Source organism: Pempheris klunzingeri, chromosome 14 (assembly GCF_042242105.1).
Source record: "Pempheris klunzingeri isolate RE-2024b chromosome 14, fPemKlu1.hap1, whole genome shotgun sequence".
Lineage (NCBI taxonomy): Eukaryota > Metazoa > Chordata > Actinopteri > Acropomatiformes > Pempheridae > Pempheris > Pempheris klunzingeri.
The window spans coordinates 14,161,256-14,226,659 of NC_092025.1; the positions used below are offsets into that span (position 1 = coordinate 14,161,256).

A 65,404-nucleotide genomic window follows, 5' to 3' on the forward strand; every position below is an offset into this window, starting at 1 on the left:
AGGACCTGAGTTAATAAAAAAGGAGACGTTAGTGAATTCTGTGAGGAAGTTGGAGGAATATGCACTACCACATTGATTTATTCATGCTATTAGCCATTGATGTGCACATACCAACACACAGTACAGTATGCCCATCGGCCTTTCCATACATATATGGAGTTGTGTTATGTAACTATCTCTATCACTGTCTCTGGGGTCTCTAATGTGCAGACTAATGCATCAGCAAACAGCCTCAGAGCTCCGTCAAATCTAATAGGAGCAATAAAACAGCATTTACTGACCCATTGTCTACAGTCCTAAATCTAAAACAAACACACCACACACAAGTTAAACAGATTAATTCTCTGCCAAAACTCTATATAATTATGTCAACACAAGACTCAAACGGGCTTATCAGATCATTCAAAATAAAAGAGCATTCTGCTACTATCTCAGGAGAGGAGCTTGCCCATAAAATAAGCAGTAATCTCTCGTGCACCTGAGGCAAAGTCAGGCAGGGAGTGTGATGGTAAGAAATGTCTGTGTCTGTGTGTGTGTGTGTGTGTGTGTGTGTGTGTGTGTGTGGCAGAAACACCAGGTTATGTAATCCAGTGGGAGTGAGACGCCGGGTGGGTGGTATCTATGGAAACAATGACAGCGAGGAAAGATAGATGGTTCACCAGCTGACTGAGGTTCGCCAGTCGGTAGGTCAAACAGTTTCTGCTTCTTTCCCACATGGCAAGGAAGCTCAATAACATCTTTCATTGAACTCACTGAGCAAAAGAGCTTAACTAGTGCACTGTGTCACTGGGTAAAAAAAATGCACCTTTAATGCAAGAAATCATGAAACTGGACGCACACTAACAACACATGGAACCATTTGACCACAGCCTGCCTGTTTTGAGCAAAACATGTTTGTCACAATGTCATAATTCCCCTCTCACTCCCCCTTTGTCTTGTCACTCTCTACTGTCAACTACTAGAGATAAAAATGCTACAAATATCAAGTGCAAATATACTCTAGTAGGCGTTATGGTCTTGCCATCCCCAACTAGACGGTTGGACAATTCATTGCTTGCTTTGTGCAAGCAATGAATTGTCCAACAACTTAAATGATGCACAGGACTATAGAAGACTGGCGCTGCTGCAACCACACTGTACCAACATCATTTAACCTCTAACATAGGGTGTAGAATAGATATTCATTATGCAATTTGAGTATACCATATAAAAATACATATTTGAAACTGAAAGCATCATACATACATCATACTATCCGTGGGTAGAGGTCAGTAAATCTTTGTGGATTCATCTCATACTCTGTGGCCATGAAATGTCAAGTGAGGTGTGAAACAATCCACAGTGACAGGTGACTGTACAACTAGAAACATTAAAGTGTACAAACATATATACACAGCCACTCAACAAATGCATGGTAATACTTGAAGAAACTCAACCATTGCCAAATATCGAATAAGACTAACGGACAGACCCAGACAATTAGAAGGCCCTTCGTGTAAAACTGGAACAACACTGCGATGGATTTCGAAATGTTTTCCCTTAAAGGATTATATAGGTTAAGAAAACTCCCTGAGCCTTCAAAATCCACACTGGATGAACTAGAAAATGCATGTTGGTTGATATAAAATCTAGGTTGTTCTTGTTTTTTTTTACATTTTGATCAATTGATCAGCAGATGGAGACAGCATCAACAGACTGGTATATATGCAACAGAAAAGATTACTACATTTAAATCCCCAAAAAAATCCTAAGTCTTCACATTCTTCAAAACGCTTTATCATTCAGTGGCTTAACTCAATTCTTCTAGTTATTCCTTCTACCTTAAATCGGCCAGTAACAACTTAATGAAAATACTTATATGTGTAATGGCAGTACTTGGAATTGAAGATGAGAAAAAGGGGGTTAGTGGAGAGGAGAGATATTTCATAACCCCTGGATGGAGGGTTTTGTAAATTGGAGACAGATATGTAGGAGTGGGGGTGGACGCCACAGAGGCATAGCGCTGTGACACGCATGACACGCCGTCTGTGTGTGTGTTACTTGTAGCGTAAGTCCAGACACAGAACAATGGAGTTAACTGGGTCGCCGTTGCCGGCTGGCTGTGCCAAACAGCTGGAGAGACGGAGAGGGACTATGATTGAGTCTTGAGGAAGGAGGAGAGGGAGGGTGAGGAATAAGGGGGAATGGGCCTGAAATAAGAGCATGAACACAACGGGCTGGAGGAGGCAAACTTGGCAAAAGGGGGGGGGGGGGATATGATCATCCTGATACATGCCAATTAAGTCCACAGCGAACTCACTAAAGGACGTGGCAGTTCATCCTAAAACAATCATTCTATAATTCCATTTAGCCAGATGAGAGTGCTGCCTGCTATCTGTCCATATGAGTGGATCTAAACAATACAGTCTCTCTCTCTCAAAATGTTCAAGTTGACTCCTGAGCATCTCAACTGTAGAATAATAAAGTGCACAGCTACTCTGGCGGAAAGATGAGCTCCACTGGACAAAACAACCCATGACTGTGTGATCTGTGAGAGGAAAAAGTGAGTGGTCCACAGGCTCAGACATGGTGTCAGACAGGCACGGGAACTGCCACACATCCGCGTTTCATGTCATATATTGTATTTACGTCCCCAAACTGTATTCGTTAGCAACTAGCAATGGGGACTCAGCTGGTGTGTCATTACTGTGAGCTACCTAGCTGGTTAGCTAACATGCAGTGTAACGTTAGCATGTTGATCTTTCACCGCCATCACGAAATGTGTATTTACAATCAATGTCGCTGTTAACATAAAAACTGCTGCTAAGCTAATCTGCCTCACAAAGCAACGCGGCATTGTTCTTTGTGTGAGTGCTGCCAGGGAAACGAGGAGGCGTGTTGAGCTTAGTCACCTTTTTCTTTTATATGATGGGTGTCGACCAGTGTAACCAGCTACGTCTGTGGCTAACTCAGTAGCCGACGAGCTAGTACCAGCCCCTGTGGTAGTTACATCGATGTTAAATGAAGACGTTACTCGGTTGCCTTTGTAGTCAACACAGAGCCGTCAAACACCACCAGACACAGCACTAGCGCGACATTAAACTGTACGGTACCTTTTCTGCGTCGACCTTGGCGACTATAGAATCATTTCCTGGCACGGGTTCTTTGTTTATGTGATTTAGTGGCTTGTTTTCATCAATCCGTCTCGTCTCTCTCCTCCAGGAGTCGTGCCGCCCCGGCTGACAGCACTACTGCTGGGGATGACAGGGCCCCGCCCCTAGCAACCAATCAGACGCCGAGGTTCTGGAAACTGAGGCAAAGCTCGTTTCCTATTGGTCTACGGCTGTGTCCGTCAGCGTGTCGTTAGGGGCGCACCTTGGTCCAAGGGCAGGACACCTGCCATGGAGGGATGCTGAGCACCGCAGGTGCGTTCAAGTCAAGTGATAAAAGAGCCGAGGAAGAAACATGAAAAGACCATGATAACAGACGTGTTTACCACAGGCAGATACACAACGAGATGGAATAGTTAGCTTCTCTTGGGCATACATTTGTGTTCACTTTTTTAATAATATATAATTAATGAAATAGCTGATTTAATAGGCTTAAAATGTAAATTGGAATAGGCTTGATATGCTTATTAATTAGCAGTTTATTTCAATGATTGAGCACCTATTACTCTTCATACTGTGAATCTCTTACTTGGCGTGTAATGCATATATGAGTGAGTGTTTTTATGTAACTTATTTAGGCGATAATTTTTAACTCATTCCCATTTCTCAGCCCAGTATTATTATATTTTATGCTTCTGACGTCTTAATGTAGTAATCCGTAACTCATTAGATTACACTTCATTCATGTATTTCTTATTTTTACTTGTAATTATATGATTTACTTCTGTTCATGTGGCAGCAATAAACAACTAACTGCTCCGATGAGGGTTTGATAGCTCATGGCAGATGTAATCTTAAATGATAATAAAACGATGAGTTTTATCTGAGCTTAAATGACAACTTGATGAAATGTTACTGTCCTGCACAGAAGCTCATTCAGCATGTAATACGAATCAAAACTCTGTGAGCCCGCTTCAGCTTTTCAGAAAACAGATGAAAGAAACAGGGAAGTGAGAAAGTGCTTCAGTTTCCTATTGAGTGCAATTGTGAAACTTTTGTGAATATGTGTGTGTGTGCATATGATGATGTTTTATTGGTCAGCTTTGTTCCTTTAAAAGTACACCCTCTTTTTTGCTGTGCTTCTTATAAAAGGGTAAAATGTTAAAACATACTTCAAGTTATTATTTTTTTTATTTCAGTCAAAGAGCCATCTCTGCCGCGAAATCAATAAGCACAAAAATGCACTGGTGTGACTCCAGTAAACACAATGATATACAGAACATAGACAGAGAAGACAGTCTCCTGTACCAAATACTATACAACTAAAATAAACAGATGCACATGTGCGTAACAAAACAGGAGATGATCGTCCTTATTTCACCAGAGGGGCGTCTGCTGCTTGGTATTCTTTGTAAAATCATTAAACAACCCCTTCTCTTCACCTGCATTATTTTGCTTGTTTTGTTCGTCTTTCATCACTATCCGCTTGGTGATGATTGTGATTGTTAAAAGGCAACAAAAACAAAGGCATATTACATCAGTATAAAAAAGTATAAATAGAAATATGAACCAAAGTTACAGTCCAGCTGACGTCTGATAAGCATAGCGTAAACAAAAAAACTTAATTAAACAGATTCCTTTACGTATTGGATTAGCAAATTAAATGTAACATGGCTTTCTTTAATTTAAAGTTTTAATCCAGTCCAGGTCAGTCATGCAATAATGAGGTCTGACCAGAAGAAGTAGAGTTCAATGGTATCGAGATGCTGCAGCATATTGGTTCAGAGCCATAATCACATACTGTACATGCAGATGGACTGGATAAAACAGCAGGTAACAAAGAACAATTCAGAGTACACTTATCATATCAGAACAATATGAAAAAAAATATGGCATCAGTGGATATAAGTTTCCAACCACTATCTTCCTGTTCCCCACCAGTCAGTGTGGAACAGGAAGATAGCGGCTGCTACACATTACTGGTAACAATCAGTGACTGTCGATGGATGAATCTTTTTCTCTTTAAATCCACTGATTAAAATTGTCATTGGCAATTAGATTTCTTTCTTTTTTTGTTTTGACATAATTCAAATGCAAATCGCAGTTTGTGTTGTCATTTCTACGTTTACAATGCGACATTTATCATTGGTAATAGATTTGAAATTTTCCTATCCCCTCCAGTACAAACTGCCAAAAATGTAATTAAAAGAAAATTATTTCCAGCATGACTTTATCATTAGAAATATCATGATTTGAGTCAAAACTGACAATTTAATCTGGCATTAAACATTTCTCTTTCAAATATGTCAAATACGAATTGAGTAACATTTGTGCCACCTATATAATCATTTTGCACGGTCGCATATAATGCTAAAGTGCACATTACTACATTTCTTTGTAGAGGAGGCTCTAGAAAATGGATAATAGAGAGTATTGAATTATGAAAGCTAATCCAGCCAGTAAATCCAACAACTGATGGAGCAAGAGAAATAACCGTGAAGAGAAGACAAAAGCAAAAACGTTAAAAGCAGAAACACAGAGAAAATCTCGTGGATTATTTTAACAGCATTATAAATGTTTACCCTAAATAATGTTATTAATTTTTATGTAAATTGTCACAGAGATAGGAGGCATTAAATTGACATAGAAAATTGACTTACATTTTAATTGGCAGACAAAATTAAAAATATGTGCTGGATTTTGGCATTTGAATTTCAAATATGTATTAGTGTTTGTGCAAGAAAATGAACAAAACCAAAAACGACCACTGATTTGCATTTTCATTTGTATTATGCCAGCATTGTAAATCCACGAACCATTTATGAGTGCTACATTTTTGCAGTACAAGACTCAGTCCTTGCTTTTGTTGAGACTAAAACCATTCTTCCTTGGCCACGTTTGTCAGGTCAGTGTCTGCCGAGGGTCACATGGGGGCGACTGCAGCTCCAGCGGCACGGAGGGCCATCTACTAATCTGTAAATTTGGTGGTTTGATATCCCTGGCTACTTGTGCTCACAAGACACTGAACCCTAATTGTCAGCTTGTTCCACGTAGAAGCCTGTCCAATTAAAACATGTTAGTGCTACTGGTACCAAAAGATAGAACCAAAAATCAGCCTTCAACTTGGAGTTTACAAAGTGCCTGGAAAGTTCCTGCCTCCCTCAGGCGTATCGGGGATCTGCACGGGTCAGTGACACCTGCTGGAAGTAGACTGGCGGCTGGTAGCAAGGAGCCCGAGGCGTCTCCATGAAGATTGTGGAGGAGGTGAGGCTTTTGCGGTCTTTTTTCAAAGTGTGTCTTCTCTGCCACCGACAGAGCAAGAGCTCCACCTGCTCTCTGAAGAAGCTGGTGGTCAAGGTGTACAGGATAGGGTTCAAGGCACTGTTGATGGGAAGGATGAAGATGACCACCCAGCTGGAGATGGTGCCTGAAGGAGAAAACAAACAAAGTTGTCCACTGTTTTTAAGCAGCACGTGCCTGTGGATGCTTCTATTAATTACTATTCTATTAGTAAAGGGTTTAACCTGTAGAGCACTTAAATGTGGCAGGATGACTGAGTGAGTTATGAGATGTTAAGTACAGTAAACACAGGATGTTGCTTCATTTCCTACCAGGTATCTCCACCTCCATTAGTGAGAGGACCTTCACCAAAAATATAGGAATCCAGCAGAGGGCATCAGAGAACACAATGAAGAAAAACCTGTTGGCCACAGCGACGTCTCTGTGTAGTCTGCTCCTCACGTCTGTTGCATTGATGCCAGTTTTATAGATGGAGTAGAACATGCTGGAGTAGGAGATGACGATCACCAGGAATGCCACCAGGTTTAGACCTGAGGAAATGGACATGCTATTCAAAATCATAAATGAAGTGGTGATATTCAGTTCCTTTACATAAGTAAATGTAACAATGCACTGATGATGAAAATGTTAAGTTACAAGTAAAGCATAAGCACCTCAGAATTGTACTTAATACCTGAGTAAACCTACTTATTGTGTTTCCACAACACAGGTAGGCAGGTACAGTGTCTATACAGAACACTTCCTCAAACATAAATGCACACCTACATTTGCATTTTTATGCATAGTCATATTTCATATGCGCATGCAAAGATACACTCAAGCAGAACAGTGAGTAATGACCAACAAACTGTGGCACCGCATGAATTATTTCAGAGGATTTTCTCTTATCATAATCACCCAGTGATTGAAATGCAATACCCTTTTAGACAGAATATCTCTGTAATTCATTCATCACTGTTGACGTGCCAAACTTCCACTGATCTTCAGTGAGAACATTGAGTAACAAAAACCAAGACTAATCATGTATTGTTGATGGAGCCACGGTGTTTGCTGAATAACAGCCCAATCTAATAAGGTGCAGTGCTGTTCCCTGTACTGTTAGTTGGTTGGCACGCCACTTCAAATGGAATCAGATTTCTCTTGAAACTTTTAATGACTAAAATTGAAGCTGCATCATATTCACCTGTACATCCTTATAAACAAATCATGAAAGATTTTTTTAAAACCTAATTTCAATGTAATATGGAAGGCATGGCCTATTTCATTTACAGCTCAGCACTTAAAAGCAGACACTGCAACTCATATTAAAAGAACTTTTTTGTTATATTGGTTGAAACTAACTAGCCAGACAGCAATCAATAAATGAAATGAAGAAATTCAGCGCCTGTGGCAGTCACAGGACTGTAATAAACATCTGTCCCAGATGAAATGACTGGACAGCCGACCTGCCCGTCTATTTATGTATCTTCCTCACTGCGCGCACGTTGCAAGTGCATCGATTGTGGATGGCCGGAGTCTTGAACAAGCTGGTGAGCTGCTCACACTAGAATGGCAGAGTGGCAAAGTGCAACCAAAATCTAAACGGGGGGACCAGAGAGAGAGCCGCTGCTGACCGCAACAGACTGTTGTTTAGTGAGCTTTTAGTGGGGGTGGGATATTTTTAGTTGAAAACTTTTAAAAATCAAGCTATTCTTGCTAGTTTCTCCAACATTGCAGACTATGCCTTTAATCTCAGTGCGTTTGATAACTCCACAGTGTTTTTTCCATCTTCTGGGCATGGATGTTTCATTAATTTTATTGATTGGACGAAGAGGATTTTTCCCTGGTCAGAGCTGGCTATTCTCATTATGTGTGCATATACATATATAGTGTCAGATAGACACTGGGCTACTCTTCTCTAATTCATCAACTCTAATCTAGAGGACTCAAACTCTAAAACTCTAAACTCTAAACAAAAAACACAACACCGTTGCTACCAACTTTATATTATCAAAAGAGTAAAATAGATTTTCACTTTAAAATGCTCTGAAAAAAAACAAACAAACATTTTTTTCTTAAATTTACCCAGAAAAATCCCTGTGGAATATCCTTTGGCAGTAGGTTTTTCTTGCCTGTCAGAGTGCAGGGGAAAGCAGACCCCATTACGTCCATAGTAGTTTCCAAACAAGTCCTCATTCATAAGGGGCACAGCAGCAATAATGAACCCCAGTAGCCAGATAGAGACCAGGACCACCTTGAAGCGGGACAACAAACATGTTATTAGGAGGCTGCCTTTCAGTCAGACTTACATAAAAGATACAGAGGCATTTACAGCAAATGGTTACACCGTTGGATTCGGCTGAAAACAATTAGACTCTTTGAGGGAGTGCTGAAAAAAGTCAAGATCTTAGTCACATCAACAATAACAAAAATACAGCACATAAAGAAGCGGTTGGGGTGTGTAAGCTTATAATAGCTGTGCTCTACAGCTGTATGTACATGATTGGATGTTTCTAGTCATCTGATGAGGCAGTGATTGTGAAGGGTAAATTACACAGCTGCCTGAACTCATACTATATTTTACCTATGCAGTATATCAATAAAAATGTAATTAATAGATGAAAATTCTCCAGCTGATTACTTAGATTAGGACAACTCTTTTTTGTATTTGCATGCAAGTTTTCTGAAATTGATGAAAACAAATGAGCCATTATTTAATTAATCATTCAAAAGTTTGCATATATTTCCACAACAGAAATCTGAATATTTGATTCGAAGCCAGGCTCAGTATTCTTGTTTCATTTTGTTGACCTATTAATCACTTTTTAATGAATCCATAAATCAGTAAATACTGTCAGCCATAAAAAAGAAATTAAAAAAAATTTCACCACGCTTTTAGGAATAAAATGATATATAAATTAGGCTATGAATGATAATTGAGCAAATCCCTCAGTAAAAACCCTCTGAATATAGACAGGAAGAAAATCGGCAAGTTTGGTGAATGAAAGTGCTACTAAGGTGTGAGAAAAAAAATCTTTTTAAGAAAATTGCCTTTAAAGATATGAATTTACAATAGGATAAGACAAGATAAGATAGGAGAGACTTTATTTATCCCACACTGGGGAAATGTACTTGTTACAGCAACAGAGGAGACAGAAAAGGTGCAGAAATGAAATGTCAGTAGAGGAACAAGGGGTATTGAAATGAGGAAAAAAATATATTTAGGAGAAAATATATAGGAGAAATATAATGACAAGGTGTAGTGAAATAAACACCTAGATGTGTATTTATTGTTGTTCTTTTCTTTCCACTAGTCTGAAAGACGACATGTCATGGAAGCAAAATGTCACAAAATCTCAAAATTGACCAGTGCATGAAAAAATTATGTTTCCTTTAGTGTCTCTTTTTTATTTTCTTTACTTTATCATTTTTAATCTTTACGTGGTCATTAACTCTATTCATTTTTCAATTTTAGTTGAACTGAACAAAAGTGAACCAGGAACTATTCTGATAAGAGTTTTGTTGCCTTCTGAAGGGTAAAAGTGTCATAAATAAATAATCGATGAATATCTTCAATAATCTTTCAAACTAATCTTGATGAAGTATTCCTAATTAGGTGTTTTCACAAACACACACACACACGGTGAGTCAACTAGCAGGTTTCTATGCCTCAGTTGTACTCATAAAGTTATTAAAGTACTTTATAGAAATGCTTGTAGTTATCTTGAAATAAAGCAGGCGTTGTGAGCCTTTTGTGACTACGTTGCTGTAATAATAATTTGTGCAGTATAATTTGTCTATTTCTAAATGTATTTACAGCAAACGCCACAGTGTTTCAAGGGCACTGGCGGCTACAGCAGAGCAAATACAATTATTATCGCTCTACAAGATTGGATTTTACACGCCAAACAATTGAGGTGAGCTGTAAACTCTGGTGTTGTTTCTTATGTAAAAACACATCACAAACAACAGAAAGGAGCTCCTCAAAGTAAAGTGAAAATAAGACAAATTCAGCAGACAAATTCTTTTCCTCTGTTAGCGGTATAGCTCACCCCAGTCTGAAGTTTGCCTGGGCGCAGGTTGCTGAAGGGGAAGACAATGACAAGGAACTTCTCCAGCGTCAGGTAGGTCAGGAGGAGGACAGACACCTGAGGGGAAACACTCGCTATAATTAAAGGAACAACTAAATAACATAAATAAATGATCACAGGAAAATGTGTTCGCTTTATTGTTGCCACAGTTAGATTCTCAACGTGCACTAATGTAGTCTTGAGCAAGGACTAATTGACAAATCCGACATCCTTATTGCTGCATTCAAGTGGTTTTGTTAAAGCCACTGGAGACTGTTAGAGTCGGCTACTAAAAGCAATCTCTTACCCTCTAAATGGCCTTCATGTTTGTTTACGGCTCATCTACTCTGATTTTCCAACAGCTCAGCTTAAGAATTTCTATTTATTTCGCTGTAAGGTGAAGTATATGTGATTTATTATCCATATTCCTAAAATATGCAAAACCACACATACAACATTTATCAATTAGATAAATGAGCCTGTGGGTTTTCGTGCACAGACATCTTCAAAAATCTTCCAGATAATACACTTGCAATACAGATTTTTGAAGTATATTGAATCTTGCACTGTTTATCCATGACAGCACTATAATTCTTCGTGCCGTGTTACAGCCACCAGCTCTGATTCAGCAAATACACTGTGAAACCGACTGCAGGATTGTGGCTCACATTGAGTACATCCTCCAGTCAGTACACATTAACTCATAAAAACATCAGCTCTTGAAATACAGACTTACTGAGACTAAATACTAAAATAAAATGTTAAATTTAGCAAACCGGCTCTGTAAGTATCATTCTATGTAGGGATGCACCATAGCATTTTGAGCAGAAATGGATGATAATCAAATTCCGCCTCGGGAAAAACTAGAATCAGACTCTAAATAGCAGCTGGATGCTGGGCTGACAAAATGCTGGGAGCAGCATTACCAGCAGTGGCTGATATGGGATCAGTGAAAAAGCAGCATCAGCAGAATGAAAGTGTGTAAAAATAGCATATATACACATATCTTAGATACATATTGCAGTGAATACAGTAAATTGATTGTTCCAGGTTCCATTTGACACAGCAGCTCAGCGTGTGGGTGTCATCAGGCTAATTTGTGTATGTGTGGTTGTGGGTGGGATGTTAATCTATGTTAGGTTACCTCTGAGGAGAGCATGGCCAGGAATCCAATGGTCCGACACTCCATGCTCTCCATCCAGAGCAGGGCGTTACGGTTGTACTGCCCGCGGAATTTTACATCAAACACTCCAACGAAAAACAGGTACACACCCATGAGGCAGTCTGCACCTGGTGGGATGAGAAGAGATGGTGGCATACAGTACAGAGTACAGATACAGGGAGAAGTGGTCTGTGTCCAATTATGAAAGGATGGCACTTCCTGCATCCAGACACAAAATCTCTCATTAAATACACACAGAACATTATTTTTAAACCCTGCAGTGTAGGCAAGAATATGGCACATACACATATCTGGATGCTGCTGCGTGTGTGTGTGTGAGTGAGAAAAAAGGTGACTCACTGGTTTAATTTAAGACCTACAAAACCCACCATGACTCAGTTTATAAAGCTTGAACATCTTTTTAGTCTGCACAACATGGAAGTATCCGAAATAAGGATAATAAGGAAAAACAACAGTAACGCCCTTTTTGTTCGAGGGTTCAAGGTAAATTGTTATTTGAAAATACATATATCCTGAATAAAGGTGAGAGAGCAGAGCAAATGGAATGAAGCCTGGAGGATGAACGAAAAGGAGGGAAGAGTCAGAGTGATGGCGAATATATAAATACAGCTGACTCAAGAGAACTAAATAAAGGGGAAATGACTGATGATACAAGAGAGGAAAAGTAGAGAGGAAAGAAGTGGTATATAATGAGGGGGGGGAAGTCAAAATGTCAGTTAAAAGGCAGTGTGAATGTGGATTTTAGTTTAGTTGGAATAGCCTTGTCAAAACCCTCAGCGCTGTATGTACAGTGAGTATTTGTTGGAATGAGACTCCTCTTTGCTGGTCATTTTGAAATCGGTCCTGATAACATCTCTAATCCTTTTTTAACGCTGAACTTTAAATATTTTACAGCGTTTAATCTTATCCAAGATATTAAAAATTAAATGGAAATACAGAGGGCTTTCCCTATCTTGATTCAAGACCGCAGAGTTTCAATTTGAGAGCGTGACTCATTGATTTCACGTTGAGATTTTGTAACACTTTGCCTAAAAAGCCTGCCCTCACACTCAGATAGCCTCTGCTTGAGCTTAGATTTGCTCTGGTTCTGCATTTGCTTTACTACTTATAGCATACGTAAGAAGTAAACCCAGTTAAAGAGTAACTGGCTGTAAGGGATACTCTAAGAACTAAAGCTTCCATGGATTGTTGTTGCTGCCACTATTATTATTAATTTAGATTTTTTTCCCCCTCACTACCATCACCACATACTTATTCATGCAAGAATTCTCAAATTGTTGGATCTGTGTAAATCAAATGTATGGTCTTGACCTGCGCTATATGAAAATTGTGTTGAAATAACTTATAAACTGGTGCTACATAAATAATTTGAACTGAACTGAATTGAACTGATGTTTTACAGACAGTCTCACATATGAAATCGTGCCCAGTGAAACACAGATCAGTTGGCCTCTCTTCACGGCACACTATGAGGACCTCACTCTACTGTGTGTGGCAAATTATTCCAAATGTCCAGTAGTATGACCTCTGCTTACAAAGGTAGACCTGGACGTCCTCAAACATTTCTTCTCTGGTATAAATGAAGCACTCGCGAGGCTCCAAATGGAGCAGTTTTTCTCCACCTGGTGCCTCATTTCACAATTGATTTCAATATGTTCTTAATTTCAGACTAACATGTGTTTAATCTTCCATCAGTCTGGGTTTGCCCAACAAACCCATTAGATCCCTGCTGCTTAGCTCTTCAAGGTTGGAGTTGATGCATTCATGACTCTTGGACATCTTTCCTTTTAATGTCGAAGTATTCGCCTGCTGGCCTGATAATCAGATAATCACTCGCTGAATAAATCAATTAGAGATGTGAGCAGCGATTTCAAGGTCTCAACCCAGGCTTCTGGGCTCCATCACAACAGTTTCACTTTTATCGATCAACTTTTTTCATTTCATTTCTGTGATGCTTTAATTTCTTTTTAGGACTGTTGTTGTTATTGTAACATTTACTTCTACCCTTGATCTATAATATTTATTAAAATCTTTGCACATAGTATAGCTTCGTTTTGTGAGAGTCTGGTGTACGGTTACTCACAGCAGAGGACTTTGATGCAGGCAGCGTGGAGGTTGTTCTCAGCTCGTATCAGCGACCTCATGCCGATGACTAAGAGGTTGCCAAAGCAGGTGATGAAGGCCATGACCCACACGGACACCCGCAGCACAATGTTAGCCAGCAGGTCCTCAAAGGAAGAGATGCCATCTGTGTTGGGCTTACAGGACCTGACATGAGGTGCATAGGAGCAGTACTGGAACTTCTTAAAGTAGCTAGTAGAGAGAAGGAGCACGTGAAAAAACAGATGGTGGTAGGAGGACAGACAGAATTAGACAAACAATGACACACAGAGGAGATGACAAGATAAAGAGACGTCATGTTTGGCTTATTCGCTGATGGCAAACCCCTGAGAGGGTTGTGATACTTGGGTGGGATTGTACATACATGTGGGAGAGGTTCTTCATAGGAAGGAACATTTTAGTCTGGATATCTGGGATGTCTATTCCCTCTAGCGCTCTGTGGAAAACAGCACAATTCATCACCGCACAGGCCGCAGCGAGCAGTTTCTTTCAGTGCGCGTGTACTTACAGAGACTGAAGATGTATCAGGTGGTTGAAGTGGGTGGGGTGAATGTGGAGTAGGGGATTGTGGGAAATATTTCTGCAAGAAACAAGAAAAAACATGTAAAATGTAATGTCCCTTCTACCTATATATCTATTCTTCTATTGTGATTGTTATTGATCTATCTCAGTGCAAATCATACTCTGATATTTCTCATGGTTCTTCCTCATGTTTCTAAATGAATTCACATCTGACTATTTTTGCAGCGACAGCATCAGTCTGGTTTGTCTCAGTGTTTGGTTTGACTCTGTGGCGGCTTTAATCACCTTCTTTTCACAAACAAGGCTTGAGTAAACAGCCCTATATAAGACAACATGAAGAGGTAAAAGAGAGACTGATTCAGTGCAATATACTGACAATTATAGTGGCGATGTGCTTGTGGCCGCTTGTAATTCTCTCCCGTCCTGAGCAAAATGTCATCGATTTCATGGATCAATAAAGCAAGATGCAACAAACTCGTCTGTTTTTCATAAGCTTGACAGATTGATAAGGTACTTTACTCCTGTGAGATTTTAGAGTGAGCTGAAACAAAGTTGATGATTCTGAAACCACAAATCCAATCCAGTTACTCTTCATCTTCATTTATCAGCTGAAGAGACCATACACATATATGAAAATAAGTATGAAAAACAGAATATGAGGTAATGAGGTACGACAGCAGCAAAAGGTGCCATAAAAATGCAATAAAGATAAGTTTTTGTACTATATATCCTATAAATATAATAATATGTGACCTAACACCATATGTAAAATAGAGTGAAAGCAATAAAAGGTGCTTATAGGCAGTAAAAGCTTGTGTTGTTGATGAAAGGTGCTGCTCATAAAGTCAGTGGATTTTGCACAGATGAGTGTTGATATTGCACGGAGTGAACAAACATGCAGACATTGATGTATTGAGCCCCCTGTCATGTTTCTGGGGTCTAGGTTTGGGAGTTCTCCCTTGGTGAAGAGGTCTTGTACAGATGACGTGGATTGCAGGTGTTTGTGGTGTGGACAGGGGGGTGAGTGTGTGTTATTTGTTAAAAAGTCCTACAGCCTGAGGAGAGAAGCTGTTCCTCTGGCTGCTGTTGTTTGCTTTGAGTGTCCTGTATGTCCTCCCTGAGGGCAGCAGAGAGAACAGGCTGTTATGTGGGTGGGTCCTTAATGACTCTAAGCACCCTATTTTGTTCCAATGTAGCTTCCATTTATTTGTAGCAAATGTTGCTTGCTTTGCACATATGTCAAAAAAGTTCCTTATTAATGTTTTTGTCTCCTTTGCAGCTTGTCCATTAGAGTCATTTTCTGGCTGAGCTGGACAACTTCCTGCACACATGACTGGCACAATTACTGTACACTGACATGGCTCTTTTTCATTTTCACTCAGCCAAGTAGTTAAAACTGTGATAACATAAAGAGTTCAGCATATTTTTGTAAATATCTATTACCTATTCATTATTTATTTACACACACACTCTTGTATATATTGTTGGTGAGTTTAAATATTTAAACTATAATGTAAAGTCTTCTTTCTTTCTTCTAACATGTTGTGCAGTGTAAGTACATAAAATGACAATAAAGAAAAAGTACATCTAAAAGTACCTTTATATCTAAGTAAAGTACTAGAGTAAATGTACTTCACTCCTCTCCACCTATGCTTCTTCCATGCAAAGTCTGTATAATTGCAAAATTTATGGAGTCTGCACACAGACTCCCAAAAATGGAACAGATATAATACTGCGCTCATACACAATGTGACACTGAAGGCCAGTTGCTGCAGGGAAAACCAGTTCTTTGTTTTGCTTCACCAGCACTACAATAACATCTCTGACAGCGAAGTCGACCACAAGACGAAAACGTTTTCGTGCTGCTTAAAACCCATTCCTTTCCTGTGGGAGACATTAACAGTAAAGTAAAAGTGCGTGCTCTGAATCCAACGTTAAACTGGAAATCCAAAGTGTTGTTCCACTTCATCCTAATCCCCTCCAATAATCCTCACAAAGTGAAGCACGCCTCTCCTCGCAGCCAAACAATCAGTTACTCACAGTTTAAGGAGGGACTTGGAGAGGCTCTTGAAGGTGTTTTTCGGCAGCTCTCGTATCCTGTTGCTGGATAGATTCCTAAACACAGCGAAAGAGATAAAAATGAGAAGAAACTCATTCATTATCAAACATGGATAGTGGAAAGCATAGCATTTCATACCTTTCTGGAAACCATTTGAGTAAAACTATAGATTTGGGTTTGCAGGGATTTATCAAAACATTAACAAAATAAATCTCAGCAGAACAAGCTCTTGCATGGATGCTGATTTATTTCTTGTTTATCATAATGTATTCATTTACAGTTTCTTTTATGGTGCAACTTTAATTTATCTAATCTTATTTATTAATTTCATGCCATTCTGTTATATCTCACCTGTACTTGTTCTGTATTCACTTACTGTCAAAACATTAGACTATTTTCGGTGTGACTTAAACAAACTATTGTTTCATTGATCACACTGTTTCCTTATCACCAGGTAGCCATTTAGAACCAATTCATCTATGGATCAACATAACTAACCATCAGCTTCAGGCTGCTATAAAGAATGTAATGAAATAGTGGAATATAATCCACCAATCTAGACATTATTGTGCTCATGTTGTAATAAAAAACTGTTCCGATTTGTTTCACCCTAATCAACAGCAAAGTGACAATAAACCGCTGACAAAGATCGGATAGGAGAGAAATGAAAAAAATTTCAGTCACGTTGTGAAAAATTCATTCTCAATCAGCAATAAAAAGTCACCACTAAAACCCAGTGATTGATTGCACTAACCACCTCTTTTTATATCTTAATGTCAGCTGGTGGATTATTTGAACAGACTGACAAAGATACAAAAGGTGGGTGTTACTCACAGTTCAGCCAGTTTCCACAGAGACTGAAAGGTGTTTTCAGGAAGTCTTCTGATCCTGTTGTCCATCAGTAATCTGAACAGGACAGACCTGCTGTCAGAAACCATGTGCAAAGTGGTGTTTCAATCCCCTGTGGTGATCCTGCTGTGACTGGATGCTGTCTCATTTGTTGCAGAGTCTGAGCCTATTGCTACCAGTTCCCACAATGCTCCCTAGTATTGTCTGTGTCTGTGTGTACTGTCTAAAAACTATCTAACCGGATCTTGCCCATACACATTCATGTATTCACACTCAGATGCTGCCCAGAGCTACAGAGCTACATGGAAGCAGACGCACTCGTCTTGTCTTGCTCAAGGACATCTTCACAGTTTGACTTCAGTGCCAAGAGTCACACTGACAATTTCCTGACATAAGCCCATTTCTCTTGTCACTCGCTCATTCTGCAGCAGAGAGGTGGCTGAAGTATAGATATAAGTATATAAAAAAACTATGACAAAGAGTGTGAAAAGACAGTAGTGCAATGATGGAGAGTACAAAGATGCTGGAATAAATATGGAATTAGTATGTACAGGTTCCATTATATACATAGGATAGGAGGTAGGATATGGATATGTGTTCAGTATAGTACATTGAAGTCTTCAATGTGTGAAGCTGAAATGAGTGGAGTGATCGGTTTTCATCTGACTTTGACGCTAATATGATCACAAATTCTTGTCAAGCTAACGGGGTTTAGAGAAACGTCACAAATGAACAGAAATAAAGAGACACACAAAGGTCAATGTGCATGACTGCTCAGAAGACAGGAAACACAATTTATGCTTTTTCCCCTGAAAGAAAAGGTTTACATCTAGGTTGTGCACTGCTGCTTCCAGAAATAAAACCTTATAAAAAAAAAAAAAGACAGGCGGGCTTTTTAATGAGGGCTGTAAATGTTTCTGAGGGCTTTACAAACTGACTCACTCACCCTAGTGACGACTACTCTGTCATGATGGCACTGAACACAAAACAATATCAGCTTGTGCCAGGGAGCTCCTAGATTCAAAAACATTTCTGGACAACATGTAACCTACAAGCACATTGAGATCTCTCCTCCTAGACTCACAACTGTGTTTTTTTCCAAGAGAAATTACTGTTTTGGAAGTGATGTGCTCTTGACATATCATGGCGAGGCGAAAAATTTGATGTAAAATGTGTCTTCCACCTTATCATGTCTGTCAAACATTGAGAGCTGGACGTCTTTACATGTTCTCAGTTGAAAGAAGCCAAATCTGAAATCCATCTTTGCTCTTAGTAACTTTCTCATGTCTAGTCTGGATACCTTTTCCTCCGTCTTTAGGTTTTACACTCTGACGCTTCCTCTGGTTCACTGTGACAAGGCTGTACAATCATTTTGAGGCACAGTGTCAAAATCACATTCCTTTGTCATTTGAGGAACTTGAAAATGGCATTCTGGCATTTATTTGGAACGAACGTTGATTAGAGTAATTTCCTTTACTCTGGACTCCAGTCTGCAGGTGTAATCCAAAAATCTGCTGCCAGTTCACCAACCCATGTTGCTCTTCTCTGTCTGTCTGTAAAAGTGATTATACTCCCGTCTATATCTCAACTTAACTCCCTCTGAGCCTCATCACAGTTTAAGCCCCTGTGGCAGGGCCTGTCAGCGGAAAAGGCCTTCGCTGTTTGGGCTTCTCTCGTTCTTTCAGGCTGGTGCCGCATTCAAATCCAATTCAATATGAAAAACCCAGTTCTGACTTTATTCAAAATATTTTTTCTTGATGAAATTGCAAAGCAAACATTTTACTCTTGTTTTAAAAAATTATCAAATTATTCATTAATGGTGCCAAAAGGTTTGCAGGTCTTTGATATTATCACATATACTGCCAGAGCCTTACTTGTGAGGAATAATTAACTCAAATTACAGACTACTAAACCACTTTCATGCACAACTGTGGAAAGGTTTGTAAAGACAATATGGTATAACGGGATAGAATGGCCTTAGAGCTCTTGTAAACCCCTAAGGAGGACTTTGTTTCAAGCGTTTGGGCTTTTATTACATTTTAAAGTGGGGTACTTACAGAACTTCAAGCTTGCTGCAGGTCTTCAAGATGGAGTAGTTGAGAGTTTGAATCTGGTTTCCCTCAAGATCCCTGAGAGTGGAAATAAGAGGAGGGGGAACATAGTGTGCACCCTTAACGAGACATGGAAACACATGTGAATACACACATGTAAATATGTGTGCAGCGCTGTGTGAGTTCATTTGATTTTGTCAAAATCAACTTTGATCTCCTGCAAAGTTTATTCCAAATGAGCACAAAAGAATAAAACATAGCATTTGTCTGGTGTTTGTATAGTAACAGACATTGTTTGCTCTGCACTTAAGATGTGGAGTGGGTATGAGTGATGAGGTTGTTAGTCGTGTCAGACTCTCCAGTCTGCACTCGCTGAGCAAAAATAGTTGGTCAAGCTTATCTGAGGACACTTCACCTCAGGAGGACTGCTCATCTGATCCCCATATTGTACTCTATGCGACACTGTCACTTCTTTCTACCAGCCTCACTTGTTTTCACGTACCTGCACAAGTGCAAACACACACACACACACACACACCCATGCATCCATCTGTCTGGTACATTCATTGGAGCACTGACATCTTCTGAATCGCACCCATGCACTACAAACCTGCACACACACAAGTACACTGTCAGAACAGACTCACAGCCAGTCCAAGGCAGGCATGTGTTGACAGAAGCTCGGGTGAGGAAGCTGCTGCAGCAAGGTGTCCACCATGGATCTGACAAGAGAAGGAAAACATGTTGCTACAAAACAGAGATTCAACTCTACGCAGCAGGAGTTCCCAGCATTACAGAGCAGAGATGACACACTGTTCCAACAGCCTGTATACCAAGTAACTAAAGATTTGTTTGGAAAAGGAAAGAAAGATGAAGAAATAAACATTTGTATGCTACTTCAACACAAACACAGTGAAAAACACAGAGAACTCAGAGGTAACAAATTAGTAATCAGTCAACACTAAAACATATTTTTAAGAACAATGATGAAACTCACAGGTACATGAGAGACTGGAGCCCAATGAAGGTATCCTGGGACAAGATGCTTAGTGGGTTATGGTCCAACATCCTGGCACAAGAAACAACCCTCTTAAATCATGCAATAATTTGACCAAACTTTCTGTCTGTAAAGTTTGTTCTAAATATGAAGCGTAGCATGAATACCTGAAACAATAGAAACAGCCAGCCTGGCACTATCTGAAGTTGCAAATTTGCCGACCAGCACTTGTAATTCACATCCTTTAGTGTAACTTTAAGTCAAACGGAAATGTAAAGATGAAAAGTTGTGATTAATGGGGCGTTATTTGCTGTAACTGCTTCATTTCTGGGTGCAGTGTCTTCCTGAAATCTCTGCCACGTCTCGATGACAAAGGGACTTCGAGCAAATTATATTTAATGTTAATTAGTAAAAAATGAGAGGTGCTGGAATGTGTTTTAGTTTTAATTTGGCTGGCTGTTTCAATCTGCTTTTATTTAAGCTACATGACAGAGGTCCAAAAGCAAATAAGGTTGCTTCCCAAAATGTCACTATTCAATTAATCTGAGTCGTCTGTACTGAAATAAACCAGAGGTGAAGTGATGCATCATCTGACATCTGAAAGCAATTATCCGCTTAAATGAAAGATCTGAATACTTCTTCCATCACTGTCAGTTATATCCTGTACTATTAGCTCTGGTGTTTGGCTGCTGGTTGACATATTTGGGTTTCCCCTGAGTCGTCCAGGAAGCCAGCGGCATTAATGTGTCATTGTTGTTGGATGCTTTGCTTCACATTAGTAGAAAGAAACCAAACTGGCACAAAACCCTAGACCAGTAACAAAGAAATCCACTTCCATGAGCTCCTCACGGGTAAAAGAAGACTCAGTCAACACAGCTGTACATAATCTATCACTGGTCATGGGTACACATTATTACGACTCTTCTGGCTCTCCACACAACTGCAACCCAAATGATTTTAAGAACATCAAGGGGATTTGTTTTCAGGAAGGACCTTAAACCACAAGATGAAATCTAAATGGAAATTCCAGACATCTACAAGGATGCCCATGTATGGATATAAACAGGAATCTATGGCTCAAACCTAAAAAATAAAACCAGGTACCACAAAAAAAGAGCATGGTGCGCACACATGCTACAGCGTATCTATGAATGTACTCTGGTATAATATCAGTCACACAGTGTCCTTACATCTACCTTCACCTATAACCGCAGAGCACAACACGATAGCTTCCTCACACACATGTGCACGCTTGCGTCTGTGCATGTGTGTGTGTGTGTATGCGTGAAACTCACAGCCACTCTAACTGATGGAGATCCTTGAAAACGCCAGGACTGAGGGCCGATATCAAGTTCTCACTGAGAAACCTGACAGAAAGAAAAAAAATACATCTTCCAATGTCTTTTCTGCCACCACCAAAGATCCACACAGTTCTTATGTTTAGTTTGCAATGCTTTTGATAATCAATTAATCGTTTCAGTCATAATTCAAGTAATAATGGTGAAAAAAAGTGCTACACATTGTCACAGCTTCTAATGTGTCAGATTTGGTGCTTTTCTTCGTCGTATATCATAGCAACACGAGTATCTCTGGCCTTTGGGCTTCTGGTCAGACAAAACAAGACTGTGTTGGGTAATGCTTCACTTTTTTGATATTTCATAGATTGAAAAATTTAAAAAAATAACCAGGAATCCAATCAATAATGAAAAAACATTGTTAGTTGCAGCCCTAGTGCGTCTAGAATTTTCTCACTGGGGCTAAAACCTATAAAACTTCCTCAACAGCTATGCTTTCTGACTTTATTGTTCTTACTCAAGTAACCTCTAATATTGATCTTATTTCTTTCACTTTTGTTTTTCCCTCTGCGTGGTGTCTCATATTTGCACACTGTCACAGTTTGGAGTTAAAAAGATAAATTGTTTTGCATCACCGATACAATTATGACCACAATTTATTCTCTATTTATTCAAAATAACCAAGAACTGCTCAGTAAAACATTGTCACTCCATGAATTCAAAGAATTTAGAGATATAATCAACAACCATTCCAGCCACAGCTCAGGATTTTATATATTTTTTACTTTTAAGATAACAATCTTTGGTGTTAAATTCATGAATTGAGTTGATCAATTAAGCGCTTCCTTCCCATTCTACATTTGTCACTGGATAGATGTACTACTCAGAGATACATTCACTGAAGTGAGCACGGTACTTACAACCTCTTTAAACTGTACAGGCCGCTGAAGGCGTGCTTGGATATGAACTGGAGGCTGTTGTTTTGCAGAAACCTGGGAACAAAGGGAAAAAATAATAATTCTAATCAATCCAGAACTTTATATTGTTCATCCCTCATCACAAAGGTGATTAATACCCTGTTGTTAGAAAATTATCATCATCATTCACTGCACGATCATTTTTTTTCCTTTTCACTCTTCGGCAGGAGTGACAGGATAACAGTGTAATAATAAGGCAGCATATTCTCCACACCATCGCACACAGGCACAGCTCCTCAGATGCAAATGTGACACTTAAAAACACACTTTGAACAGCCCAGCAATTACTGACCTCTGATCCATAATTAAAGTTCAGAAATGTGTTATTTTCCACACACTCTTAAGACAGTGAAAATGTTTGTGAATGTGTGTGCTCCCCGTCGTTTAGAGGCTTTTATTATTCTAGATTCTGCAGACAAACACACTTGATGAAAACTGTTTATAGTGTGAATTTATGATGCATTGTATTTACTGTATTTTGCTGCTAAAACAACAAAAATGGAGCAGTATTAGGTTTTTTCTGCGTGCCAACCCTTCCTCTGTTGTAGCTCAAAACGTTTTCACGTCAGTGTGGCTGGGGGTTCACTCGTGGCAGCTGTGCCGCTTTGCTTTTTGCAGTTGCAGCTTGCTCATTCTTAGTATTTGTCATAATGAATTATGAGACTTTTCTGTGTGTGTTTGAAAAAGCAAAATGATGAAAAAAGGCACCAGGGATGATGATGATGATGATGATGATGATGATGATGGGGAAATAATAAAATCCAGATAAAAACCACAAAAGCTTCTGTGGCTTTTATACAGTAGCCATCACAATCACAATACTCGTGTATTTAGGGAAAATAATCTTGCGATTAGCTGGCGACCAGTCCAGGGTGTACCCCGCCTCTCGCCCGAAGTCAGCTGGGATAGGCTCCAGCTCCCCCCGCGACCCTGACGGATAAGCGGTATAGAAAATGGATGGATGGATGAATCTTAAAATGATTATTTGGCACAAGCAGTAAATAGGCTGGCGACCCATCCAAGCTGTACTCCGCCTCTCTCCCAATGTCAGCTGGATTTGACTCCCACCCCCCCATGACCCTTTAAAATGATATAGATAATATGATGGGGTGGAAGGAAGAACAAACTTATTAATAAAACTCGGAGACGCCAGATATCATGACATTATCAGTAAGACTTATGAGCAAAGTTTGAGTACGCCTTTGTTTAGACTGTCAGTCTGTCTCACGCAGTGCAGTATAGTATAATTTAATCAATATAATGATAGCAGTTTGTGTGGTTCTGTCTGCAGACAAGTGCAGTAACTTGTGCATTTCTTATTTCTTTTCCAAAGAAATAAATCTCTGAGTGGCAGAGAGATTCACTTCACTGCAGTGAAATGACATCTTGCACAGAGCATTAATAACTAGACAGTTCTGCCATCGCTTTAACGCAGAGTGAAGACGCTGAGGAGCAGCAATGACAAAATCAGTAGAATAACAATTATCAGTTAAAAAACAAAACAAATAACTATAAAGCTGAATTATGTCGATGTGGCAGCCCATTTAAAATTTTATGTGTGTGTGTTTATAGATTTTGGCTTTGACTTCAGTGATTTATTTGTCTATCTAGAAAATTAAATATGACCAACTATGCAGCAGGCATATTCACATAAATGTGAATTTGAAGTGCTCCATTTCTGCTCGATTTTTCTTTATTGTTGTTTCATTAAGCTACCTTCAGTGAAATCTCCTCTAACTCATTCTGAGGAAGCGTTGGCCACAGTTACAGACTGAATGCAGAAACGCATGAGTGATGAGTGAACGGACTAAAAGTGTATATTGTGAGGTTGTGGAAAGCAGCATAAAAAAATACTTACAGTCTCTCAAGGGCGGAGTAGTCAGAGAAAACAAAATCAGACAACACTTGGATCTCATTACTCCTCAGCGACCTACAGCAGAACCCATGAAATGCCAGAGTTAGAAAAACACAACACACATTTGTCATTAACAGACACCTGAAGTGAGGATACGCTCACATAGAGGCAAACAGAGAGAGGGAGGTGACACAAAAGGTTAACTACTGCTATTTTATTCATAAATTGAATAAAGAGGTCCTGGAGTCAAATGTACACAATAATAGAAGAATCATCTGCCAGAGAAGGCACAGTAAAGACTTGAGAACTTGAAAAAGCCCACTGGCCATTAATATTAAAAGGGTACTGGACAGGAGCATAAAAATGGCCCATAAACTTAGAAACACACACACACACACGCAGACACTAGGCTGGCACCAGATGTCTTTATGTGAATCTGTAATACTTGGATATTTGTGTCTGGTATGTCTGTACATGATTAATTACCCAAAATATAACACACGTGGATGCATTACATACACACTCACACACTCACACACAATGGATTTTATAAATAATAAAATCCATTATGGTGTGTGGACTTATTCAGATACCTAGAAATACAAATATATCAACCCTATTCTTTACTAAGACTGTTAAAAAGCCTGTAACTAAATAAAGCCTTAAAAAAAAGCCATAAAGACAAATCCAGCATCATATAAACTCGATGAATTACTCGTATTCATAAAGAACTCCATTAACTCAAACAGTAAAAAGGCCTTATACAAGATAAAACCATACAAAGAGATGAGAAGACTGTTACTCCAGTTTAGCTTGTTTTTAAATCCCATCTTTAAAAAAACATATTTATTTCCTTGACTTTTAACAGAATATGAAAGATTTCTTTTTATTGTTTTTTTTTGTCATTTTCTCTTTTAAATTGTTTGTCTCTCCTGTGTTGTGTTATGGTTTTTGCTATTCTGATTGTACAGCACCTTGGGTCAACTGCTGTTTCTTTTAAATATGCCTCGTAAATAAAGTTGGATTAAATTTTGCAGCAAACGGAGAAACACAACCTGCAGACACTAAAAAATAATACAAGTTTTGTGGCTTCCTGATCTAAGATAATGCTCTGGCTGGAAAGGTGGTGAAATGTTTTAAACAAATTAAGGCAAAGTTGGAAATATACTGGAAACAGAGATGGTAAAATAATGATGATCAATGATGAAATAATGGTGATCTCCTGTTTCACACCAGCGGGAGATGAGGGACAAAAAGGAAATAGATTATGACAGATGTGGCTTGAATGATTGATCACACTGCATCCCCTGGTGGGGAAATCATATTTCAACTGTGTTAATCTTCAACTCAAAGTTCAGATTTGAATTTTTGATTCCTTTCACATTTGTGGCGGTGGCTAGGGAAAAATCGAGAAAACAGCTTCCATTGTGTAAAAACTGATCATTTGCAATTAACACTGCAAACACCGGAGGAATCGGCTTCAGGAAGAGACAGAAAATGGAGCCCTGCTGAACACAGAGTTTCAAAGACGAGTTAATGAGGAGACATAAAGTCCCAGGCAGAGAGATACCTGCTTGTGATGTGTCTCCACCAAAAAAAAGGAGAAAAAAAAGATTTTCAAACACTTTGTTGCTGAAGTGATAGCCATTATCCACAGCCGTACAAGGGTGAAAACGAAGAGGACATTTTTGGAGGCCATCGTCAATCAGCTGCCTTTGTATTTTCTTATAATTAAGATCAGAGAAAACAATCTGAACTTGTTAATTACTCTTTTCTGGATCATTTCGAGGGCTGTGGCCTATGGTTTAAGGAGCTTTGGTCAAAAATTTAAGTGGAGCTAAAATGAAAACATTAGATCCACCTTTAAATCCACAATAACAACGTTACTTTACATTTTCATCACTATAATCCACTATAATTATAATATACTAGAACTGAAACAGCCTGAAACTCTGGCGGACTTAAAAAAAGAGAGTAATTGAAATCGATACAAGTCATACCCAACATATCCAGACTTTCTGTCCCTATTGAGCGGGGAGTCACTGCTCTCTTTTAAAGCTGGTCCTCTCCAATTCAAGCTGAGGTAAACCCTGATGGCGATGACTGTCGGACTTGTCGAAGGCTCTTCAGAGCCACAGGACTACTAAACGGACTTTGATGTGTAAAATGAAAAAAATTAAAACATTAAATAAATCTGTAAAAGCCGAAAAACCATGTTTCCTGTTGATCTGCATGTGTGTCTCTGTGAGCGTGTTAGCTCTTCAAAGGACTTGGGACTTCTCCAGGGTGTGAGCGTTGGGAAACAGGCCTTTCTGTGATCCCGAAGAAGAAAAATCAGAAATGGATGGAATAATAATGATCACATTCACAGAATATGTGACAGAGAAACTTGCTGCTTCACAGTCACTGAGAACAAAAGACAGACTAAATTAAACTGCCCACCACCAAAGAAAAAGCAGAATAGTGATATGATTAAACAAATGCCCGAGTGATTGTCTCTGTAAAAGCGAAATGAGCTGCTTTCTTATGTGTAACAGTCCCAGACAAAATAAAACCAGGAAGGTGTCAGTTTGAGAAGAAGCTGGCATATTAATGAGAGTATGCCAAAAATACCAAAACTGAAATTCCACTTAAAAACAAACAAAAATATGTGAAGTGTGTAATGAAAAGTATATGTCTGACATATGACAGTAAATGCAAAACTAAAATGTGATTACAATTTTGTTGTGCCTGGAGAGCTGATGAACAGGATGATAAATCGGCACAAAGGGAACAGGAGGCTGCCGACTGAAAGGCCGACTTCAGTAAATCAGGCATAATGATGTGGGGCAAAACTGATTTTCTGCCAACTTGAGGAAACCAATGAACTTTTAATTAACAAAATTGCTAATTGTTTTAGAGAGCTGACATTTGGAGGCTCAACAGGTAATTCAAAAGTATTTTTCCGTCAATAGTGAGTTCAATAGTGAATACTGAGACACCAAATCGAAAAGGGGCACATGATTAAATCAAGCAATCAGGTCTCAAACTAGAATGAGTTGTCAGAGCAGAGAAGCTGAGACACTACAAGTAAATAAAAATAATGACAGGATGGAAAACAAACGAAAAGCGATCGTTTTTTATTTGCTGTTCTACTCAGTGTTCAACCAGTAGTTATTTCATTCAGAGGTGTCAGTTCTTTTTGTTCAGGCAGTCCTGCTGCAGGAAAAATTTCCTCTAACTTAACCCACTAAATAAAAGGGATAAATGAGACAATGACTGCATAAAAAAAATATTATCACACAGCTTTATTGAGTACTCTCTTCTGATTGGTCAGTTACGTGATTGTCTGTTATTTCTGTATTGAAGACCGTTGCTATAGACACAGTTCTGATAGCAGACGCAATGAAGTCATTTTCAAATCAATCAAATTACATTTTTAAGTCAATATCTTCTGTTGAATTGTTGATTCTTTTAGTACAAAGCTGTAATAAGTTGGATAATGTAATGTCATCGCAAAACGAACCCTGACAGGGTTATGCAGGACAACTTTTTGGATTATTTTCCACTCTTGCCAAACCAAATTACTCAAACTCTGCATCAGATTTTTCAGCAGAAAAACACTGCCGACTTCATGCTCTCTGACCCCCTGATCTCTAGCTCTGCTCTGAGGCAGCTGGTTCCCCTTCCACATCGGAATCAGGCCAACTGAGTGTTACAGCTGCAGAGACACTGCGAAGCACGCACAAACAACAGCAAAGCAAATAGCTCCCGGAGGAAATGAGGAATGGGAAGAGGTGAACTTGAATTGGTAGTCGCAAAGAGAGATGTGCAAACACACACACACACACACACACACACACACTCATACATAGTTATTGCAGTCAGAGAACACTTACAGCCAGGTAACATTTGGTGAGAGTGATGGAACATCCTGCAGGTTGACCTCCACACATTCAACATCTGTCTGTATGCAGTTACAACTCTCTGGATACTCCTGTAAGACTAGACACACACACACACACACACACACGCACACACACTTAGGCTTATTACAGGCTTCTTATAGATTGCTTTGAATTGATAGCTGTGGTCCTGTGGGACACAACAGGAAACCTTTGAGGCCATAAGGGCTACAATTAATCATTATTTTCATTACTGAGCAATTGTTAAAGTCAGAAATGGATGTCACAGTTTCCCAGGGCCCAACGTGATTTAATTTATGATGATCCTCACATTTGAAAAGCTGAAACCAGTGAGCGTTTCCATTTCTACTCAGTAAATGACATTTACTCAGTCAAAATTGGGGATTAACTACACACTGCTGATCGCTTACAAAACATTTTGTAACAATCCTCATATGATATCTGACCACGCACACAAACACATTTCTATTTCACTAAGTTAATACAAATTACACACATTCAAGCATATAGACACACAATTCTTTATACAAACACTTACAACACTCATTCAGGAAGTACTGGTCCACAGGATTGGCTTTCTGTAGTGTTTGACCAAATAAGTCTGCCCATCCGATGTTGTCCCCTGCAAATAAGGGGAACAATAACAATCTGTGCACTGCAGATAGATGAAATCCAGTGAATAATAATCAGTTGGATGGTGTTGATTTCACTGGAAAAACGGCTGGCAGAGGAAATGGTAAGTACAGCACAGAACAAGACATTTTATTTTGTTAAATCAACGTGGGGTTGGAAGGTATATCTCAGCACACCGGACGACTTCCTCAAAGTTTTGGACTGGGACCCTCAGAAGTCAATTTTTACAGCCAAATGTGCTTCATAGGAGGCTGCAAAAGTGAAACTAACACTGTTCTCTGATCTGGTATGATTTCCTAAATAGTTATCTTGATATCAGTTGTCACTTCAACTACACTTTAAGAGATTTGAAAGGCACCAACAAGTCCAGCGCTGAAGGGTTGGATTATAAATATTGATTAATGTAATAATTGTTCATGTCATGTTCACTGACATCGATCTTATCAGTTCTGACTAGTTCTAAGTTGAAAACAAGCACTTCCACCTCATCGGTTTTAATATATCAGTGACCTGTTATGCATGTTGCCTAGCAACCTATAATGACAATGAACTGGGCTACACACTCATGTCTTCTACTTAGCAAAAAACGGATTATAACGGCTATCTCAGACTAATTGGCTTTGAATATCTGAATGGGAAATTAATGAAAGACAGCTTGTGCATCAGTCAGCATAAAGCAGGGACTGTTAAACATGCTGTCACACATGTTGACTTTTAAAAGACGCCAGCCCATTCTGTGTGCACACCAACCACAGCTTACAGTCAGCTACCATTCAAAGCCTCCCTGATGCTGCGCTGCAAGCTATGAGTGACGAATAAGAAACGAGTCACTGGTGATGATGAGAAGAGAAGAAGGAGATATTTTTCTTTTCTTTTGTTCCCTTTCATTTTAGCTTTTAGTTTAATAAACTATGTCTGTACTTTTTTTATGTCATGGGTGTCTCAAGTTCCAGCTACAAACTACCATTTAATATTACGCTTAGTGCCAAAAAGTAGGTGAGCATTCCTGTGGGAGCTCAGTGCTATAACGTTAAATTATATTTTGACAGATCATTAGGTCCCACAGATGGGCCATGTCGCCATGAATCTAATAAGCCCTTAGACATGTGATACCATCCTTTTATCCTGACTAAACATAACTTTAAACTGCCTTTGAATCTGATTCCTTTTCAGCACCCGCTCAGTAGTCCAGCCTTCATCCTTGTTCAGCTTGTTCCACGGTTGTCACAACAGCTAATCAATACTCCGTCGAAGGCAAAGTGCCAAAATATATAGAAGATTCTTCCACTTAGCCACTCAATGAAGCTTAGAGAAAGCTCATACAGGAACGTTATATTGATGCACACCTTATTCACCTAAATCTCCTTCTCTCTTCCTGTCCTCCCTCCCCCTCAAGCGGCTGACTGTTGGCATCCACACTCTCTTAGACTTTCTTTGAGCTTGTTGCCAATGAACCCACTTATTGTCCGTTGACGGTCCGATACCCATCCTCTCCTTTTCATTCCCGCTGACAGGTTTGGTCCCTGTAGCCCACAGAGAATGTTGTAGTGCATGACAGCACCTGGAGGACTGAACCTGAACCTTCAACAAAAACCCAAATGTTCACACCTAAATTTACTCTGAGTAAAATAGAAGGTGCAGCTGCTTTGACAGGCAAAGCAGCACGATGAGAACAGTAGCTTTTATCTAAGACGTGCAATTACATGACATTTCCTGTGGTGAATCCAGATATATAGATATAGATAAACCATATATCAAAGACCCCAAAGATAAAAGGGGTGCAGTTTAGTTATAAACAGACTGAAACTAATTTGTTGTTCTACTTCTAATCTAGCTGAGATGAAAAATATGCCTTTACCCTGCAGGAAATATCATCTTTTTCAAAAGACTGACCCTATTAATGGGCATCTGGAAAAACACAAACATTTTACTGCATCTCATGATTCACAAGGTGCACAAGGTTTAGGTTTACTTTTAATACATACTTCAACACTCGAATGGTCAACACAATAAAGCCAATATCCACACCATGAGGAGAACTTAGATTTGAAAGCTAATGTGAAACAGTTCTCTGAAACCAGGCATCAGCAAAGACAATTTGAAATCTTTTTGAAATATTCAACTCGGCTGTTGTGTATTCCATTTTTTTCTGATGCAGCCCAGACTGTCATTGTTAGTTTGTCCTCGTGCCCAATGCTCTCTAATTCAGTTAGTCACAAGTTGCAGAGAGCACGCTGTGGTGAAGTGAAGCATCCTGAGAGGTCACACAAAAGCAAGGGTTCAATGGACCTGGAGGTCTTGGTCTGTGTTTGCTCTCTAAACACTGTTTGTTCATGTTCCATCTTAAGAGTTGTTCCAAAATGTGGTCATGTCTTATTTACTTTAAGTGTTCTGGCTCACATTATTCAATTAAAGCTTGTAGACCACAATACCAATATGAAACAAATGAATACATGTGGAGTATTATGGCTACTGTTTTTCAGTACATGGTGAACTGGCATTTCTGAAACCTTTTCCTCATACTTTCTAAATCTAAATCTACTCAGACACAAGGACATCAATGCAACAAGCATGCGATTCTCAATTCTTAATCTTGTTTAACTTTTAAGTCTCAGTTCTCTCGTGGTTCATTGTTAAAAAGTTGACTGTTCACTGCTGCATCGTGACATTCATCTTAGTCCATGGCTGGACCTGAATGACTCCAGCAGAATGTCTTTATAAAAAAAACCTGATTATGAGTCTATGAGCTTTCCCAGGAGTTTGGTTTAGGTCATTAGTGGAGAGCTCTGCTTTGATGTTGTCAGTTCACTAATCCATTGATGAGCAGAATAGTAAGTTAACGAAAAAGTTTCATTGACTTTTTTTTCTCTTCTCCACCATGATGTGGATATGGGAGCTAATTAAAATTACTTGATTTACTTTGATTGGCTCACCTGCACAGCTTTTTTTTTGGCTTTTTCTCTTGCTGCTGATCGCATTATCTCACAAATTTGATGGAGGGCCACAATGAGCTCGAGGAGAGACTCTGCTTGTAGGAAAAACTTCTCGTAGAGTCAAGATTCATATTTGAGGTAGCAGTTAAAATTTAACCTCTCCACTGGCAGTGCTAACAGAGGGTTTTTGCCATTAATGATGTTAGAGATGTACTTATAGTTTTGGTGCAGTGTTGTTGGATGATCCCTCTGTCTTTCATTTGTGTGGATGCACAAAATCAAGCATTCCCGTCCTGTGTATAGTGAAGAGACAACATTGCACATCAAGCTGCAATGACTTGCAATGAGATCATAATGTGAGTCTAGTAGGTACTGTCAAAATAGAAATGTATTATATATTTTTTTGCTGTCAGTTCTTCTCTGTCACCCTAAATGTTCAGTGAGGCCTCCTTGTTTGCTCACCACCCCTGTTCTAGTTACATAAGCTTACCGCAGCGCTGCTCGTCAGCACCATTGGGACAGTCTTGGTGTCCGTTACACTGCAAAGCCTGTGGGAGGCACTCGCTCATGTTACCACATGGGAAATGTCCAAGGGGGCATGCAGCCTCTCCTTCCACCCTGCTGACCAGCAGCGCTGAGGGAGAGATGAAAACAATTAGCACCAAAAGTGATCAGAAGTTTTTATCTATTAGGAATATAAGAGAAAAATGTCACTGGTTAACACGCCTGTCACGTTATAGGTCAAATCTATTTATAAGTGAAAGCAGGCAGTTTTAATGTAATGAATATTTTTAACCAGGATAAATACACAGGCATATATAATACAACAGATAGCATGAAGTCATTTACACTTCAGTTTTGTCAACAATGAAAAGATTTCAGGTCCATGGAAACTTTTATTGGACACATAACCTACTCTATAAACACTTTCCTGGATGCTGGAAGCTGGATGATGAGAAGGGAGCTCTCGGTGCAGGCAACACAGGGGAAAGTGTAACTTTGTTAAAGTGCCCCTTTGCAGTCCGATAAAATCTTCCATCCAACCTGTGACTGTCATTGAGCATTAGTTTGTCAAGACCGGAATCTGGGTCATGAACCCAAATCAGGAAAATCACTTTTGTGAGTAAAAAACTGAAATAGCAAAAGAAAATCCCACTTAAAGAGAAAAAATTCCACTGAAATCCAAAAACACAAAATACAAAGGAAAATATGGTTCAAAGCTCATACAAAAAAAACAAAATACACAGGGACTTAACGTGACTTAACTTGATTTGATTTGATTTGACGAACTGGCACAGGACAAATGGAGACGCTGACTAAACATACACACAAGGTAAGTGAACAGAGGTGGGAACAGTCAGGGTAGAGCAGACAATCAAATAGGAGGGAAAACACACAAAGGCAGGAAGTAAAGCTACAAAATGAGCAGGTGACACAAAATACAAAGTAAAAGAGGAAGTCACGAGACAACATAGGCACGATGCACGACTGAATCAACTCAACATAATTTATGAGATATGAATGAGTTTCACTAATTGGTGGCAACTTCTGAATCAAGTTACACATTGACAGTTACATATGAAAACAAAATATTGTAGCACTTTTGAAAATAAATACTCAGCATTAAGTAAAATTTGTGCTCTGAAAAATTACACAGACAGCAGTTCCTAATGACTGGTTTGCCAACATTCAAGGGATTTTCAGAGATTTCTCTCAAACCAATAGAGACGAAGTCAGTTATGTTCTGTCTCAACCAAACATCGCTGGAACAAATGCAAATGAATCTGCAACCTCTCAGTTCATCGCCTCTGGTCGCAATTGGACAGACCTACAGCCGTCAGAGCAGCGCAATATGTGTAAAAGAGTGTTTTTACCAAATCCTGTTGGAAGTACAGCAAACACATTTTCCTTATCAGCAAAAGTTTTCAGTCTCCTGTGAGAGAAAATGTACCTTCTTGGTTGGTTGTTGAAAATGCCTCCACGGCTTATTGTGTCTAATCATGCCCGCCACATATTAGATAAACGGTTGTGATTGGCCCGACCGGAGCCAGATTGAATGGAAATCTGTCTGATCAGAAAATAGACCCAACGCATCTGCCAGAGAAAATAAAACATAGTAGATTCATCTGGTTCCCAAACTGGTTCTGTGGAAAGTGCTTCAGATTTATGTGACGTCAGTGGTTTTTAAAGTACCCAGTGTAATGTGTTGACTGTAGTGCGCAGCCAATGTTCCCCTGAACAGAAAGTCCTCATGACATTTCAAATGGCTACTTTTGGCCTTTCAAAGCAGGTCTCTGATAACTTCTGGATCAAAGATTTTCACAGAGCTCTGCTTTGATCTGTGACTCGTGTCTCTCTGCTCAATGCCTCCCCCCTTCATTCTTATCATCCGCAGTGTAACCTTTTAATCCACGCGCAGACCAGAGCTCACACACAGATTTTGCTCTGTTTTGAGATTTGACCTGAGATGTGGCTGCAGGACTGTGACTTAAAGCACACTGAGGCGCTTGTGATTAAAATATAACTAAATATGGAGCATTGTGGTGTAAATTATGCTTCCCTCATCTTTAACATTAAAGATCACCCCGAAAAAGATGAGCACTTCAGTTTTAGTGTCACTTTTTCAGTTAGCACAGTTATGTATTAGGCAGGGATCGATTGTTTATGAGCTAATTCTGTATTCATAGAGTCACAGAGCTGTAGAGAGAGTGCCCGAAAAACAATCAGTGCACCTGGATTTTTTAAAACGAAGCTTTTTCTATTCATTTTAACCTCAAACAAACGGTGTGTCAGTTCAGTGAAAACTAATCTTTTTGAAAACTTCTTCCAGGGTGAAGAAACTCAGTTTTCAGTGCTGACACGAGTTTTTTGCCTGTCACCTCTGCCTCTTTGTTTGGGACATTACTGTTACTCTCCCACTATATTTAGGCTGCAGCAATATGGAATTGCAAGTGTAATCCAACACTAGAATGACTCAGACTCCGCTACCAGCATCGTCGGTTTTGGATGAGACCTGGTTGGACCTGTAGCTGGTGGGACGACTTTGAGAACAAAGCGGTTGTTGCTGTAGACAACTGTAATGGGATCGTCTGTTACTTATACACTCAACCAGCAGATGAGAGGAGATTACTACTATTTTTGACACTTGACAGCTCTTCAAGTGCATTTTCATGAGACGTGCACATGTAGAAGGACATTTCTTTTTGGTACAAAGGAGGAAAAGCCTCATCTTGAAAAATACCTGTGTGACTGTGGCCTCAGTTGTTTGACACAGTGTGTGTGTGTTTTTTTGTGGCTGTATAGGCAAATACTCTTATTATGTGCTCTCTCAGTGGCGAAGCATCCTATGAGGCCTCCACCAACATGTTCTCATTGAAATAAATGTGAAGCCTGCATTTTTTGTTACAGTGTAATTGATGGTTTGAACACAACTTTAAGCACAGTTTCCTGTAAAGTCTGCTTCATATATATCTAAAAGAATCAATTAATTACAAAATATTCAAAAACTAACATTTGTTTAATTAATGCCAGAAGCTGTGTGTTTCTGTTAAAGTATTTAAAGGTACCCTGTGGAGCTTTTTACCACTAGTAGCGCTATGGAGCAGTGTTTTTACCAGTGGGTCCCCCTTTTGTTTGACGCAACGCACATCCACGCGGTTTCATACTATTCTCAGGATTGACGGAGTCGGCAACGTGCATGAAAAGTGTAGCAAATGCAGTGAAGAAGACTACTAAATAGAAAACATGGATGCGCAATTTAAAACTGCTTTGCAAATATTTCATGAGACATGTGTCAGACCTCAAGGATACGTAACACATTTTTTTTTGGGTGAGAAATAGTGAATGCAGACATAACTTTAATTTATTAAATGAAAACTCTCAGGGCACCTTTAATATCCGCCACAGTTAGTGTTATTTTAGCAAGCAGGTGAAACGCACAGAAAAGCAACTATCAAAAAGAAAGAAGTGTCTGTAACACTCATTGCCTGCAGGTGGGGTAAGTGTTAAAATTGCAGCTGCTATTTCTTTCACTGCAGACGGCTAAAACTAAGTAGGTGGGAGCGTTACATTTCATTTCCTTTCTGCTAGAACGGATGCCATTTGTAACTGTGGACTGTTTCACTTGAGCAAAGGAAATATGACAATTATTATAAGACCACCAGGCAATAATTAAAGGGACTATTTCAGTCAGTCTGCTAACCTTTTGGGACTTTTCCCAGCCATAAAGAACAAATTCAGTTTGACAGGTAACCCCTACCTCCAGTCATGGAGATTGGAACCAAGAAATGATGCAAACTGAAACCATGTCAGCCTCTGTGGCCCTCCAGTCTAGGGGACACTCATCACAAATGGCACAAATACCAGCTGATTATGTACCAAAATCAATACATTTTTTTGTTTTGTTTGTCTCTTACCTATGAGCTCTGCATGATTTACGATTGATGGTGATTTATAGATTAAATTACAACACTCATTTTGTAGGCTTATAAGTAGGTTTATATGTTCTTAGCCATATGAACAACCACTCATCAATGAATGATGGTCATAGTATCAGCATTATTATCTGTCATTGTGCCCAAAACACCAAATCACTCTGACTACCGGTCTACAGTACAACCGAAAATATAGAAATCATCGAATAGTGTTAATGGTCGACTGAATACTGATCCTTGCTTTACAGATTCTGCTGAACTGGAATCTCTGCTGTCTCAACACTGGAAAGGTCCTGAGCCAACTGCCCACACTCGCCAACCACAGCAAAGACACACTGAAAGCTGACTGAGCTGACTGAGCTGACTATCCAGGGGCCTTTTCCTCATTACAACACATCCACAAGTGCCAGAGGATGCCACAGCATGTGTTAATCTGACTGTTAACTGCACAAATTCCACAACGGCCCTAACACTGAATTAAAGATGAGATGCCCCCCTCACCATAACGAAAAAAAAGGTTTGACTGAGATGTTTTCTGTAGTTTGGTTTCTGTAGTTTGCTGTCTGCAGACCTGTGGCCTTTTTTTTTTGTTCTAATCTTTAAACGTTTTTTAGTCAATCCTGACTGATCGTTGTAACTGTCAAGTGTTATTAAAAAATAAACAAACTTTACAAAGTGATTTTAATTACGAAACTGAACAAAATCAAAGTCTTAAATATTAAAAAGTCCCCCATCTCTGGGAATAACGTAAGTTAGCCGAAAATTGCAGTTTGCAGCAAACATTTTGACAAAAGGATGTCTGAAGATGAGTCACAGGGAGGTGGAGAAAATGGGTGAGTGGGCATGAATAATTCAGACATGAAGTGGATGTTGAATGTTGTGATGTTTAGCGGCCCCCCCCCCCCACTGCCTCAATCTCTAATAAGCTTTCTAGAAATTAGAATTTTATCGTGTATTCCTGTGAGGATACTGGTCATACAGACGTGAACAATTTCTCAGCCCATTTCACACCTTTCCACCTGCATCTGTGCAACAGAGCGGACGGTTCCCTAAAGAAATGGGATTTCTGTCCAACTCACATAACAACAGGCCTTATTTAGTATTTACTAGATAGTTCTCTCCTGCCCACTGGGCCAGCTAAGGTTTTTAAAAACACAAGGCAGCATACTATATATTGCATTGTTTCATTTACTCACTTCATGATGTAGGTTAACTAACGTTCTGCAAAACTGTCTCTGCCACTGTGGATTTCAATGGTCATTCACAAAAGCACCACGAACAACTTGTGATAAAAGGGAAAATGACCCATAACAGTAATGAGAGTGAGACACAACCTGTCATAAAATATGACATACTGTACAGAAAGACCTTTTCTTATGGGTCTAATATAATATATTAATAATATAATATATTATACAACCTCCTCCTCCCTCCATTGTCTTTACCTCTAATCTCAGTTTGGGTCAATTGGATCAGCAAAAAGATGACAGGCACGTCCATCCTGAGGCTCAGACGTTCTCCTGCGCTCATGGCTGAAAATGCCTCCCAATACGTTTCCCCCGTTTTTTTAAAAAAAAAAAAAAAACCCTGCCAGTGGACAGATAAGTCAGCACAAGTCCCAGAGAGTCCAATATGTTAGCCAGACATTTCAAAATGCCAAAAAGAGTGACCTAAGACATCGGATGACTAAGCTGAAGTCGGAGCGCGGAAAGTAAAACCAAGCCGGTGCGCAAGGACATCCTCTCCACTGTGTCCTTCCAGGAGCTCTGCTGAGAGCCACGGTGTCTCCCCTGCTCCTTCTCTCTCTCTCTCTCTCTCTCTCCCTCCCTCTCTCTCTCTCTCTCTCTGTCTCACGCACACACACAAAAACGCGCACACAATCATGGGCGCTGTCTCACGGTGCGCAAACTCCAACAGCTCACCTCTTTCTTTTTAAAATGTAAATCTGCATTTACTGCATCTGCTTTTTTTTTTTTTTTTAAGCTTTCGCACATCATTTCTGTGGTACACCTGCAGAGACTCAGTCACATGTCGCCAAGTGTGAAATAAAATATAAAATAAAAGGCAGGCCTGCACCTGTGCAGGATTCACACAACCAGCTGGACTACTGGTAGTTAGTGGTGGAGTGGAGATGACAGCAACAGAGGGGAGGACACAGATTTATTGTTGGTGGATTTTTCAGTCTAAGAATTACAGTTTTTTTGCAACAAACATTTTTGTTTTGCAATAGACTGGTTTATTCCTCTATTCAACAATGGCTTTAATGTGATCTGACTGGTCATTTGGGCCCGTGTCCTTTAATATGAGCGCTGTTTGCTGTGTGGAGAGGCACACAACATGATAAAAAAAAAAAAAAAAAAAGAAAGCAGCAAAAAGCGAGCTTCTTATAATAGCTAACTAATATCAGAATGTGGTTTTGTAAGATAAACAAAACACGGCAGAGCCAAGACCAGAAAGACTGAGCTAGCTCCAACAGCCGCAGATGTCGTCCCTCCGTTGGCGGCCTCTTCTACAACAAGCACGGTCGCAGCGTCGGAAAGAGCTCAATTGATCCAACTGGCTTCTGAAGGCAATTTTACAATATGTGGTTCAAATTTGCAAGAGTTCTGCAGGTTTGGCGTGTTGAAGAATTACTTTGGCAGCATCGTTTTAGGCTGGTTGCATGGACATATGGTATGGTGTCACTTACACACGCCATTTAGTTTGGTTTCTTAGCCTGCTAGCTTTTCATGGTTGTGAATAGAACTCAATTTCATTTCTCCCTCATTGTAGCAATCTCTTGCCAAAGGGAAACAACAGGGAAGTAAAGGGACAGAAAACAACAGGGAGAGAGAGAGATGCAAGCCTTAAACAGATTCCTCTGCTCACCTTCTGACAGAGGAACCTTCATAAATTTATGAACCCTTATGTTAGTGCACTGATTAATAGATGAGTTCTTTGATTTTGAAACAGTAGCCATGCTGTCATTTATCCCGTCTAATGTTTAAATCAATAATTTATTTCCATTTCTAGAAGCCCCCTCAGTCAGGTCAGGGTCTGAGCTACAGACAAGTTAGTTTAACTTACTATAAAGCCAGTAAGGAGGGATAAACAACTAGTTTAAGAGCTATTCATCACAGCTTTTGTCACCACAAACTTACTGAGACTCAAAGAAGTGACTCCCTCCTGCTAAGAAATAACCTACTTGTCGTTTTTTTCTGTTAAACTAAGCTAACCGCCTCCTGTAGCTTTGTACGTAAAGGACAGATAATGGTATCAATCTCCTCATCACAGTCATGAGAAAAAAATTAAAGCAAGTTTTACTAAAATGTCTGACTAATCTCCACTGAGTTGTCTTTCCTTTCACAGAGGTTCCTCATTAAGCAGTAAACAAATGTAGCTTTAAGATAGAATGAAGTTCTGCTAATTTTCACGCAAAGAAATAAATTCACAAAGGCAAAACATAGCCACAAAACCACGCCCATCAAATGAATGAACTATGGGTGAAAAATGTTTTATCAAAGCCAAAAAAAAACATCAACATTTTACATTTCACCACAAAGATAAAGTTTAGTTTGGAGATAAAACGTGGCCTCCAGGCATTTGTGCTTTGAAAAACTGCCAGAGTTGATCTTTACTGGATATAATTGGATACATTTGCCTTTTAAACACTTGTATCTGAGCCATCGCTTTTATATACCAAACCTCTTTCTAATACCTTCAGAAAAAAAACAAAAACTTTTTGGGTGCAAAAGGCAATTTGCATTTGATTGGTAGATTTTATTCTCACGTTAATGAAAGTTTTATCGCTGTATTTTAAGTTTTAAAATGTTAAATTGTCATTTAAATTTTAGATTGTGTGAAATGCAGATGGATGTGGATGAGTTCCACAGAAGAACGCTTTGAAATAGTGAGAGAGAGAGAGAGAAAGAAGGGATGTATTGATGTGAGCGTTTGGGGAAAGGAGCAGGGAGAGAGATCTGGTGCAAAGTGTGCATCATAAAAGTTGGACCCTCTGACAAAGTAAGATACGAAGCAGCAGGCTGGCAGCAGCAGCAGGACTGAAACTGTAGTCAGAATAAACAGAGTCTGTTTCAGTTTCATGTTTCAGTGCTGCTCATTGTTCTGCTCAGAGGGCTCAGAGTTGTCCCCGGCTTTTTGGTCTCAAACAAACTCTGAATCGGATATGTGCTGTTCAGACAACACGCCCATTTTTAAATACTTTGCACGCTGTAGCCCTCTATAGTATAATCTATAGTGTACATGAGACCTTGTGAGCGAAGACATCCCTTTATATCCACTCTACATCACCTTGTTTCACTGAACTTCCTGTTACGGTAAGCGTCATTTCTGGCTATCGGAGTTTCCGTGTACTGTGCTATCAACAGCGTCTCACATTCCTTCTTCTCCACTGGGTCTATTTTCACGCTTTACTGTCTTAACCACCAGCTGTACATTTAAATGTACTGATGTGTTTCCCCATCAGCCAATGGATGTGCGTCTGTCCAAGGCTGGATCTCTCGGAGGTTTCTCTTTTCCCACTGGGTTTTTTGAGTTTTTCCTTCCTGAAGAAGGAGGGTCATAAAGGGCAGGTGATGCCTCGGACAGATCCACCGGACTGATCCTTTGGCCTCATCGACTGCTGGACTCTTTATTAGATTGTTTGTTCGCTTACACTTGTTTATTTCAGTGAACTTTGTAAAGCACTATGAGACACTCTGTTGTGATATTGGGCTATACAAATATAATTGAATTGAATTGAATTGAATATTAGGCCGCTTCATTTGGGAATGGATTGCAGGCTTTCATTACTTATTTATTGGTTTTTGATGATCAAGGGCAGCGCACATTAATAAACATTGCTATATATGTGGCAGAATTATTCAAAAATCTTTTTTTCATCTGGACTGACATGACTTACAGTAGTCCACCTAAAAATCCTAAAATTAAAACAGCTATTGAAATAGACAATATGTATGTATATAGTAAGGATATCACAAAGGACGGTATAACACTATATTGTTGGGTACAAATGTAAAACATGCAACACAGAGGGACACAGTATACAGCACAAAAAGCAACAAAATGCAGACTATTAGCATTAATAGTAATATGTGCTAAATAAGACAACATTGGACTATGTTATCAGGCGGTAAGAGAAACATCTTAGTGAAACAATACAATACAATACAATAAAAAGCTGCACATTCATAAAATATATAGAGCACCCTGGTACATTAAACACAAGACAAGAATCAAAGCCATGCATGCAGGTGGAAAAGGGCATCAACTGGGGGGTTGGATGTCCCCTTCTTTATTATTCTAATATTCCTCTTAACACATATTTACATTTTGCAGAATCATTTTATGTTATATTTCCACTTGTTGACTTATGGACTGCTACTAAAATCTAAATAGCTGGCCACAGCCCAAGATGCCCCCACGCATGCTGCGATATAAATGTGTGATGTGAATATAGTTGAAGCCTATGTGGCGTCATCAATGTGCCCTTATTGTTTTCTCTCTGTACTCTTCATGAAATCAGTCAGTCAAGTTGTCTGCCTCTTCTTTTCTCTCTAATCATTTAAAAAGAAATCTATTGCATGTTGCTATAATCGTCCTAATATTGTAAACCTGGATTGAATTAGTGACCAACCTTCACATTAACTGAAGTCACCCTTATTGTATTATTTAAGTCTGGAACTTCTGAATCAGATCCGACTATAAAGGTCATCAACTGCATCCTGACTCTTTAGTCCAAAAATGTCACAGTGAGGTTGAAAACATTATCAGGACATTTTATTTACCATGAAAATGGAACAGCTATTATATATATTATATAATTTATAGTTTAATTTAATGAACTCATTCACTAAACGTAACTTCAGAAGTATAAGTCTGGAAAAAACATTATGGGATGATGGGAAAATGTGTGAACTTTCTGTGGCACAAAGGTAATTTTATCAGAACAACAAACAAAACAAAAAAAGAAACACAAAAAGCCTGATTAGGCTTTGATTTTCCAGAATACATTGTGCAGTTCCATCAGACAAGACAGCAGACATCATTGAATTTGAATTACAGCTGTTGTTTTGAAGCACAAAGCAAACAAGAAGAGTGCCAAGAAATGCAGAATGTAGAGAAAGAAAGTAAATGACTCAATATCCCTGAAAGAAAACCTTCACGTTACTTGTACGTTGATTTGTAAGTGTGTGTGTGTGTGTGTGTGTGTGTGTGTGTGTGTGCCTACAGAAACATCAAGAGATACTGGTCATCAAATCATAAAAAAGGATCAGATTAAAGTGCGATGAAAAGAGACTTTTAGTAGGAATCAATACTTGTTTTAAATCATGTTTAATTCTTCAGGCTGCTTTTTTTTTATGTCATCATTTACTTTTTAATTGAGGAACAATCTAATAACTTGAGCCTGAACATATCAAAAAGAGTAAAGAACCCCTCTGCAGACGAGCTGGCCCTGAAGCAGATGTCTGTGATCCCTGCATGGTGTAAGGAGGCCGGGCTGTGCCGCAGTATTACCCAACACAGGAGAAATTAGTTGGCATAGTGCAGCATTTCCCTGTATGTTCCTTGTGAGATGACACTGTGGAGAAATTGTTCTTTTTTTTTTTTTTTTCTGTCTCACCAAGAAGCCTGGAGATACAAATGTACCCCATGACATCTGTGTTTACCCACTGAAGTCACAGACAGCTCATTTTGTCACAGTTCAAAGGAGTTCTTCTTGCTATTTGATCAGAAGATTTAAAAGACGATCGCTTTGAAAGCTGCGGGATGCGATTTTCTGGCCACTTGGGCGACGTGGAATAAGTTGTAAACACATCATGGGCATATTATAGCACGGGCGCACAGTTGACTACTCACACATCCAGTAGACAAAGAGCAACAGTTGGAGTCGTGTTTCTGCCCACCTTGCTTGGCTCACAGCTCCTGAAGGAAACATCAGGCTTCACTATGTTCACCAATGTGCTACCCTTCTCTGTCTCTGTGCGATGATGCACAGGTAGTGTCATCAGAGAGTTTCTTTTCTTTGTTTTTTTTTGAAAAAAAAAAAAGAAACATCTTACATGAAACGTCACCTAACTTTGTTACACCCTCTACATAAGCAACCATATAATAGGACTGCATGCACATACCAATCCCTATAGTTTGATCATATTAGTTATATGAATTGGATGCTTTTATTTTTTAGGCAAATCTGTTCAAATTTAGACATATCAGTGTATTATACTTTTTGCTGGAGTCAAAAACAACACAGCAAAACAAAAGTAAGGTGCTCATCCAAGAATAACACACATTATTTATTATCATTTACAGTTATAAACTGAAATGGATGTATCCCCAAGGGAGAATGAATGCGCCACAAAAAGTTCATGGCAATTTGAAGAATAAAAACTTGAGAGTGCTGCATTGGGTTAAGACAAATGGTCCTGATCATGTGCTGAATCAGGGGCTCTTCTTGGAGCTTGGAGGTCTTGGAGCCAGTAATAAAATGAAAACAAAGAACTATGACTTAGCGTAGGTGGGAAGTCCATGGTGCTGTTCTAGCAGTCAATGAGAAATCTCTGATCGTGAATATCAAAAATCCTTTATTGATCCATGGATGAAACAACGCGTTTCGAGTCAGAGTGCCTCAGATTTCACATTGATTGCTGTTCTACATCATGGACTTCCCACCTACGCTAAGCTGGACACTCATAGTTCTATTTTTTATTTTATTTCTGGCTCCATCCTTAAAGAGCACCTGATGAGCACCATGTTTCTTGACCCAGTGCAATACTCCCAAATTTTATTCTTCAAATTGCCTTGAAATTCATAGTTCTTTATTCTTATTTCAGTCTATTGAATATAATTATGATAGCTCTTCTTTCAAAGTTGTTATTATGGTATGAGGGTGTCCAAAATGGAAAGGGCTGCAGGGGAGCATGAATGTGCTCAGAAAATGAGATCACATTTAACCCATTAGATTTTGATGTTCCCTGTGGACAAATGGAAAATTAGGAGGGATGGTGGAACAAGCAGGAAAGGTGAAGAAGGCCTCAAAAAGATTGTAATACATCCTCGGAGTGAGCCTCCGTGAGCGGTAATCTGGCCATTAAATTTCAAGACATCTCGTAATGGACTGAATGACGAAGAAGAAAATATGAGCTGAAGGTCATATCAAGTCAAACTTTATTTATATAGCACATGTAAAACAACCGCAGTTGCCCAAAGTGCTGAACGGGCTTAAGATACTGAGATAAAGAAAAGTGAATATTAAATTAGAGTAAGGAAGCATAATAATAAAACATAAATGTGGAGCAAGACAAAAGAACAGAAGGTCACATAAATCCTTATAGATCATGCTATGGACTATGAATAACCAAATTTGATCACAATCTGGCTGGTAGTTGTTAAGATTCGCAGCCTAATGATCCAGTTTACATTTAGATTGAGAGCCCAGAATGATGTTGTATTTCAATATGTAAATCTATTTAAACAGAATAGCAGTGCTGAGTGTTTGGGAGGTTTGCCATGAAAACTCTCCTAAAATCTCCTTAGAAAAGTGTTTCATCTCATTCGTAAGATTAAGAGTGATATGCGTGTTCCTTTGGAAATCGAGCAGAAGTTTTTGTATCCCGTCATGTTCGTCACCAATATGTGACCTGAATTTTAAGGCTGAAAAGACCCACAGCACAGATGAGGTCACAGCACATTCGCTCGCTTCCTTATACCTCTCTTGGCCAGTAATGAGCCTCAGTCTGACAATAAAGTTCTTCTTTATGCCATAAGCGCTGCTGCAGCTTTGACCTCCTCAGACCTTTTCTGTTCTCCTTGCACCTTAAAGTGCTAACATTTTCTTGTAAGAACTCTTGCTGCTCTTGATTTGTAGTTGGACGCAGTTTATTGATTTCTGGGACAGTTTGGCAAATGTTGAGTGACAGTGACGATGATGGTTGGAGACTTGAATGAGGGTTTTACGTCTGGCTGAATGAAAGAAACTGTTTAGTCTTGACAAGATACCTGATTTGACCAATTTTACTAAAACCTTTAGAGGAGCTCAGGTCCAAATCAAAGATTACACCCAGATTACTGGCCTCATGGATGCACTGCAAATTCTGGGAAACTAAAGACTAACTTACACAATCCCTGTGTACTTTGGGTCTGAACACCATCCCTTTAGTTTGGCCAGTTTGCTGGATGACTGAAGACAAAAGCACGAATGAGAGTTGTGTTTGGCCGAATTAAAGAAGCCATTTAATCTTGGTTATACACCTGATTTGTCCACAAACCAATTTGGTTATTTCTGGAGAATCTCAGGTCCAAAACAAAGATTAGTCCCAGATTTCTGGCCTCATGAAGGCAGTGCAAACCCTGGGAAACTCAAGACTGACTTTAATCCCTGTGAACTTTGGGTCTGAACAGTTTTGTCAGTCAACAAAGTATGTCAGTGCAATATTTAGATATTTAGGTATTTGCATTTCCACTTCATGCTACTTCATAATTGTACTCCACTACAGTTTGGAAACAATATTGTACTTTTTGCTCCACTACAGTGATTTGACAGCTTCACTTGCTGGTTACTTTGCAGACTCAGATTACTGAAACAACATTTAACTAATAAATTATGAAGTATTACTATAGATTCAGATATACCCAGCTGTATGTAAACAGTAAAGTTACACTTTTACCATTTGCAACATTACACAAAATACAATAACATGATATGTGTTATTCTGTAACAGGTCATTCTGCATAATGAATGTGATATTGCTACTTTTACTTAAACAAAAGATCATTATCATAAAACAACAGCAGACAAATAGTTGGGCTTTAATGTCCTGTTTTATCAAAAAGGAGCCATTTAAACTCATATAAAGTTAAAAACTCATCTATTTTATCACTGTGAGACCTTTAAGATCCATATTATACCTGAATATGCATTCAGGTTGAAATATTGGTTGTACCTGTGGTCGTAGCTGAAGTAAAGCCTCTTGGTGGCAGAAAAACTATTGGTGGAATTCATACATTGGAAATCCCATTTCATTTCAGTATCAGTGAAAGCATCAGATGGCTCAGAGGCACTAAAGAGTCCGCAGAAACAACCTGGCCGTCCACTCGGAATTAGCATAGAGAGTGAAAACAGCCAAATTAACTTTTACCAGGGATCAACCCTCACCACCTGCAATACATTACATTGGGAAGGGTAAACGTGCACATGCACACACACACACAAATACACATAAAGACCAACGTGGCTCATTTCATTCAAAAAGGTCTATAATGTTATGGTAAAAGATAAAAAGAACAAACATGCAAAGTCATGTTTATTCATAAGGAGTCTGTGGGCAGCTGGAGGAGGAAACTGTTAAGCTTTCAGTTACGTTAATCAACATTTATGAACTTAAGAGAGCTGAAAACATACATGAGCCTGATCTCTCATTATTCATGATCATGATTCAAAAGATTACTTCTTTTCTCCTTTGAGCGTTTAATTATTTCTGTGAGAAAAAAAATAGTCTTCAAATTGGGTTTTTTTTCATTTAAATAATGGGTACGGAAGAAACTCAGCAACTGTAGATCTATGCTGATGAAAATACAAATAATAGTAATTTACAATATGCTTATTTTATTCTGATTTTCATGAGCAGGTTTGTGTAGCTCAGAATCTGACGAAATGTATGAAGTTATCAGTCAATAATGCAACTATATACATCCATAAATGATATGCACTTTTTATTTTGTTCCTACACAAGCAGTCAGCCAATAATAACTTAAAACTTAATTTATTTTACTCTTCTATTCTTTCTTTGGCTCATTCATCTCCTCAGTCTTCTTCTAATTTTTTGTTCCTGGACAAATCACTAGTCACAAATGAACGCACCTCCGTCATTATCATACATGAATTTGGAAAAGTGGTGATTACAATAAGTAATGTCACTTGGAGAAATAGCTAATAGATAAATAATGTATGTAATAATGTAATAATGTGATAATGTGATAACGTATGGCAAGACTCAAATATAAAATATAAAGAGCTGAAGAAAGGAATGAGCCACTGAAAGATACATGAATGGTTACAAAACACATTTTTATATATTTTATTAACTGATTAGTGGGTAAAGTAAAATATATAGGTATTATTTTACTAACAATATTTAGAATATCAAGACGGAAGCAACTCATCATATCTGACCATTCTGAACATTGTGGTGAAAATATCAGTCAGCTGCACTTATGAATCAGGTCACTCCCAGCTTTTCAGTACTGATGTCTTGAGGCTTTAAAGATCTGAAAAGTTCAGATAAGGCAGAGTTGATGGTCTAGGTTAACTGCCTGTCCTCTACAGGATCACACACACACACACACACAGCGGCTGCACCAGATGTTCAGGATGTTTGCTGCCTGGAGTGGAAACAATGTCACTCTTCTCTTGAGGTCAGTCAGATCTGCTCCCCTGCGGCAGCATCAGTGTCCTCTCAGCTTTCAGCCCACGGTAACCGGACCGACAGAAACTCTTCCAAGAAATGGCACAGATCAGCTTCCCTTTCCGAACTCCATTCACACAAGAATGGATGGGATAGAGCACATTCACAGATTGTTTTGTGTTGTAGAGGCAAGCTCTTTAAATGACCATTAATGCTCCCCCAGTAAAAGAAATAGTTTTCTTTCCAGTTGCTCATTAATTCATCCTCATGCCCTGGTTAACATCATGGTTCTTCAGATCTCCGATTTATGAATACAAAACAATCTATAAGGTGTTACAAATCAGATCACTGATTTATAAATACGAGAAGCCTCTCCTCCACCACTGAAGCTTTTTGTTTTTCAGCTCCGCACTGAGCCACAGCTTGAAGTGGAAAAGAAATAGCGCCAGTGTTTCCCTTATTCACATGTTCAGAATCAGACTCAGGATCAGCTGTATTGGTCTCAGTGAACTGATACAGAATAGATATACAGCAAAAAGAAACAAAAGAACAACATGTGAACGGAGGTAAACATAAACATTTAACTATCATGCGCAAATAGAAATATCTATAAAAATGTCTATTTATACTTATAATAACTTATAATGTAGAGTGCAGAGATGCTGGAATAAATATTAACTAATGCAGTATATGAATGAGGTGGGTGGATACTACAGTATATGAATGTATACAATGCGCAGTATATACAGTGTGCTTATGGAAGATCAGGAACAGTCGAGTGTCGCATTGTGCCCCTGTTTATTTAGGGCTATTATGAATCACTCAGAGAACTTGATATGGAGTTGGGCAGAAAAGAGTACTGGCAGCTACAGGAGCGTAGAAGCCAGTAGTTTGTACCGGTGAGTACCGGTCTACTACAAGTGCTGCTCTGAGCAAATGAGCAGAGCTTCCAGGTCTGCTTCAAGGGGAAAGTGTAGTGTCCCTAAATGAGTGTCTGCCTCAGCACAATCTGTTTTTCCTTTTAAAGCCTTTAAAGAGAGAATTTAAGCTGTCTGTCAGCATGAAAACCGTTTCCGTATTTCCTCCTGTGAAGTTGTAAAAAGGGATTTTAAGGAGATCTTGTCAGCTTTAATTTGACGTGTCGACAACCTGTTTCTATAACTTTGGATGCATGTAATAAGTTGATATTGTATCCTACTTTCCTTTCATTCCTATGAAATATGTTAGTGTGTGTGTGTGTGTGTGACGTGGATGTCAGTAGGTTCATGGTCCATCTGTAGTGGAGATGACAAGTCGCTCTGCGTCTCATTGTTTCGGTTTACCTGCCTCAGCTCTTTTCAATCAAGGCTGAAGACTTTTGTGTTTGCCAGCATCTTTCAGTAAATCAGAAACTTATTTCACCGCTTGCACTGCACTGTAACTTTTGTTCTTGCAATTATATACCTGTCTTATGTAATGGTTTTAATGCTTTAAAGCACTTTGAAATGTCTTGTCATTTTATTTGTACATTGAAATGTACAAATAAACTTGCGTTTCCTTTCCTTGCCTAAAATTTCATGTGGATTTGATAGTTTTGAAAGTGCAGCACGTGTTGTGCGGGACTAAACTGGCTGAACCCACAATGCAGACACAGAACAACTGGGTGGTTGGGAGACAGATGGGTTTATTTACACCAACAGATAGGAGCAAGGTAGGGGGAAAGGGTCTAGCGGGAAGCAGGACCGGGGTAGGGACCAGGGAAGACAACCAGGAACCAGGACAGAGAGCAAACACGAGCAAAATCACAAGTAGTCTTGGAGAAAGGAGCCTGAAGTGTACCAAGTGCAAGGGACAATCTGGCAGTGAGTGGTGATCTGGGCTGGGCTTATGTAGGCAGGGAAGGAGTGGGTGGCTTGATTGGAGATTGGTGTCAGTTGTGTGTGAATTGCAGGTGCGTGGGCAGATTGACCTGGAGTAACCTCTGCTCAGGTGGCAGGTAGAGGGAGACAGCACAGGAGGGAGACAGAAACCAACAGTATGTTGGTTTACATGTACAGTTACATGTAATGGTCTATGTCATAAGATGCTGTTCAGCTGTGTTCAAACAAAAAAAAACAACTCTACTATACTTGATTTTTTCCGCTACTTGGCTGAACCTACCAAGGACGACAGCTGTTCCTCCTTCTCAGAGGGGTTTGTAGAGTGTGGGATATGTTCTGGCTCGGTACTCTCACACAGTAAGATAATTCAATAACATTTGATGTGGTAAAGAGAACACCTAGCACTGAGCTGACTAATAAATAAACTGCCTCTGACAAGTGCACCATCCACAAGTACGCCCATATATGTGTAAACTGGGGTTAAACCATACTGAGCGTGGTTCATAAATGCCATGTAAGATTTATCACTCCCACTAAAAAATTATTCCCTTTACCAAACATGGAAAATAGCCGGGAGATAAAAACTGATGCGAGACAGCAAGAGAGAGACAGAGACTGAGGTGGGAGAGAAACACTGTAGGCGTGTTACATCTGTGCAGCAGAGTGGCATTTCGCGAGGAACTCCTGGTTCCGTCTCATTCACATCTCACCATGAATTATTGATAAAAAAGGTCTAAAATCTCTGGCCCCCATCTTAAATGTTACATGCAGGTCTGGCGGAGAGCTCTGGAGAACTACACTTACATAAACACTGTTACTCTCACATCTCACATTAATTCGTAACGACACGGAGCGGCAGGAATGAGTCTGCGTATCCGTAGTGGCAACTTCTCAACACAGTGGTCAGTGTGTGCCAGGAGTTATTCTGAGAGTAAGAGTAACTCAATCCCTTGGCGTACCATCGCTCTACTTCAGTTAGTGACTAAAATTAAATGAATGTGTGACATTTTCCATCTCACTTGTATTACAACTTCTGGCACTGTAAAAGTCTTAGAGTTGGCTTTTATTATTAAGCCTCCTACACACTTTCCTCAGGGAGTACAAGGCCCTAGGGAATGAATTGCACCACAATTTTATTGAAACTGTAAAGCTACAATAGTGGCGATGTGCTTTACTCCTGAGCCAATGGCATTGTGGATGGTGGGAAAATCTAGACACATTATTAGAGAAAAAAAACAATAATTAGTTTAACCTACGGCTGTATAACAAGCTGACAAACTTAACTTACACTTTCCCTGCATGTCTATACAGTCATTAGTCAGTTAATCGATTAGTCATTTGACAGACAATTAATCTGCAACCATTTTGACTATCGAGCATCATTTTAATAATTTTAATAATCAAGCAAAATCCCACTTGCTGGTTCTTCCTTCTCAAATGAGAGGATTTGAAGTCATACATGATAGTAATCTGAATATTGTACTGAAGACATAATCAAGAAAATCTGATCAATCGATACTGAATCTAAATATTTGTTGCAGCCCCGTGCCGCTGTATCTTCATCTTGTCTGTTTATAGACAGTCCCTGTGCGGTCAGTGTGAATCTCTCTGGTTTGTGTCCTGCGTTCCTGGATTGTTTGGTCTCAGCATCACTTCAGTGATTTAATGCGTCTGTAGTACTTGGAGCAGTATTAAATAGCATGCAAGCTATTTACAACACTGGCAAATCTCCAGATTGTTTTAAAGACACAATAATAATTTATAATAGCTGATAATGTAATATGTAATAAACACAATAAAATTTGTGAAGGACAAATTTCTTGAAACCAGACCAGGCAAACATAAAACACAGGAAGTTAGTTCCTGGGGAGGAGACAGTGTGGAGCGATTTCATCACATATAAAACTCATGTCAACATCTTTGAAAAAACTTTAAAGCAAATGCCTTTAACCTGAATCCCACAGAGCTCCCATGGATGTAATATAACATCTGGACAACGGACCCCTGGATGGTGCCTATTCAGTCCAAAAAGAGTTGCTCGCCTGACGTGTACACCACAAAATGTTTCCAGCTTCCGGGTTAAGTTCTGGGTTATGCGGCCCAATGAATATGCACAGTTGTGATCATCCCAACACTCCTCTGGCCCACCTGGACTTTCTGAATGGCTCACACAGCGGTGAGAAAAACAAGGAAAAATAAAGAGTTGATAATGTTTATCGCTGGAGGTGTCCTGAATATTTCACGTTCTGCTGCATCCATTTTAAACCTGTGTGTTTTTTTTTTTAAACTGTCCATTGTGAGCCCGCCAGTGTCACAGGAGTACCATGCTAAATCGGTGGAGTATTCCTTTAATACAAGAAGAAGACCGGAGTGGACCTGAATTTAAGATAAGATAAGATATTCCTTTGTTAGCTCCACTTCGGGGAAATTCACAGTGTCACAGCAGACACGAGGAGATATAAAAAAATATGTACAGCTACGGTAGAAAAAGTAATATAGTGTACAGGTGGGAGATATCACTAAGTACTGCACGTTGTGAGGTGAGTTAAAGAGCTGCATAAGTATATTGAACAGATTGAAGTTGCTCTGAAAGTTGCTGACCCAACCATGCAGTCGAGTGGAGAAAATGAGTGGAGTAACAGCAGAAAGACAGTTGAGCACAATGGTTTTTAGGGAAGCAGCACTCAGGTATGTTGTGGCCAATTTACAGCTGGTACTGTAAAGCCACGAAGCTTAATGGTAATTGAATTCCAGTAGACCAAACAACACCAGCACTACCTGAGCAGGTACATCCCTGGAGCTCTCCCAAATCCTGGTGGAGATAAAATTACTTTCTAAGACTGAGAACGCTTTTTAACTGCTTCACTGCACTTCAGATCAAATGTACCTCACCCTGAAATGAGATAAATGCAGGTGCATTGGTCAATGTGCTGTAAAAAGATGCACATGAAATGATCATTTGTTTTTACAGAACAAATAAGAGTAATGCCGCTTGTAGTGAGAAATCCTTGTAACTACACTGTATGGTAGTCCAGTGCGGCAACTCCTAGTAGACAAATTATGTTCAATGTTTGATGAATGTATCACTTTATCATTGTTGAGTCTGAAATTAAGTCTGTGATCTCTATATCAGAGGGACTGACAGCAAAAGTATATTCTCAAAGATTCCCAATACTAAAAGTTGGTCCACTGTGGTGGAATTAAATGATGTTTTCACACAGATAATTAATCATAAAAATGATTAACCAGTCCAATTCACATCAAATCAGCACAATAATCACAAAGCGCCTTCGCTTTTAAAACAGCTTACAAATTGAAGAGCTGTTAGAAGTGGAGCGCACAGTAGAAAATCACTTTGAAAGTGAAGGTGACAGAAAATGAAGTTAATATAATGATATAGATTTGATTGTGCAGGGAATCCCAGAGCTTATAATGACATCAAATAGAGCTCGCCTTTGTTATTTCATGCGTAAGTGCATGCAAGTGGGAGATGCAGTTCACAAGTAGTAGTCCCAAAAGGTTCAGAGACACAGAGAGCTCCACAGATACATCCTTCCATTTGTTTATTTTCAGCTACTTATTTGGGGCTGGGTTGTGGTGGCAGCAGGCCAAGCAAGGTATTCAAGACGTCCCTCTCCACAACAAGGGTTTTCCTGAGGAATCCTAAGTCAGGTGAAGCCTGAAGGCATCGTGATCAGACATCCAAACCACCTCAACCGGCTTCTTTCAACCAGATGTCTGAGCCTCTTAACTTGTCTCAAAGGCTGAGCACAGTGAACACACAGAGGAAACTAACTAAGACTCAATAACTAAGGCCAATTGCCTCTAAGATTTCTTCTTCAGTCACTACTTCCAGCTACCTACCGATAGCTCTCACCTCCTCACCACAATGGTCCACTACAACATACTGCTGACATTGCACCAATCGCACCACAAATAATGTTTTGGATCAGTCTTCAGCCATCAGTGTTGTTTTTCAGCCCCAGCAGGTGGCTGTTTTCAGCAAAAGCTCTATAAATGTACTGAATACTCCCTGTCCAGCAGCAAAGGGAAAACAGACAAAGTTATTGACTAGCTGGTGAACAAAGTGGAACATTTAGCAATTACACAGCCAAATATATCCCTGAAGAGATAGCAGAGGCCACATCAGAGCTAAAAGGAGAGGGAATATTGCGTCCTTACATTCACCAAATGGCCAGAAACACGACTCCTAATAAATGCTAACTGCTGATCTTTGATTGATGAATTGAGGAAACCTACCTATCATCAAAGTGAACTACATCTCTCACTGACATAGACATTCCTGTACACTCCTCACTCTGAGTCACTCATTGACAACTATTTCCTTATTCAGTTCCACGCTTTCAGAAAGTTTTACTGCAGTTTACCATTTCAGATGGTGCCAGCACTCAAACTCATTTTGTTGACACACTGGGTGGTTCGATCATTTGTGCCAAGAAAAAGAAAATTAGAAATAGAAAATGAAATAGAAAAAAAAGAAAAACATGACACCAAACACCAGAAACAGAAAAGTTATAGACTTTTATGGTATTTTTGTGGTCTCTTTCTCCTCAGCCTCCCAAAACTCATCAGAAAAGAAGCTATGGGCGGCACCGACCTCGCCACCTTTCTACCTCGTATTTGACCTGCAGACACTGACATCCATCAGGGTGAAAGCGACATAAACTGCACCAATTTTCACTGCAGATATTTTGTGTTTGTACATCCGAAAAACTTAACTTCAAAGTGGCTTTTGAGCGGAAGCCATTTGTATTCAATCCATCAGTCTTCACTCTGTCACTGGAGAGTTGTGCTGTGGTCCCACTGTTGTGTGTAGACTGTAGATCACTGAGCACTGCAGCAGATTTCTAATGCTTGTATGAGCTACAGTCAATGGGTGCACTTCTATGAATACTGATAACAGCAGAGACAGTGGAACCACAAGGGCTGTGTGGAGACGAGTGTGTGTGTGTGTGTGTGTGTCTGTATTTTCATGTGTGTGGATACAATGTGTGTGATGAGCACATGAATACTGTTTCCAGCAGTTTTTGACAGAGGCAGCAGTGGTTAATGGGTAACCAACACAATGACATTAATTCTGTATTGGCTTTACTGTAAGATGCTGCAACATAGTGTGAATTTTACACCAGTGTATTAAAAGACATGAGGCTGTTTTGCGCCACATGACCGTTTGCATAGATCAAACTGTTCTTGTTACAGCAAACCAAAAGGTCTCCGTCAGATAGTATCTGCACATCCTGTGTGAGCTTTTATGAGATCTGTATCTCTGTGATCCAGGGAGCATCACAATAGCTTTTGGATCATCGGTCCTCAGATGTCTGTAGTGCAAACGGAGGAGCAACAAGCAACAAGAGGAGGAGTGGGAGAGGGGAAAAAAAATCACAAGCAAGGAATGCGGGACGTGATGCACCGATGCCGTGATAATGAGCCTTCACGGCGGGCTACACGAGAGGGGAGGCGAGTCAGGTGTGACAAAAAATAACACGCAGCCTCATTGCGGCACATGTTGCAGCGCTACTCTTGAAAACAGTAGGTACTATATGAGCTAAAACAGAGGAGTGAAGGCCAGAGCTATCTATGTTCACCGCCTCCTCACACTCGTGTGCCTCTTTATCTTAAAATGTTAATGTTTGTTCTCTCTCTTTGATATTTATCCTTGACTGGCCTGTAAATCACTTTATGAAAACATTACATCATTATGAACGTTTGGTACAATACCTGACTAGCTTGCCCACGTCACCACCATTCCTTCAAGCCGTTATGTCGATTCAAGCTGAGTCATGTGCAGCTCCCACGCAGTGTCCTGCGTCTTACAAAGGAGTAAATCAGACAGGCCTTAGCGGTCTCCCTTTCATGGTTTCAGCTGACCTGACAGTCAAAATTCACTGCAAGTAGAAACACAGAATAATGTATGGAATAACATATAGAGTGCATGAATCACAGCTGGGATCAAACAAGTCCATGGCTGGTTAACTACCTGTGTGGCCGTAGGAACAGCAATGATATTACAAACAATCTTTAGTGTTTCCCTGACGACTGGCCATTGTTCCAACAGCCCATTAATATTTCAACAAATGACCAGTGCTCCAAAAACACACACTCTTCCTGCAGTTGTTAGTTCAGTTCAGACTGCCGGTTCTGTCAATGGTGCTGAATTCATGAGGGTTTGCTCTTAATAGGTCATCTTTCAGGCCTTAGACCAGACAACAGTTCAAGCAATTTTACCCAATTTTCCAGTGTCAGAATAAAAATAGTTTCAGCTGGTGCTCGTCACGCCCGTTAGCTGTGGGCTGCAACATGAGGCTACATTGCTATATTGTTGTTGGTGGTTAAGTTTCTGTAGGGTTAGGGTTTCGGGTTAGATAACTGATTTCAGACAAAGGGGTTTTCAGTTCAGTGGTACATTTTTTGGACAACTGGGGTTTGAGAATAACGGGGTTTGGGAGTGCATATGTGAAAAAAGCTGTAGAAGTTCTTGACGGAGCTACATAACGTCTGATAAACTGCCTCAAGCCGACATCTGATGGGGCTGAAAGCTACAAGTTTGAAAATGAAAAACAATCTGGGGATGCTGAATTATCAGCCATTCAAACTACTCAAAAGCTGGGACAACAGGCCTCCATTCATTGTGAATGAGAGCTGGTGTTGCGGCTATGGAGCTACAAAGATTTGAAAGGCATCCAGCAGCACTACTGGAGAAATTAAAAAGCAAGCGACAATCAGCTCTCGACAAAAGCCCATTATGACTCCAACACTGTTATAGGAATGCTATAGTGATGATACTGCTTGATATTAAATCACAGGACTGGTAGGGGAGTGGATTACCATGTCAAAAATGATATGCTCTTATGCAGGAAAAGCGGTTAATTCAAAAACCCAGCCCATATTACATTTTTGTGCAGAGAGAATGAACCGGTAGAGGGTCATCGGATCAGATGGGACAATAACGGAGCTCCAGATATTTCTTTGTGAAGCAGCAACACCTTCAAAAATAAGAACATCCCGGTCCCTTTTCTCCTCTCAGTCCATTCACTCCCTCTGCTCCTTTCTGTCCCTCATAAAGTTCACCACATACACACTCTGACTTATGTTTCACCAACACCTCTTTCATGCCCATTGAAGTTAATTTAATCCATCCTCGTGTTTCCCCCCTTCTCCCTTCATTCTCAAAGAGTGACCTCAGCAAAAACCTCGAGCCAGTCAAAAATTCACCGCACTGTCTGCAATATTGATGGTTCACAGGGACCTAAATGCAAATCAAACACAAATGTGAAATTTCAATGTCAAGCATGCCCTCCATAAAGCAAAAGTATGCAGAAACACATCATAGTCACCCAGTAATTCAACCAAACTACATCTAGATTTGGTGTCATCAAAAAAGTGTTTTATTCAACAGATATTATCAACAGAGCTACAAAGATGTGCATTGTGACTGTGACTGTACCTTCATCAGCTGCTCTGTCAGACAATACAAAGGATTGGGGAGTTAAGGGATAAATCCTTTTTTTTCTTCATGTGAGATTGACATGTTTTTTGTTCATGTTTTTTCACGTAAGAGTAAAATTACGCGCGTCTTTTACTGGACAAAATGTCACTGAACATCCATGCAGCAACTATGGTTCCCCTCCAAATAGATGAATAATATAGAAGAGGGTGGTTGGTCTCTAAAAATCAGCATTACAATGAAGATGGCACCATAGTATTGTGTTAGAATATGTGTTATATTGTATTTATCACATCATACCCACATTCACTGCCTCATTAGCTGTTAGATACAAGCTGTTTGTTTACGGTTCGAGTATCATATCCATAATTCATTTGTAATTCAAGAATGAAAACAAAATGATCATTAATTATTGTTTTTTCATTTTTATAAACTACTGCGTGCAGGACAATTGTGTTTTAAAGCTAATTTAAGGTGTAACCCGCTGCTTGACATCTGATTTCTAATGAGCCACTCAATGTGACCCCACAAAACAATGACAACAACCTGCAAGCAAACATACCACAAAACTAGCACAGCCCATTGCACTCTAATATCAATACACAAACATGAGTGTTCAGTTTCAGTAAATCTCCGGTAGGCAATCAGCATGACGCACGAGCCAAGTGAAAACCAAAAGACGAAGCAACAATAAGCACAGTTAACAATTCAAATACTCCTCAGAGAGAGAAGATGTTGTTAGTTACAGAATCTGAAACGCACAGCAAAAACACAAGTTAAGTATGAGCAGTGAAGCAGAGTTCATTAACTCTTTGAATAAATAGAGTGCGGTGTAAACATGATTTTATTCCTCCACAAAGCGCTCTGAAAAAAAATGTTTGCTGTTAAGTTGTTGATGAAGTGTGAAGTGTCTGAAACATTGTTACAGCAGAGTAACAAATTAGCAGCACCGTAGCACTGGAGTAGAGCAAAAGCACGAGTAAGATGAGGTTTAAATAAGTTTAAATAAGTTTAAATAGGCCGCCTTTCATTGAATGTATCTGTGCGCTGCAGTTGTCTGATGCTCATTTCCACTGAAGAGCATTTTTGAAGGGCTTAGGTTGCATTTGTACAATTCATTTTTTCTAAGGTAATTTTGTTAGACCCAATTAGAAAAATGCTTTCTGTTATCTGATGCAGCTCAGAAATATAATATAATAATAATAATAGAATAACAAACTACTGCAGTTATCCATTCTTCCACTCCAAGCTGTGATTCAATCTGCTCATTATTGCCTTTATCAGACCAAACAGATATAAAAAAAATAGCTCCTGTGCTCTCACGTGTGTCTCTCCTCCTCTAGATCAGTGGCTGCACCCACTCTGCTGTCTTTCTTGTTTATCTCTTGGACTGAACTACTCCATCTGTATCACATTTGAATGCTGCTATCTCGTTTGTGTCAGGGCGGTGCCTGAGTGCCACTGGAGCCCTCTTTGCCCTCAGCTTCGTGCCCACAAAAAGTGCCAAGAAAAGCTGCTCGTTTTCACGCAGGCCAGCCAAGAGAGCAAGCGAGGCTGAAATACTTCAGATGTGACACCAACGCTGACTGATGAGCGCTGTGTTTATTTAGAAAACTTAGAAATGTGCCTCGCTCCCGTCTGTCTTCTCTCATATCAGTGGATATCGATGAAACAGCGGCTTCTTTGAAACTGGGCCCGCTGAACAGAATGACTTTGTGGGTATACAGTGAGTATACAACAGGACCACCTGTTCCTTTCATGGAATAGACTCAATAGGTTTCATCACATTAAAGGAAAAGCCCACCTTTTGATGCTCTCCCGATTTTAAATATAACAGCCTCATGTCTTAGCATTTCTGGTTTCTCCATCCAATGGATGGAGAAATAAAAGTTGTGGAAAGATTGAACAGACATAATAATTTAAGTTCTGTACTCAGCACACATGATTTAAAATGAAACAAAGGGGTTTTAGAGTGATGACTCATGGGCAACGCTACTGGCAAGGCAGCCATGTAGTTTTTTTTTAACGACCAATTAGTGGAGTGAAAGTTAATTCACGCAGCTTTTATTGTTCTAATTGTAAATTTATTCTAAATGTATCAATGTAACAAATGTATGTACTTTTTTTTTCTGATGAATAAAAGTTAGGAAATATCAGAAATGCTCCTATTTATGTCAGCGGCTGGAGGGGCGTGTCAGAGTTGGACAGGAACTGGCAGACCGAGCTCTGCCAGGCAAACACAGTAAACAAACTTGCGCTGTAGCCTACAAGTGGGCTGACAGCGTGTTGCTAGCAGTTTAATTAAAGAGTAAGGACCACATCGGCATCCATAAATGGGCCGAAAGTGATATTTTCAGGTGCGTTTACATGCTGTTTAATGTTCTGCAGCTGAGCAATCAGGCTCCGCAAACTGAAATTAGCTGAAGATGGCTGCAGTACAAGCAGAGTAGCAGAGTATCACCAGGGAAGCATCCGCTGCTGTCTGTGAGTCACCGACTTAAGCCAGTTAGTGACAGTAAAAAACAAACATTAAACCATTAATTTGTCTGATGTATTTTGGTCACTTAAAATTTGACCCAAAATTGGCAACAATTTCTGCACTGTTGGTCTGATGTGGATATAAACATCCTGAAATGAAAGATAAGGACAGATAGAAGAATGAAGACAACCAAAGGACACTGGGTCATCAATCAAATTCCACATTGTGTGTTTTATATCACTGTTGGGTTATTTACCAGACTGCAAACTTGTATGATCCTTTTAAACTCTTGTTGAGCTTAAATGTCACCAGGGGTTAAAGTGGGCCAGCAGCTTAATGTTAAGTCGGTGCACGGCTGTCTGGGGTTCAGCCCGGCTGTGTTAGTGAATTAAAAGCCGATCATATTAGTATTAGCCACAGTCAACATGCTTCATTTCACTGATTAGTGGAACATGTTGGTAATGTGTCATTTAGGCTTTCAATTAAAGTTAAATAAAAAAGTCCTGACAGATGTGATGGACCCCAGGACCCCCCAGGATACTTTATTCCAACACACTAAACATTGCAAGTGGACGCAGCCACCATGATGTCACATACTGGTTTGAGGATTGTTTTGAAGCCACGTGTTAAGTATTTTCAAAATCACCATCTTGATCTTGATTTTAGAGCCAGATGAGTATTTTTTTTACCCCTCCCCTGATTTGATAGACTTAGGCATGACCTGCCTCCGATTGGTTAGTCACAATGTAGTCCCGCCCTAAAGCATGCCCTGCTTTATCGACTATTTTACTCTTGATAGGAGCTTAATTTGCTGAATGAACATCCTGCTGTATTGATCCTGCTGACTTGGAACTAGCAACTGAGACCATAAACTCATTAGGAAAATGTTTACTGAGGTAATAAAACAAGTGAGAAGCAGGGTCTTTCTCATAGACTTCCACTACTTCTTTTTGGAGTCGTTTCGTCCACTTCTTTTATTCAGTCTATGTTTCTTCCAAAAAGACCTGACTGGATAAACTTGTAGTCTCTGTGTTACAGCTTATTATTAAAAATATGTAGAGCCTTTTGCAGTTTTACTTTACATTTGAGACAGTTTTAGGGTAAAACTGGAGGTGGTTGGTGTCTGGGTTAAATTACCATATTTGATTTGGGTAAATAACTCCAACTCTCTAATATGAAAATAACACTAACGCTGGGTCAAAACAACCAACTGGTAGAGGCTCAATTCTCAACATTGACCCAGTGTTTACCGGGAAATTGAGGTTCAGCCATTTCTATCTATCAGAATACACACATCTAATAGCATCTTATATTTACATTTTGCACACGCAATTTGCTGGCAAGACAGGAAGCACTCTAACTGGGCCAATCCATCGAGCATGAGGGAAATAAAGTGCATTTTCAAGATTATTGCAACAGAAACAATATGGTCTGCTGAGAGATGAAACTTTAAACATAACACACTGTCTAAAAGATTAAATCATGAGGAAAAATAGTTTCCAATAGACTTACTGCCTTCTTGCAAAAAAATAATCAGTTTCTTCGTTTAAAAAAAAAAGACAGATATATATATACATATATATGAATCAGCCACTCGGCAGCTGTGCCTTACGGTCATAAAAGTGAGATGGGAAGTAAGTGACTCACTGGTGCCAGTCAGTCAGTGGGTTTGATATCTTTGAGGGGATCTGCGCGTGCTTTGAGAGCAATAAATTATTCCTGCGGTTTACATCAAAGGTTTCAGTGCTGTAGAAAAATATCATCTGAGACAAGTGTCTTTGACATTGCTGTTCCAACAAATGTGTTCTCTTCTCTCTTTGAAGCAGCTTTAGCACTTAATGAATGATTTGTATGGTCTGATAAGACCCTCCTTCCTCACTTCTGTTGCTAAACTGGGCCGGATAAGTGACTCTGATGGGCCTTGGTTGCAATGAATGAAAGACAAATCCCTCCTAAAATGTATGACAAATCCCCGTTTCCCATGTGTAGCGTACCAGACAACACAAGACAAAGCAAGTGTGAACTTCAACACTAAAGCCTGTGGAAACACTTGGAGATAAACTGACAAATCCTTTCCAAATAGTGGAGAATAAAGCATGGTGCACACCTCACTTAGCTGATGAACAAACAGGTTGCTCAGGTGGCAGGTTTTGCCATTAAAATATGTGTCACGCTCCACGCCACATAACAAACCCACAACTAGGCAGGCAGGTGGAAAGCAAAAAACAAACCTGTGTTTATAGCCTTTATAACTGATGATCACAGATGCCTTGGAAAAAAAATGAACAGAGCAAAGAAAAACATATTTGCCAGACAATGATGATAACATTACATTTCCCAGGTGCTTTGAGAATATAAATTGTCAGGTTTGTGCACCCTTTGTTCCTCTGGACCATTTTAATGCCAAGGAATTTAATATTAAGATAATAACAGCGACTGTCCAATGATAGCTGAGCTGAACTGCCAAGCTTAACAGTGTGCATCTTTAAAGTTTTCCAAAACACCTAAAGAGAAAAAGTGTAAAGAATGGATTAAATAGATTACCATGTCCGGCTAACTAGTGCACCACCTATACTAACATAGCCAAGTGTCACTTACAAGCCCAGGGAACATTTTGCATGGCATCATCTTGTGGGTTTAACCCTCCCAGTGGAGGATTTGGATGTTTACACTCTTGCAACCTTAGCCCAACGTGTTATCAGATAATAATGTTATATTAATCTTAAAAGCCTTCATTGTTGTATTATCAAAAGTGGAAAAATATCTCAAATGGAGGATGAGTGGCGGGCTAGGGTTAAATTGTCCAGATGTTGCAGTAATTTCATTTGCAACAGGGATCCTTCTAGTAAATTTATAGTTCAAGATTCAAAGATTCAAGATTCAATTCAAGATTCAAAGTGTTTATTGTCATGTATACAGTGTAGAAACAAGTTTCCCTGTACAATGAACATCTTGCTTTGCCATCCGCACCGAATGCCAAAGAGTGAAAAAGGAGAGGATAGAATAGAATATAAAACATATAAATATAAACTGTAAATATAAACTGCTATTGCTAAATATAAATATATTTACATGTGTGATAAATATATTTACATGTGTGACAAAAATACTTAAAATAAAGTACAGTCATTGGAGGTAGTAGTAGTGACTCCTATCGGCTGTTAAGGAGCCTGATGGCGGAGGGAAAGAAGGAGTTATAGTGCCAGAAAGAAGATTTTTTGATTGCATGTGTGGACTAACTCAATGGTGGCACGGACTGTCTCAGAAAGTGTGGACAGACTCAACGAAACATGAAGAGTTTAAACTCTGGGAGCATATGATATAAACTCTAAATACACAGGCACTGATTAAAACATTGGGGGGAAAGTCAGTCAATTTGTGAGAGATGGCCGGTTTCCGCTCTGTGTTTGGATCAGATTCTGCCTCTAACAATCAATAAAATAAATGGTTATTACCGAGACAAATGATGACAAAGAAATGTTGAAAATTTGTGTGAAAAAAGAAGTGTTGGCTGGATTTTCTAACTCAAAAGTATCTATAGCAACTTGATCATTTCTAACAACCGTCCAAAGATTGTGGTTGTGGCACTGCTCCATTGTCTCTCTCTTTAAATAGTAAGAAAAAGAATAAATGAGAAATGTGCTGAACGATAAAGAGAAACATGCCAGAGATGACAAGAACCTCTGGAACACAGGAGCTATGACTTGGCAATGAGTAAATCTCTGATTTATAAGATGCTTGAGGCTGGCTGATAACAACCATCTGGGTTCAAAGCTGCACCCATCATCGTCCATCATGATACCAGCAAGTTGTTTAATTTGACTGAATTAAAGTTAATTCCATCCATCCAATGTCAGACTGATTAACTTTCAACAAAAGCTGAAATAATTTCCTTTCAATTCAGTTTCTGTAAAGGGTTGAAACTCAAGTTAAAAGGACATAACCCCGGGCTATGTTCATTATCCTAACTGCAGCTAGTAGCATTTCCATATAAATATCAGTTGACCTTGTGTTTACTTTCTTCACTGAGACAGATGTAAATGAAAAGGCTGCATCGATCAAAGCTCAGCTTTGGGACGTCGGAAGACGCAAGAGAAGCAGAGAGCACTGAGAGGAAAACAAAGAGAGAAGGTGATGGAGATGAGAGAGGAAGAGCAGGCACTGGCCGCTGTGCCCAGGATGGGATCAACATCAATCAATCAATCAATCAATCAATCTTTATTTATATAGCGCCAATCCACAACAGCGTTATCTCAAGACGCTTTACATAAAGAGCAGGTCTAGACCAAACTCTTTAATTAGAGAGAGACCCAATGATTCAGGAATTCAACATTAAGGATTCAAGAATTCCCACATGAGCAAACATCAGATATTATATTGAGCAACACTGGCAGGAAGAACTCCCCTTTAATGGGAAGAAACCTCGGACAGACCATTGTGTCTCTGTGCCGTACACTAACACAAACTGACCTGATGCAAGTCAAACTATGTAATATACACATTATCACAGCAGAGCTTATAGCCATGATTACATTGTAATAATATAATATCATTGTATAAATATATTATTGCGTAACACACACTTTGTTCACATTTATGTTTGAGACACATTTCTATAATTCAAATCCAAAATGACGCGAACGCAAAAACAACAAAGGAGGTGTATATCATTTTACTGAATTATTTTCAATGGGCTTTGGCAGGAGAGACGACTGAGGGGTCACGGAGAAAAGGACAAGCAGAAGGAGAGAAAGAGCAGAGAGGGGAGGATCCCGTGAGAAGTGAAGAGAAGGAACGTTGAAAGCAGAGAGGAGAAGTTACAAACTTGAGCAGACTCAACACAAAACAAGCGGCGGCTCCCAAACTGTTTAGTTTGTGAACGGCTAGAGGCGTCTCACATGTGTGTCAACGAGAGAGAAGGCACTGCGTTAATGATGGCGGTGTGGGTGTGTGTGTGTGTCTGTGAATGAAAGTGCGAGGGGAAGAGAGAGATCCTTTTTTTTTTTTTTTTTTTGGTGAAGTTTGTAATGTTACATTTACACATGAAAGAGTGATCTAAGGATAGGCAGTAGGACATCCCCGCAGCTGCATCCTGCTATGAAAAATAAAAGGGGGATGTAATTAAAAAACTAAAATGTAACTCAAGAGCAAAGGAAAGTAGACTGATTAGCCAAAAACATACCAGCCCTGTCCTGCTCTAAATATTGTTTGAACCATTTTATCGCACAGAAACACATTTAAGTGACAAATGATATTTATGGCAATTACGCAGTTATGGGAAGCAATACAAGCAACTATTTCCTGGTGTAATGAACAATGTGACTGACGTATTAAGTCCTTCTGCAGGAGTGCATGCTGGACATATACAGTGCATGCATTTATCACAATATGTCATCTGCCTGGCATCATACAAAGCCCTCAAACAGAGTCAGTCCTGTAGTGACAGTGTTTCACTACAGGACCGTCACTGTGGGTCGTCAATACCCCTGTTACTATGGTAACTCATGTCACAGTGACATGATACTGAAGCACTTCGCAGGATGGGATTCTGTCCTCGATGCGAGTGACAAGTCTGGAAAAATGACACCCAGGATGAGGCAGAGAAAAGAAAAGGTAGAGTCTCTCCTGTGTGGTAATCAATCAGTGACCTAAAGGCCTTTTTAAAAACATAAAAAAAAATGTAATCATCATCAAAAGTTGACACAGAAACTATTCAGTCCATCTTGGTGCTGTGCTGTGAGACAGACTGAAGAAGAAATGTGCGGGTGAACAAGTGTGGCGACGACTCATGTGAATGGAACAAGACTCACTGATATCCACGTATAAAATGTGCAAGGCTTATTTTAATTTATTTTAAATTCAGATTAAATCTATTTTTTGAAGGAATATTTGCAAAAATGGCGGCAAATTTTTATTTACTACAACTTGGTGACTAACATTTAGCAATG

At 39.5% G+C, this 65,404-nt stretch overlaps 1 protein-coding gene across 1 annotated transcript; it reads right to left on the reverse strand.

Moving 5' to 3' along the window:
- Positions 1-6,250: 6,250 nt before the first annotated feature.
- rxfp2a (relaxin family peptide receptor 2a) lies at positions 6,251-37,781 on the reverse strand. Its single transcript, XM_070843692.1, has 20 exons — positions 37,697-37,781; positions 32,309-32,452; positions 28,791-28,874; positions 28,226-28,331; positions 24,351-24,422; positions 22,436-22,507; positions 21,516-21,587; positions 20,221-20,292; positions 19,871-19,945; positions 19,230-19,301; positions 17,158-17,229; positions 16,305-16,379; positions 14,251-14,322; positions 14,107-14,178; positions 13,705-13,934; positions 11,583-11,728; positions 10,421-10,516; positions 8,454-8,622; positions 6,701-6,919; positions 6,251-6,516 (listed from the first exon to the last, which is right to left on the reverse strand). Exons 1-20 carry the CDS (start codon positions 37,779-37,781, stop codon positions 6,251-6,253), a joined length of 2,271 nt encoding a protein of 756 aa, XP_070699793.1.
- Between the last annotated feature and the right edge of the window lie 27,623 nt (positions 37,782-65,404).

Bases quoted from the DNA above. Each gene is read 5' to 3' on its own strand.
- rxfp2a (XM_070843692.1), bottom strand. From the start codon at position 37,781: ATGAGCGCAGGAGAACGTCTGAGCCTCAGGATGGACGTGCCTGTCATC. The intron at 32,453-37,696 runs GTAAAGACAATG...TCTCTCCCTCAG, and splicing joins GACCCAAACTGAGATTAGAG to CGCTGCTGGTCAGCAGGGTG. The intron at 28,332-28,790 runs GTAAGTGTTTGT...GTGTGTGTCTAG, and splicing joins GTACTTCCTGAATGAGTGTT to TCTTACAGGAGTATCCAGAG.